The sequence below is a fragment of the Thunnus maccoyii genome, chromosome 18, assembly GCF_910596095.1.
Source record: "Thunnus maccoyii chromosome 18, fThuMac1.1, whole genome shotgun sequence".
Lineage (NCBI taxonomy): Eukaryota > Metazoa > Chordata > Actinopteri > Scombriformes > Scombridae > Thunnus > Thunnus maccoyii.
In genome coordinates this window covers 28841695-28913783 of record NC_056550.1, presented here as the reverse complement: position 1 = coordinate 28913783, position 72089 = coordinate 28841695, and the positions used below count along the sequence as shown (strand labels likewise).

Genomic DNA, 72089 nt, shown 5'->3' with positions numbered 1-72089 from the left:
ACTAGCCATAGCTTTGTGTACCAGTTTCCCTCTTGTGTCTGTTGTAGTTGTAGTGTTTAGTACTTGTAGCTGTAGTATTAGTAATAAATGTTTATGTAACTAAAGTGGACTTGTTTGTGTTTTCTTGTGCATCTCAGTCACTTAACCTTAAAAGACCTAAACCCTTGCAGAATCATAATTAAGATTAATAACAATCATAATTCAAATTGACCTGTCTTGTATGGCCAACAAGGAGGATAATTTCCCTGTTATTTTATCTACTCTAATATGAGTTATGTCGCTGGACAAATAATTTTATGTTGGAGTTGTGCACAATAATAACTCATAATTCTCCCATATAATCATAAAGATATCTGAGTGCACAAAGTCCAGTAGTGTGTCAAATTTATTAGCATAGCATGATTTATTAGCATACTAGGTTGTTTCTTAAAAACACAATAATAAGTGAGAATCTATCAACAATCTCAGTAACACTTTATTTTACAGCACCCTTAAACTCCTGCTAATAGAGAGAATAGAGCTTTTAATAAAGAATCTAATATGCTAATATTTAGTTTGACACACAAATCTACACAATGAAAACTAAAAAAACTATTTTCAGCCAGTTGAAGAACTCTCAAGGGTCTAATTTATTAATAATTTTATTTATTTTTATTAGCAAAGTAACAACTATGAGCCCAAATATAATGAGTGGGCACCTACCAGCTAAACCATTTTAACACTCTGTGTTTTTTTTTTTTTTTAAATAATTAATTTGCACCAAATGGCACCACTTTTTATGTAAAAGGTCCTTAAAGTTACCCGTGAAATACCTGCAAATTACTCAGAACATTTCCAGGAAATTAGCATAAAGTTAAGGGATCTGTAAAATAAAGCACTACCCAACAGAGTCACTCCTTAATCTACAGTCATTTCAAAGAGTGTTGTCAGTTGTCAGCTCTTCAGCTTAAGATGGTTTGTAAAACTGCATTTATGCTCATATAAGACTTTGTGGTTTATTTTCATTAAAAGTCATTGGTGTGCTTAAAGACAATATTAAGCTATGCAGATTGATTTTATAAGTTTATAAACAATAAGGGCTAGTGTGATACAATTTGTATTGGTGTAGTTATAATCTCATGAACCATATTTAATCACACTGTACGTATAGAGGCACGGTAGAAGAATCATAATCATACACTGGAGAAATTTGAGTGTGTTTGTATTACATGTCACTTTGCTTGGGTCTGCTAAAGTCTTCACCTTTCAAACATACTCTCTGGAGGAAATCAAGAAATAAGGGTGTAAAATGACTAGAATAACTTACAAAAAATAAAAGGCCAGAAGACAACTTGGCAATAATGGTGTAAAATGATTCCCAATACTTATATAAAAATTGGATATAATCAGGTAGAATTAAATATGCCAGTACATATCCTCAAACAGCTCAAAACCTGTTTTGAAGAGTTTTGACCAACAACGAGTGACTGAGATAAAAGTAATATAATAATTGGTCAAAAATTAGGGAGGGTGGATGATAAGGTGTGACCTAAGCCGACCCAAGGACATAAAAACAATGCCCCAAAGAAAAAACCTTTGGAGCGATTTGGTTCGTTGTAAAAGTGCTACTTGCTCCCCTTTTTTGCCGGCATTAAAGAACACTTTGCTGCTTGGACCTCTGACTCCCTTTTTATTTTCAAGAGAGAGTTTTTTGCTCTGGTACCTTTTTCTGCAACAATTTGATACAAAAACTTAAAGTAGAATCCTACGGTGGCAAATGTGCTGCAACTTGATGAAGATGTTTTCTTAATTTACTATTTACTATTTGCATGTCTTTCTTAAATTGCAGTGTATTTGCCCCTGTGAGCTACCGTATAATTCTGGTTTATGTCAACCTGATATGTTTCACATAAAAGTGTTTATTGTGACTCTGTGTTTCATATAAACTGTATGAAATAATCTATGAATATATGTATATGTTTATTTATATTTAAACAATGATCCCTGATGAGCCTTTGATAAAAAATTAAAAAAAGCATCACTGCAGGGAAGCAGCGAAGGAGCCGTCGACACACAAATACACACGTTAAATGATTCTGTTCAGCGTGTCAGAGGTCAAAGGTCAGAGGTCAGCAGGATGGATTATCACCCTGTTAACTCGGATTTATTTCACCACAGCGGCTCAATGAAGGACAAAGTGTTGTTGATAACTTTATTCAAAAATGAAAAACAAACACAACAAGACACAACACACATTTATTATCATGCATAAAATTATTTGTTTAATTTTCTATAATAACTTTATTTTATAGCTTTTTGTTTCCTAAAATAAAATAAATCTAATAATAATAATAACAAAATAAAATCTATGGACAGGAAACATTTTTCATTGTAAAAAAAAACAACAGGAATCTGATCATGTGTTTATTTTATTTTATTTTTTTATTTTATTCTTTATTGTTCATGTATATATTATTTCTTTCTATATGTTGTCAAAACATATTGAAAACAATTTTAATACATTTTAAAAAGGAAGTTCTGCATCTTCTGTATCTGATCTCCACACACTGCTGACGTGTGTGTGTGTGTGTGTGTGTGTGTGTGTGTGTGTGTGTGTGTGTGTGTGTGTGTGTGTGTGCAGGTATTCCTCATGTTGTGGGGACTCGTCTCCCTTATGAGGCCAAAAAGTCCCTTTAACATAAATCATTAATTTTGGGGTGAAAACTTGGTTTAAAGTTATATTAAAGGTTGGGGTAAGGGTTATATGAAGGTAACTTTAGGGTTTTATTAAGGTTAGGATAAATCTCCAGGAAATTAAGTCAATGTAATGTCCTCTGAAGTGATTGAAACGTGACTGTGTGCGTGCACGTGTGTGTGTGTGTCTGTGTGGCAGCAGTGATATATGAGACCGGCTGCTATTAAACGTAGCCTTGAGATTTTAAAATGGAGTTTTAATGGTTGAGATGACCTGCAGGTTGGCCGGACGCCCAGAGGAAACTCCACGTCTCTCTCCTTCTTTACATTCTAAAATCATTATTAAAATCTTTTTTTTTGCTCGAGATGGAAAAATGACCTCTTAAACAACATTGAAATGATCTTTCTGTGTTGTGAACAGATCGGCGTTGATGAGGAGGAGGGATTCTCTGGAGCTCTTTGAAACGCTCTTGAAGGAAATGAGAGATCCTGTCCATCAATAATGCACCATGTCTGCTCCGTCCGTGAACATTTAACAGTCAGAATTATTATCAGACATTTTGTAAGAGCAGATGTCTCTTTTATTTAGGTTTTAAACTCTTATGTCTTCTCATTACTCTGTCAAATAGAAAAAGTTGAGACAGGATGAACGTCACAGGAGGAGAATATGCCGGATGACATTTCAACCACAGACAGGGACATTCAGCAGGACAACACTGTTATTGTGTCTCTCTCAAAGAGAAGTCTCATTCTGAAATCTTGCAAGAATTGAGTTGTTGTCAAAATCAGCTAAATATCAAAGCTAAATATTCAGCCATGACTTTGAACATCTTTTAGATAAGACTAAGCTGTGCTCTCTGTTCTACGACACAACAGACTCCTCCCGGCATTCCTCTCTCCAACTCTCTCTCACGTTTCCACCGTTGTCTTCCTGCAACAACTCTCACGGGATTTCAGAATGAGACTTCTCCTTGAGCGAGACTTGGTTAGACACAATAGCAAACAGTCCAGATCAAGCGAAAGGTAAAGACAAACATTTTATCTCTCAGACACTTTAATAATAATCTTAGCCTGTCAGTGGCAAAAACACTTTTAGTAGATGTATATGAACGGGGTGCTATTGCCCCAAAGGATGAAATTACAGCCCGTTTCTCTGCTGCAGCGCTCTCATTCAATACTGGACCAGTTTCATTAGTCACTTAGACACAAAATGGTGGGAAAATAGGGTTCAGGTTAAATAAATACTGAAGTTTCCCCTTAACACTGTTACTGCTATTATTATTAGATGCAGAGTAAGGGTCTCTGGCACAACTTCACCTACTTCCAAGATGCACGGAGAGGGGAAAGACGTCTAGAGAGATGAGAACTCCAGCAATACTTGTAGTATGAAGGCTCCTGTTTGTTAAATTAATAAATTGTTAAATTGCCAATATGTCTTATGTGTTTCTTCAAACTTCAATCACCCAATCCACCAAACACCAAACAAGAGTCAATGGCAGAATAAGCTGTTTGGCATTGGCAGAGGAGATTTGGCAAATTTTTCATGAGCGCAACCCACATACTCAGCTCTGCTGCTCATCCCACAAATGCATGTTTCTTACAATTGTGGCACCATTTAAAAGGGAAATAAACAGGCTTTCCAATGGTATAAGATTTATTTCCTTACTTTTTGTGCTAAGTTTATACATATAGTCATCCCAAGTCATCCCACTTTAATCTTTTTTTCAATCTCCTACTAAAGCAGAGATCCATTGATTAAATGAACGAGGGGAACAGATCGTTCTGTATGTTTCAATGAACTTAAACCTCAGCAGTTTCTCATCTTCACACACAATGTCATTTATAAACCAAACATCATGATCAAATACATTCTTCCAAAGTATTGGTTTCCCTTCAGTCAATATTTCAGAGTTTAACCACCTGCTGTGGGATGGCGTCCCATTCTTCAACCAGCATTTGTCGCAATTCAGCCAACGTGGTTGTGTTGGTCACTCTGGCACAAACAGCAAGCCCAAGCTGATCCCACAAGTGTTCAATGGGGTTGAGGTCAGGACTGCTGGCAGGCCGTTCCATCCTCTCCACTCTGGAGGTAGTCTCTGATAAACCTGCTCTGTGGGGGCGAGCGTTGTCATCTTGGAGGATAGAGTTCGGTCCCAGACTGTGGAGATATGGGAGATACGGCCACTGGTCGTAGAATCTCATCTCCATATCTCTCTGCATTGAAATTGCTTCCAATGATGACAAGCCTTGTTTTTCCAGTGAGGGAGATGCCACCCCACACCATCACACTGCCTCCACCAACAGATGTTACTCTATCGGTGCAGCAATCAGCATAGCGTTCTCCGGGTCTTCTCGACACTTTGACACTATGATCCAACTGCCGTAGGCAGAATCTGGACTCATCGCTGAACATAACGTTCATCCACATGTTCAGGTTCCAGTGCACGTGTTGCAGACACCAGCGCAAACGGGCCTGACGGTGAAGGGCAGTCATGGCAGGCCTCCTGGCAGCCCTATGAGACCGGAGATTGGCTGCGTGCAGTCTGTTCCGGATTGTTTACCCGGATTGTCGGCCATATCGTCCTGCAAACCTTGACTGCAAATCTGTAGAAGACAGCCTACGGTACCTAAGTGCTGACAGGGTGAGGAAATGGTCTTCTTGGGGTGTCGTCTTCTTGGGACGCCCACTTTGCGGCCTGTCTCTGACATCCTCCGTTATATGGAACTTGGCCTTCACTTTGGAGATGGTACTAGGGCTCACTCCAAATAATGCCACAACTTGGTTTTGCGGAACACCAGCTTGAAGTTGCCCTATCGCACGGGCCCTATTCAGATCAGTCAAACATGGCATGCTGATTCTTGGAACAGACACCTACTGACCACTGTAGCAGGGCCCATGCTCACAGGTGCTGCCTGGAGGTACCAGAAGCTCAAAACAAGAGTCAATAGCAACAGCAAAATAAACTTTTTGGCATTGGCAGAGAAGATTTGGCAAATTTTTCATGGGCGCAACCCACATACTCAGCTCTGCTGCTCATCTCACAAATGAATGTTCCTTACAAATGTGGCGCCATTTAAAAGGGAAATAAACAGGCTTTCCAACAGCGTAAGATTTATTGCCAAGAAGCATTGTTACAACAAAGAAATAATCTCACAAATTGAGGATGAGACTGAAGCACTGACCTGCGTCCTTTAAAAACATGAATACATTTATTCACAAAGTGTAAATGAGCTGGTTTCATCTGTTTTGAAACTATGGATGGTAACTTACATGAATATCAGTCTTCATTCAAGTATAATTTTTGAACAAAGGAGGCTTTCAAAGAGCAACATAGAGCCTCTAAATTTAATAGTTTTAACCCACCATGTTCATAATTATTAAGATTTTTTTGGTTTGTTACTCCAAATAAACTCAAAACTCTTCTGTTCAGTTGGGAGGGGCATAAAAAGTTAATAAATTGCGGTACAGCCAAGAAATTAACTAGGGAAATTTTCCCAAAGAGTGTTTATGTTTTTCCCTTCTTATCTATCTTTCTCAACTTATTATTGTGATTCACTGTACAAAAGGTCTTCTACGTCCTCTGGAATCACAATACTTAAAACATTAAGTGGCCCATCGAGATCCAGATAATCAGTAATTTACATGACATTTTATAATTTGTACCTTTCAGCCCCCCAATCCTAAGAATTTTACATTTTTCATAATTGGGTTTCAAACCAGAAGACTGTGAAAAAACTTCCAAAAGTTCAAGAAGAGTTCAAGAAGGTTTTGGAAACGAGTGTCATCTGCATACAGTGACTTTTTTTTTTTTTTTTTTTTGCACATTCCCAACTTCAAGCCCCTCTGTGTCCACGTTAGACTTAATTTTAATGCAACTAATTATCTTAGCAATTATAAATGAATACGGTGACAGAGGGCATCCTTCTTTAACTAGACATATAACCATTATTAATAATCCTACAGCTAGTGTCATTAAATAATAATCTAACCCAATTAATTACGGATTTACCAAAATTTTTAAAAAGCATAAACTTTTAAAAATAAAATCTAAACAAACCTTATCAAAGGTTTTCTCCAAATCAGCAATAAAAAATTAACCCAGTTTTGTTATTCAACTCATAATTTTCAATAATCTCCAACAACTGTCTGATATTATTATCAATAACAACCCTGCAGAAATCCTGATTGATCTTGATGAGTAATGCTTTACATTTAGCATTAGCAAACATTTAGCAAGTATCGTAGCATCATAACATTGGATTGTTAGTGGTCCTGTGTTCCTGCTTGAGTAAGAAGAACATAAGACCTTTTTTTCTGACAATCAGACAAATACTCAGCAGCATAATAAGAGAAATTAAAACGACAACGCAATAGTTCTTTAACCAAATCAAAGAACTTTTGATAGACCTCAGTGAGTATTCCACCAATTCCAAAAGACATTACAGCAGAAAAAAGTTCTATCTCTGTAATCAAACCCTCACATGGCTCATTCTGCAGATTACTTAACGAAAAAAGGTTTTGAGAGCTGAGCAGAGGTGATGACTGAAATGAAAATATCTTGACAAAATAATTTTCTATCTCATTTAAATATCTTTATAATGATTTCTATGTTGAAGGCTCCAGAAAAGTTTCCAACATTTTCCCCTTTTCTGCTCTGCCCTTTTATAATCATAACATCTCAACAGTCGATTTTCCACTCAATAATATAATTCTTTTTTCATTTAATTTTAAAATCGTGTAGCTAATCTCTATCAGCTGAATTATCAATATTTAGAATCAGCTGCTCAACCTCTGCTGTTGAAGTTTGTTCTTTCAACTTCATTTGTTTTTTTTTTTTTTTTCTAAGAAGACTAAGTGATTGCATGTCCTCTAAAACTACATTTGGATGCTTCTCAGACTAATGAAGGATTTGCTGAACCAGTATTGTGGCCAAAAAATCATTAATGAATCTTAGTCTAGCCAACAAATTCCTCATCTTGGAGAGGATTAAATAAACCAATATCCTGGTCCACATACATTTTCAAATACTGAAAGATTTAATCCAACAGAGTTATAGTCAGACTGTAATTTATGTTCTATTGATACACCAATTTGGATGTAAGAGAAAAAGAGAAGAATCAATTCTACTCGCCTGGGTTTGCCTTCTCCAAGTGTATCTTATCAAATTTTGACTTTTAAATCTCCAAATATCAACTAAATCTAAAACATTCATAAGATTATAAATCTTCATGAGGGCATGTGGGTGAGAGTTAATTGGAGGACTTCCTTTTAGAGTAATGTTAAAGTCGCCCATCGTAATAATTTCCCCATTTATATCCTGCAACTTATTAAATATTTCATCAAAAAATGTGTAGTCATCTGTATTAGCTCCACACAAGCTCAAAATGCACAGATTTTCTCCTTGAATAATTACATTAAAAGTAACCATCATATACTGAATCTGTGCATGTGGAACACAACTGAAAATTAAATTGCTTCTTGAAAAGAATTATAACAGCTTTTGAATTTTTCTGAGTGTCATCAGGGTCATCTGTGAGCCCGATGAAGGCCACAAGCTGAAATGTTTTGGTCTAACAATAAAATTGTTCTATATACTACAAGTGATGCAGGAGTTTTGACCTCTTTCAATCTTTTCCCCTCCTCTGTGCACCTTGGAAGTAGGTAAAGTTGTGCCAGAGACCCCAACTCTGCTTCCTTTATGCAGCCCCTCAGTTCAGCCTCTGTCTGAAACAGGCCGTTTTAGCTCCTGTCTCTTTAAGGCCCCGCCTCCTGATGAGCCCACTCTGCTCTGATTGGTCAGCTTCAGGAAGCTTCCTCTGGCTCCGGAGGCTACGTAAACAAACTATAGAAGCAGGATTTCACCTCTTTTTCTCCTTCTTTACTCCAAATGTCAACTTCTCAAATCCATCCGTACATGTTGGAGCTGAATCACATCTGAAATATGAGACACATGGAAACACCTTAGCAACCACCTTAGCAACCAAAGCTACATAACAGGCGGCCGTTTATGAGCATGAGCAATGAGCCGACGTCAGCTCATCAGCAAGGTAGAAAAAAACATTGCAAACAAGCGTTCAGAGCAGGTTGAAGCCCTGAGTTTTGACTTGCAGGCAGCATTTCTACATACGTTCACCTCCAGTTTTGGAACTTTGACCATGTTTAACATCCGACATCATAATAAGATATAAATAACAGAAAAGTACTAAAAGCTGAATATGAACCCTCTTAATACTGATTAGAAGGAAAGAAAAACAAAGTCAGTACACATCTTAATTTACAAGAGAAAAATGTAATTTTATTACAATAAGACAACAATATTTCAAGAATAAAGTGATAATATTTAGATAAAAAGTCTTAAGTTTTAATCTATGGGGAGAAAGTTGCAATAATGCAACAAAAAGGTTGTGAAATTTTCAAGCATTTAAAAGAAAAAGTCTTAATTTTATGAAAAAGTAAAAATTATTTCAATACAGTTGGAATATTTTGACAAAATAATTTGTAATACAATGAGAATATTTTTTTTTGTAAAAACATGTGACCACCATTTCAAGATAAAGTGGAGTAAACAAAGTTGTAATTTTTCATGAAAGAAGTGATGATGTTTTGAGAATTAAATATCATGAATCTACGAGAAAAATAACAAATATTTCAAGAAAAAGTTGTCATGTTCTGAGCATCAAGTCGTAATATTTTCAGAAAAAAGTTAAAATATTACTAGATTTAAGTCTTAATACTATAAAAAAAAGTCATAATATTTTGAGAAAAACTGAAAAAAGTCTTTTTTTTAAGAATTAAAACTGCAATATTTTGAGAAAGAGATGCTCTTAGAATTAAATCATAATATGTTATGGAAAGAAAAAACAAAACATTTTTTGAATACCATCTTAATACTGCAAGAAAATGGTTGTAAAATTTTGAGAGTAAAGTTGCAATTTTGTCCCTTAAAAAAAGAAGAAAAGTTAATGTTTCAAGAAAAAATATGAATATCAGGAGAATTAAGTTGAAACTGTACAAGACAAAAGCTGCAATATTTCAATAAAATGTTGTAAAGTTCTGAGAACATTTTTATATATAATATAAATAAAAGCAGATCATATATTTTAAGGAAAAAGTCAAAATATTTGTAGAATAAAGTATTAATACAACAAAAGAAAGAAAGAAATGGTAACATTTTGAAAAAAATCCTAATTTTACGAGAGCAGTCGTGTGTGTGTGTGTGTGTGTGTGTGTGTACAGGTATTCCTCACGTTGTGGGGACTCGCCTCCCTTATGGGAACAAAAAGCAAGTTCCTTTAACATAAAATCATTAATTTTTGGGGTGAAGACTTGATTTAAAGTTAAGGTTAGTTTAGAGTTATGTAAAGGTTAGGGTAAGGGTTATGTTAAAGTTAGTTTAGGGTTATGTTAAGGTTAAGGTTAGGCATGTGGTCCTCTGAAAGTGATAGAAACATGACTGTGTGTTTGTGCAGGAAGCTGACGAACAAACTGACTCAGCAGAAGTTGCACACGGTTGTCAAAACTCTGCAACCACGACGTCTGCTCTCAAAGAAAAAGAAAAAATATACAAAAAATGTTACAAACAAATAATTAGGAAATAAAAAACATAATAACCAAAATAGCCTAAAGTAAATTACATTGCAAACAAATAATTACAAAAACAAAACAAGATCATTTAAAATGTATTACGGGAAAATAAATAAACAATGTAATGTAATAAAAGAAAAATATTTTATCTTTAAATTATATAAAAAACTAAAATGTAATAATAGCAGAAACATATATAGATATAATATCTAAATGATGTACAGAATATAAATGTAAAAATATACAATATTTAAATATTTAAAATTAAAGTTTATTATTTTCTTTCTCGGCTTCCTTCTTCCTGTTTCTGTTTTTCTCTCAGTTCTCTGCTTCTTTCTTTCACCTTTTCCAGAATCTTAGTGTCATCAATATTTGTCTTTTGCATTTCCTGTACGGGAGTCGTCTTCCTCCTTTTCCTCATCATCCCTCCATCTTCTCTCTGTCTGTTGTCTCTTCCTCCCCCTGCAGGTCAACTCGGACTCTGCAGCTGCAGCTGATGGACAGTTTCACCTTCAGCCTGAGGTTGAAGGGCAGGAGGAAAGATGTGTGAGTGTGTGTGTGTTTGTGAGTGTGTGTGTGTGTGTGTGTGTGTGTGTGTGTGTGTGTGTGTGTGTGTGTTTTATGAGGCGTTTGGTGCATCAAAGTATCAGATTTGTGTTTGAAATCATAGGATTTTCTGTTTTCAGTGAAGGTTTTTACTTCTTCTGTCTGCACACACACACACACACAGACACACACACACACAGACACACACTCACACACACACACACACACAGACACACACTCACACACACACACACACACACACACACTGCTGTAGGTTATCATAGATGACAGTGATGGCCCTGTTTGTCTCCGCGGCGACGTTATGAGATTAAATGATGCCTCGGTGATAACACTGATGTATTTGGCTGCACACACACACACACACACACACACACACACACACACACACACACACACACACACACCAGAGGCAGACGAGCTTTTCCATTTTGGGATTAGGAAAATGTCGCCCCGTGAGCCAAAACAAGAAGAACAAGATCCACAAAGCACCTGTTACCACGTCAATACGACTCCATGATGTTTAGTTTCCATCAGAAACACGTAGTGAACACGACTCCGTCATATTATCATCTTATAAAGTAGTTGTTGCTAACTTGTTAGCAAACAGTTGTTTATTTCCACATCCAGCAGTTACGGAGCAACATTATCATTCATGTGGAGTCGTGTTTCTGTCCACCTGGTGAATGTAAGTCCAATGTTCAGTCTCTTTTAGCTCTGTTTTTACTCTCTACCAACTCCTGAGGGAAATATCTGGCTCTTTAGCTGCTAAATGCTCCACTATGTTCACCAGCTAGTCTACAGCTAACTGTGTCTGTTTGCCGTTTGCTGCTGTGCAGGTAGTGTACAGCGGCTTTTTACAGCTTTTTCTCTGTAAACAGCTGCCTGCTGCGTCCCAAAACGACACCATGAGACGCTGAGAGTGAACCAGAACAGTAAAGTTGCAGCCGGACAGATAAACAATGAGCTGAAACTCACTATAAAGCTCCGTAAAGCCGAGAGGAGCTGCAGAGACACTGATAATTCTCTGTAGGTTCATCACTACGAGCCACAACCAACACTGTTACTGTATAGATCAGACTGTGGAGCAACAGAAATATATGTTATTATAGAAACATATGTTATAGATGCTTTAAAGTGAAACGTTGGGACAAAGTTGAACTTACAGTGACTTTATTTCTTCACTTTAAAGGACGAGTTCACAATTTTTTACGTCTGTCTTAAAACAACAGTCCAGATGAACATGTTTTAAACATGTTTTAAACACGTTTTAAACACGTTTTAAACATGTTTTTCTTGCTGTAATCATTCCTCCTTATATCTTGATAATTCACATCCAGCACTTTGTATAAGAACCGTGTTCAGCGGTAAAATAAGACAAACAGTATATTTATAAGTGTCCATGTTTTTATCACTTTCCTCACAGCAACATTAGAAACAGAACCAGTCGACCTTCAGTTCGTCGCTGCAGGATAATCTGATGTTGAGCCGCAGCGTCACTCAGACTGATCAATTGATCTGCTGATTAACTGATTATCCTCCGTTGATAAAGTGGAAGATAAAGACACACTTCAGTGTTTCAGTCACTCAGCTGAGAGGTGGATTAATGTAAACACGAACAACAATCCCAAAATCCCAAAATCCTAAAATCCCACATTCAACGACCAAAACTATGACAAAAAATATTAACTGACTATTGATTAAATAAAAAGTGACCTTCAGCACCACAACACTCATCACATGGACACTGTGTGTTTTATCTTTTTGGGTTTATTCATAAAATAACAGTAACATTTAAAAAAAAAAAAAAAGTAAATAAATGTTAATAGGGTTAGTGATAACAACAAAATAAATGAAATGAGAGACAAACAATATTCAAAAGAGGTAAAAAAATGTTTTATTATTTAACAATAATAATAATAAATTGTAATAATATTAATAAGGAAAGCCTTCAAGGGTTTTATCAAATATAAAATAAGAACCTGATGCTTTTGTAGGAAGAAGAGAATTAAACTGAAAAGAATTTTCCATAAAAAAATTAAAAAAACATACGTAGTTTGTTCAGATTTGTTACTTATATGAAAAATTAAAACAGTGAAAAACATGAAAACATGAATAAATTGTTATTTCACACTGAAAGAATAAATGTTTCATCAGCACATAAAGAAAAAGACTCAACATTTATATCAGAAGATCTTTACCTCTCAGTTTGTTTAATGTGATGAATATGTTTATTTCTTTATTTCTTGTCATACGTGTTGATGCCAGTGAAAAGCAGAGCAGATGTTTCCTCCACTGAAACAGAAGTGACTCTTTAAAGGGAATCAGGAAGTTGTTATAAAAAGCTTAGTATGAGGTCATCAAAAATAGACAAAGTGTTGACGTTATAGTTTTATAATCAATATTCCATAAGAAAGTTTTATGGGCAGAAAAATTGTGGATGAAGCAAAACTTCCAGGCAAGAAGGAATCAAAGTTCGTTGGTGAATAATTAGATAATAAACCGAGCGAGAGAGACTAATGACCAGATGAACATCATTTTAGACGATTAATTAAAAAGTCTACAATGAAATGTAAAACTTCAACACCTCCACCTGGTTTGACTTTGTGAGTTAAACCAGTCACCTGGACAACGTAAGTAAACACTGCCTGTAACCATGGTAACCGCACACAACAAAGATGGAGCCTCAAAATGTTCCAGTAATGTACAGAGAACTGACACACACACACACATATATATATATACAATATACAATCTCATATACAGTCAGTATAAACAAAGTCAACAGTTTATGTGTTATAGTGACTGTAAAGGCAGAAGCATAATGCTGATATGTGCCTCCAGAAATATAAAAAATAATAATAAAATAAAAATCATTCACACTTGAAACCCTCAAAAAGAGCTTTATAAACCTTTATTTTGAAAAGCAAAAGTGAGTTAAACATTCTTAAATGTATATTAACATTGTTCCATAATTAAACCCTGTAACTTAACTTACTGTACATTAAAATTACAAACATCATATTCTCTCTCCTGTATCGAAAAAAACCTTTGTACACAGTCTTTAATCGACTTTGTTTTAGTTTTGAACGTTATTGGCATTATTTTATAATATAGTAAATCATTAAATTGAATTAAACAGTGGATTAGTATGATCATAGCAACCAGGCTTATTAATAATACATAGTGAATTATATACAAGGCCTTATAATTTAATATATTCCTACATTCATACAGGATTGCTGTTGACATTTTTCCTTTAATATAGTTAATATATTGTTTCCATGTTCATTTATGATCAATCACATTTATCTCAGAAACTCTTTCAAGTCCAACATCACAGAGTTTTAATTCATCCGTCGATTTCTTTTCTTTATATTGAGAGACAATTTATTTACATCAAACCAAGTTTTGAGGATTTTCATCTTTCAGTAAAAAAACAAAATAAAGCAAAATAAATTTGTAGCGTCTGCAAACATCACAAACATTGAAAATATAATAAAGCATAAAATGTTTTGGACCAATCACTGATCCCTGAGGTTCTCCAGTGACCTTCCTAAATCCTCACACAGCGTCTATTTCCCAGTAGCCTTCCAGTCAATAACTGGCTGTGATCTATAGTATCAGAAACCTTCTGCAGATCAATATAAACACCAACAGAACATTCATCATTTTCATCTCCATTACTGCAAAAATCCATACCGGTGTTCACTCAATAATTCATATTTATCAATGAAGAGATTCAGTAGTTTCACAAATAATTTCTCTAATATTTGTGAAAATGAAGGAAGAAGTGATACCGATCAATAATTATCCATGTGGTGTTTATCTCCATTTATAAATATCAGCATTATCTTTGCTGATTTCATATTATTAGGACAAATATCTATGTGTCTTATAATACAATCAATTATCATGTCAATAGAGTTTATATCAGTTTATATGATTAATTGTGCTGTTATTTATTTATATTTTTCCCTTTTCTCTTCTTGTTTTTCTTTCATCTGAACTCTGTCATTGTGTTTCTCTTCGTTTATCTTCCTGCTCGAGCGTCTGTTCACAATTAAACTTTTGAATTCAAAAGTTTAATTGGGGAAAACTTAAATGTCTCCAGTTTCTGTAGTTTTTTGTCTAAAATGAATCATATCATATCATATGTCAGAGTTAACGCTGGAATGATGCAACGTCAAAATAAAGTCTGCAAATGATCAGAAACATGAAACTGTTGCATCTTTTTCTCCTAAATTAATTTTTTTAAAAAGTGACACAAATCAAAACATCTGGTCCGCAGACCGCCGACAGCCAGAGGACAGAGATCAATATTGAATTTTTTTAAATGTGCAAACAAACCAATAAATTAATACACACATAAATAAAGAAGACATAACCATTAAGAATGTCACTGAGGAAAACTAGACTTCTGTTTCTGTGATTAAAACTAACAAAACAATGACGTGATGTGAAAATACTTTCCGAACAGCAGATGACGTCACGTCGTCTTTATAAACTATGAAATGTTTTCTGTCTCCAGGATGAATAAAAACAACTCAGAGAGACGCTTCTTTTACTCTCTAAATGTGTTCAGGACGTCTGTCAGATTCATCTCTATTCATTTATGTAAATCTCTTCTTCCTCCTCATCTGTCTCTTCTCCATCACTTCCTTCCTCTCCGTCTCTCCTCATCATTCATAAACAACACTGCAGCCTTTTATCCTGATGTGTTTACTGACTTCAACAGAGGAAGAATCCGGAGGTGTAGAGAATAAACGTCAGGATTCACTCTCAGAAACTAAAAAGAAGCTTCAGTTTGGTTGAAGGAAGAAAAAGATCATAACTTGAACATGTTCAGACACTTGAGAGGCTGCTCTCCTGTCACATGTTACCTGCTGAGTTTTAGAGGCAGTTTGTTGTAAAAGAAAATCATGAAACTCATATTTTGTAGGAACTGAGAAAAGGAAGCTGCCCAGTACAACCACAGTCTGATCCTGCTGGTCCGGGGACGGATGAACCGACGACCTTCCAGTTACCAGTTTGTTTCTCTAACCTTCAGGCCACCGCTGCCTTTGTTTCAGATTGTTTGTTTTGTTCATGCTTAATATCTTTTCAGTTGTATCATTTTGTTTTTTGTTTTCAATCCAGTTGACACTTTAGATTTGGGTGCAAGTTGTTGAGCGTAACCCAAACTGATCAACTGTTTATTAATTATAATTACAGGCTGGAAGAGTCAATAACATTTACATCCAGTGATTCAGCATTGACTAAATATTTAGTAAACAAACTCAGTGACAGTTTTCTGTTTTAGAAACTTTAACTTTATTATCGACCCAAGATTCTTCCTCTTTGTCTGTGTTTTGGTTCATTTTCTAAAAAGAAAAATTACAAGAAGAGTTTAATGAAATCTTAAAGAACTCAAATGAAACACGAAAGTATAGTTTACATTTGACATCATTTCAAGTGTTAAATGTAAAACATATTCAGATAACTTTGTTTCACCAACAGAAACACAAAGATGTTGAATTTACTGTCATGGAAAACTGGAAAACTAGCAAATCTTCACATGTGAGAAGCTTCTATCAGAGAATTTTTTTCCCGCACTTATCAAAAATCAAAAATGCTGCCATTTAATTTTCTGTCAATCAACTAATCAGCGAGTCGTTCCAGCTGTGGAGTCCTGCCATGTAAACATCTGGCCCACAGACTGCTGGCAGATTATTTACATCTCAAAGAACAGTCAGATGTAAATCATGATGTGACACCGAGCGTTGATCCAGCTTTCTGAACCTCGGGAGTGTCTGTTTCTGCTAACAGATCACTTCATTGAATGGAATGTGCCGACCTCCGGTGATGGCGGTGTGACAGACGCTCGCCACATGCTCTCACGAAATTTCTGACCCTTAAATAAATCTTAACTCTTCTGGGAGCATTAAAAAAAAACCTGATAGAATATTTCGGGGTCTATTATAAACCACTGCGGAGATGAGCTGTGCCAAAAAAACAGACAAGAGGGAAATTAGACGCCCCGCTGGTTACATGATCTGTGCAAACTAGCAATCTGGCTCTAATGGCTTCTCTTGTGGAACACAGCCGACAATTTTTGGGAAAACCCAGGAAGCGATGCGAGAGGCCGTCGGATGCCTGAAGACTGAGAGTTTGACCCCTCATGATGAAGTGGTGGAGGGGATAGCAGGCGTTAAAGCCGACCAGCTGAAACCCGTATCGATACTACAAGAAAAATTCAGAACAAAAGGTAAAAGATCTGGAAAGAAATGTAAAATCAGTTTCTGAGGAGAGTGAAGACCTGGAAAACTGATCCTGCTGCTCCAACCTTCACCTTACCGGCCTCCCGGAGAATGTAGAAGGGAAAGACGTGGATACCTGAGGTCTAGAACGGGGCCCCGGCGGCCCACTATATCCTTCAAACCTAGGATCCCCACCATCCCCGACCCATAATCATGAAGTTTTTGAACTTCAGCGATGAGGTCCGAGTGATGAAAGCTGCACACAAGCGAGAGCTGAAGTCATGTATGGAAACAAACAACTTCTCTCTGGAGACGCAACACAGGAAGGAAAAGCTACAACGCCGTAAAACAAAAGCTCCGCTCGGAGGTCGTCTGGTACGGCCTGAACCTTCCTGCTCCGCGTCAACTACGATGGTAAGAACTTCAAATTCCAAAATCCCCCAAGAAGGAACTCGCGAGGAGAGAAATATATAATAATATGGACTTTTTTTACATTTCTTTTGCATTGTTTGTTTTCTCAGTGTTAACCTTTAGTTAAAGAGGAATAGATCATTATTCTTCATTTCTTATTTTCTTCAACTGAAAGATGATGTATTTTTCATGATTGGAACTTTATATGGAGAGGAGACCTGTACTCCCTATAATATGATATAATATAATATAATATAATATAATATAATATAATATAATATAATATAATATAATATAATATAATATAATATAATATAATATAATATAATATAATATCCACTGAGAACTATTATTTCCATTCAAATGATTAATGGAAAAGAAAAAATAGAATAATGGAAACTTTGTTTATATCTGTAAACGGCTCATTTCAATTATATTTTAAAGTGCTTTTCCTGCTAGTTATTCAGAATGTATTAAATTGTCTATAGTTTAGTTTAATTTATTTGCACATTTATATAAAAATACAGTAAGAATTTTAAAAAGTTTGAACATTGTGCAGGAGATGCTGGAAGCCAGAAATGTCTTATGAAGATTCCTCGCCTACATAAATATCAATAGTCATACTTAAAAAAGAAAAAAGATAAAAACAATTATGTGTAATCATCAAAGTTTCAAGACTAAGCAGTGATACAAAATTGACAGAAATGTACAAATTACACAGAAGTTCATGTTTATAAGTTGTGACGCGTTACAATGATGTGATTACAATCACAGCATAAACAGCTTGTTTGTTACTGTAACGGTCAGAGACAAAGGACAGTGAGGTGCGGTGAACTATTTATAATTGTATTAATGTTTATTAAAATGTTTATTAAATATTAATATTTCATTTCTGTTTTTACTGCCCCTTCAACGAGGATCAGTAAGAGCCAAAGAAGCATTAAAGGCAGTCAGAGTAGCAGGGAAGAGATTTATGTTTATTAAGTTTATTACTTGTACAATGTTTTTGAAAACATTTCATTTTTTTTATCTTGTCTGTTATATATATATATATATTGTTATATATTATATATATATATTGTATTTTTTTTTGTTTTGTTTTTGTTTTGTTTTACTTTTATATGTATAAAAATATAGAAACCAATAAATATATTCATGCAAAAAAGATCACTTCATTAATAATTCATAAAACAAAAATATTTCCTGTTCTTTGTTATGATGAAACCTCCGAGTAAAAATAATTTCCTCTCTGAAGACGTCAGTAGCGTCCAGCTGTGACATTTAAAAAGCAATGTTTTGACTGTCAAACCATGTTCAGTAAATTACATTTCAGGTCAGTATTTTTGTCAGACAGCAAATAATATGTATATTTATTGTTTTCATAAACGTATCCTCTTTACTATTGAATATACTAAATAATACTGAATGACCTCTAACTGTCTTAAATTGAATCACATGATGCAACTTTGAATGTCATACTTTTAGATTTTTATGAAAATCATCATTTGCATTTAATATTGAGGAAATAAGATAACACTAGTTTATATAAAAGCCAACTTTGAAATCTAAGTAACTAATGATTTTTTGGAATAAATTCTTTTGAGGAAACATGGTTTATTTTCATAACTAAAATCTCCATCTGACATTGATGACATTATGTATAAGAAACAGAAAAAAATACACTTTAAGGTATTCAAAATGATCATTTAACATGTCCAGTTTTTTTAAAGAGGACACATATTCTGCATATTTCCAGTTCTATATTTATATTCTGGGGCTCTACTGGAATATCTTTACATGATTTCCAGTTAAAAACTCCTTATTGATCTTCTACTGGTCCTTTATGCAGCCCCTCAGTTCAGCCTCTGTCTGAAACAGACTCTTCCCTGAGCCGCCATCCCAGTACCATCCCAGTGCCATCCCAATACCAACCCAACACCATCCCAATACCATCCCAATACCATCCCAACACCATCCCAACACCAACCCAATACCATCCCAGTGCCATCCCATTACCATCCCAATATCATCCCAGTACCATCCCAACACCATCCCAATACCATCCCAGTACCATCCCAATACCACCCCAGTACCATCCCAGTACCATCCCAGTACCATCCCACTATGATCCCAATACCATCCCAATACCATCCCAGTGCCATCACAAAACCATCTCAATACCATCCCAGTGCTATCCCAGTACCATCCCAGCGGTAAGGCCTGGTGGTGGCAGCATCATGTGGGGTGTTTTTCAGCAGCAGGGACTGGGGTTACTGGTCAGGGCTGAGAGAAAGCTGAACGGAACAAACCACAGCGATATCATTAATGAAAACCTGGTCCAGAGCGTTCAGAACCTCAGACTGGACCGAAAGTTCACTTTCCAACAGGACAATGACCCTCAAAAAAAGTTGGTGAGACACTGTCCAGTAACATGAAGTGTTCCACAAGGGTCAGTGTTAGGTCCCCTATTATTTAGCCTATATATTAATGATCTCCCTCAACAGTGTCATGATGCAGAACTACAAATGTATGCAGATGACACCGTTGTGTACACACATGCAAAAAGAGCTGAGTTAGCTGCTGCTAAGCTAACAATTGCATTGGAAAGGATCACACATTAGCTTGATCAATCATGTCTGAGTCTAAATGTAAACAAGACAAAGGGCATATTTTTCTCTAAGACTATGGTACAACCTCCTAACGCTGATATTTTCATCAAAGGTGAAAAAATTGACATAGTTACTGATTTTAAATATCTTGGTGTGACACTGGATCCAAATTTGAACTTAAAGAAACATATTAAATGGTTTAAACCATGAAGTTCAACTTAGCAAATTTTAGACATATTAGAAACTGTCTCTCTTTGGACGCTGCAGATATTTACAGCAAATAATATGTATATTTATTGTTTTCATAAACGTATCCTCTTTACTGTTTTTGAATGACCTCTAATTGTCAGCTATGATTCTTTCCCATGTGTCTTATTGCATCACATGTTGGGGGCAGGCTGGAGAAACAACCATAAAACCTCTTGAGTCCTTATACAAACAAACTATAAAAACTCAATGCGTTTCCATCACTGTAGGGTTCTGGAGAAATACAATTTACTGAGCTTTGACAATGTTAGATTATTCTCAAATTTGTGCCTTGTTTATAAAATGCTAAATGTTTTGTCCTCCTCCACTATGTGACTTTGTGTTCACTCGCTCAGTAAGTTCTATTAGATCCTCCAGACTATCCTCTATAGATTGAACCATTTCATCTCACTGCATCTTGACACTCAGCTTTCTCTGTGAAAACCACAACTCAGTGGAACGTCCTACCTGATGATATGAAGAACTGCAGTTCCATCAAGACCATTCAAGACCAAATTATAAAGTCTACTAAAGACCAATCAGCTGTGTGAGCACTGAGTCTGTTCTGTGTGTTTTTTGTCTGTTTTGTTTGTTTTTTGTTTTTTTGTTTTTCTTGTTTTACTTTGTACTGTTTGTTGTTGTGCTGTTGTATGTTTTGATTGTTGGGGACTACGGATGTAAATTAGCTTCGAGCTAACTCTGGTGCATCTTTAATGTTTAAAACTGCACACTGTCCCAATCAATAAATCAAATCAAACTAAGTACTGAGTAAAGGATCTAAATATTTATGTCGATGTGATATTTCAGTTTTTCCTCTTTAATAAATTTGCAAAAGTTTCCAAAATTCTGTCATCACTTTTTCATTATGGAGTTTTATTGAGTGTAGACTGATGAGGGTAAAATGAATTTAAATGATTTTAGCATAAAGCTGCAACATAACAAAATGTGAAAAAAGTGAAGAGTCTGAATACTTTCTGAATGCACTGTGTGTATATATGTGTGTGTATATACACATATGTATTGTGTATTTGATTATTCTGCACCTTTCAAGGTTGTAATGTCCCAGAATCCCTTGGATGTTTGAGTTTCCCAGCAGCATCTAAACACATCAGAGCGGCATGTGTTTCATGTTAATTCCTGTTATGTAACTTCACTCTGAAGGTGTAGCTGCAGGTGCAGAGAGAGTCAGGAACAGACACGCTCTCTCTCAACCTGATATTTTTTACCTGCGAAGCCTGCAGGAGTTCACCTGAAACACAGACTTCCTCTTCATGTGTTGGTGCCGCCTGTAGCGACACGTCAACGTCAGGCTTCATTCAGCTGCTGTCGACTTCATATAGAATCTATAGGACGACTTCCTCAAACGCAGGATTCACTGACTCACACATCACTGTCATCAGCTTCTCCACAGATGGATCCCTGCTGCACGAACTAATGTTGAGGTTTTACCAACCAAAACTCTCCTGACCAAAATATACTTCTGCATCCAGCAGTGGAAGAAGTTTCAGATCCTTTCCTGCAGTAAAAATACCAATACAGCAACGTACAAATACTCCATTACAAGTAAAAGTCCTGCATGAAAAATCCTACTACAGTAAAAGTACATAAGTATTATGAGCTTGATGTATTTAAAGTATTGCAGTAAAAGTACATAAGTATTATGAGCTTGATGTAGTTAAAGTATTGCAGTAAAAGTACATAAGTATTATGAGCTTGATGTAGTTAAAGTATTGCAATAAAAGTACATAAGTATTATGAGCTTGATGTAGTTAAAGTATTGCAGTAAAAGTACATAAGTATTATGAGCTTGATGTAGTTAAAGTATTGCAGTAAAAGTAGTGGTTTGGTCCCTCTGACTGATATATTATTATATATGACATCATTAGATTATTAATAGTGAAGCATCAGTGTTAGAGCAGCATGTTACTGTTGTAGCTGCTGGAGGTGGAGCTAGTTTACACTACTTTATATACAGTTAGCTAGTTTAGTCCAGTGGTTCCCAACCTAGGGGTCGGGCCCCTCCAAAGGGTCAGCAGATAAATCTGAGGGGTGGTGAGATGATTAATGGGAGAGGAAAGAAGAAAAAACAAAGTTCTGATATGTGACCCCGACTACACACTGCTTTTTGTAAGACGTCAAAATCCAAAAAGGTTGGAAACCACTGGTTTCATCTTTAACAATGTGTTGTATTTTAAAAGCTTGTTATATTATCCATTGTGTCAAATCTTCATCTGAAAAGTAACTAAAGCTGTCAAATAAATGTAGTGGAGTAGAAAGTACAATATTTCCCTCTGAAATGTAGAAAGTAGCATCACATGGAAATACTCAAGTAAAGTACAAGTACCTCAAAACTGTACTTTAACGCAGTACTTGAGTAAATGTACTTTCCACCACAGCAAATTAAAATTTCACCAGATGAAAAGTCAGAGGATCAAAGTTATTATAATTCATCCTGATGGGAACATGAATGATGATAATAAAAATAATGAACTTCATTTTTATTGCACTTTTTAAATCAGTGTTACAAAATGTTTCACAAAGGCAGAACAACATTAAAACTACGCAGCAACACAATTAAATGACATCCAGCAAATGAAAGTACAGAGAATAAAATAGGATAAAATACTAAAAATAAAATAAGATAAGATTAAAAAAAACAGTAAAATAAACAAATAAAACACATTGTGGAACTGTTTGAACTGTTAAGAAGTGATTTAAAGACGTCTCTGAGTCTACGCCTTCAGATGTTCAGACAGGAAGTTCAGAGCCGTGGAGTCCTGGTCTCCTTCAGTCCTGAATCAGGACTTAGGAAGAACCAGAAGGATCCTGACTGAAGATCTGAGGCTCTGACTGATAGCGGAGCAGCAAAGTGCTTTAAAGGACGAGTTCACAACGTTTCCAGTTTATCTTAAACCAACAGTCAGGAGCCCAAATGAACATTAAAGCTGTGTTTCTTGCTGTAATCATTCCTCCTGTTCATACTGACCATTAGAAGATCCCTTCATAATGACCTTACAATGGAAGTGATGGAGGACAAAATCCACAGTCCTCCTTCTGAAGCTAATATGAAGCTTCAGCGTCCAAATGAGTCAAATCAAGTAGATATCTTTCAACGTTACAGTCTTTTTAGTGCCAAAGTTCCTCTTTTTGTTACTATACTTCCACCTGCAGCTCAACAGGGAAACACTGTCCGAGGAAACACAAAGAGGGAATTTGATGCTAAAAAGACTGTAAATGTGTCAGATATCCTCTTGATATGACTAACTCAGACTGCTGAAGCCTCATATAAGCTTCACACAGACTTTTAAATGCATTGAAAGCACATTTGAAGGATCTTTTAATATCCAGTATGAACAGGAGGAATGATTACAGCGAGGAAAAACCTCTTTCACTGTTCATATGGACACCTGACTGCTGGTTTAACTGGAAACACTGGGAACCGTCAGTTAAACTCTGATGTTTTTGATCCCTTTGTGGATTTTGTTGTTCTGTAATAACGTCAGCAGGTTTCCTCCTTTGCTTCTGTCATAATTACTGCAACACCAGAAGACGCTGACACTTGAACATGAACAAACGACTGATTCTCTTCATGTCTGGAGGATCATCTCCATAAACTTTGTATTAACATTTCAGCCGAAGCTGTAAATTATTTTTTTATAAACACCAAATGTCAAAAAAAAAAAAACCCTAAAAAAATGTTTGTACCATGATGGTTTTTATTTCAGGAAAACTCATCAAAAGCAACATAACAGAAGATGTTTTAGATCTTTTGCTAAAACGACTGATCCAGTCGTTTTTAATGGGAGGACAGTGTGCAGATGGTTGAATGCTCCAGAAAGAAACTAGTAAGTGAACCTTGAGAAAAGCTGCTGATTTAACTGCTGTGTAACCTGGTTTTGGTTCGTGTTCCCTGCAGGTCTGAATGTTGGTATTTTTGCTCACCTGCGTACAGACTGAATCCTCTCTGACAGCAGGAAGAAGCTTCGGTTTCTTCATCCAGACTCGACTCGCTCGCAGCCTGTCAGCACAAAGTGTTCTTATCGACCCGCAAGGAATAAATCAAGGTGAAATAAATATGCCGGTGCTTTGATGGGTTTCACTTCAGCAAAAACAAAACAGCAGAACACTCATGAAGCGACGATAAATCTGCAACATGATGAGACATTAAGCGACAGAGCAGACATAAACTAATCTGGAGCCAGCAGCAGTTTGTATAAACTGAGTAAACAGTGCGAGCAGCTTTCGGGTGTGAACATGTCGACGGCGTTGGTGAGACGCTAAAAACAGCATCATGTGGGAAACTCGACTTTGAAAACTTGTTATTGATTTTGTCTCGATGCCCAGTTTCTCCTCGACAGATTCAAACTTCTACTTTTAGAACATTTACAGCTTTCAGTTCAGAAAGATTCATTCATTCATCTACTAACAAGTATTATGATTTAACCGCAGTAACACTATGAGGCTTTTTAAGACATGAAACTAAATATTTATGAGCTGATTTTAAAGAAGTACAGAGCTGCTGCAACCATGACAAACAGAACATGTTCAGTTTCTCGTTATAAGGTGAAATGTTTTCTTCATGTTACTGATGTATTTCATGCTATTAGAAACTAGATTATTACATTTTCACAAGAAAAAAATCTTGTTGTGTTAGAAAAAATCTCATTATAACAACATCGTACGGAGGCCCTGAGAGGTCACAGACAGACTACTTCTGACTAGAACAACAAATGTGGATTCATCCGCCACTGAAAATAATCCCCAACAGATGCACTATTTCCTCCTGTTTGTTTGCGAGCAGCTGCTTTTGGGAGACAATTTTTAAACATGAAACTAAATATTTGAGCTGTTTTTTATTTGAGCTGCCACCATGACACAAGAAAATGCTCAGTTCCTCGTTATAATGTGCACATGTTTTCATTTTAATTAGATATTTTTACATGTTATTATGACATATTTTCACAAAACTTTATTGTCATTTCACAAAACTAACACATTATTATGAATATAACAATTATGACGACATTGTAATAGGCCCTGAAGGTCACAGAGGGATTTTTTTTTCTAACTATTTCTCACTGGACACCAAATGTTGAAAATAGTTCCAAACAAATGCAACATCTCTCCTGTTTGTCTGTTGAAAACAATCCATCTGTTTTTTTTTTTTAACATGAAACTACATATTTGTGTGTTGTTTTTAAAGTGCAACCAGCATCTGACAGTTGGAAAATAACCAGAGAACTCAGCACGTATGCGAACATGAAACTTGCTGAGGCAGATCTAACGAAGCAGCAGCCTTCAGTGTCTCTGATCCTCACCTGTTCCTAAATACCTGAGATCTGCCAAAACTGTCAACTCATTCAAATCAGACCTCAAAACATTATTGTTTACTGCATATTTCTAGTAAATTAGATATGTACCATCTTGTCAGTCTTTAATTACCTTTCTGCTTGTTTTGTTTTTATTGTTTTTTTAACTGCAATCATAATCTTTTTGTCTTTTTAATGTCTTATTTTCAATGTATTTTTGTGCCTTTGTAAAGCACTCTGATTGCATTGTGTCTGCATGTTGCTACATAAATAAAAAGGCCTAGAAAATACCCTGCCAGCCCAGTTCTGAACAATCTAATTCAAATATATATATATATATATATATATGAGATGTTGTGTCTGGTTGAAAATTTACAAGAGTGAACCTCTGATGTCGGAGTGTAAGTGAATGCAGCGAGAGCTGCAGCTAGCTGTCCCTGCAGCTAGCTGTCCCTGCAGCTAGCTGTCCCTGCAGCTAGCTGTCCCTGCAGCTCTGGACTGCTGATGGCTTCTTTCCTGCTAAACGTGTGTCGAGTTGCCGACTTCCACTCATAGAAATAGAGAACGGCTGCAGACGGGTAGCGGTGGTGGAGTAGTTTGGTTGAAGTGTGTTTTGTTTAGTAATAGTAGCCTCGTGTTTGATTGTCTGAGGGATCCCAAATATTCATGGCTGTTTACGAGTGTCTCCGGATCGCCTGCAGCTACCAACATCTCTGAAACTGCTCATTCAGCAGACAAACATGTCGAAATTTCGGATGAGTCATGCAAGTGCAACATACAAAAGCTGCCAGTGTAAAAAAAGCACTAAATCAGTCCCTGCAGGCCCCGAACAAGAAGCCACATTAGTCAGCAATGCAGCGACAGTTCATTCAAAGCTTTTACCTCCGAGTTCACACTTTCACCACATTTTCACATCGAAGCTCAGAGAAAATGATTTTTTGCCGTTTAATCAGCGTCACTGGATAAACTCTGGATATCCTGGATGGTTGGATGAGTGTTGGGTTCATGTTTAATTATTTAAAAAACTGTTCTGGTCACATTTAGGCCACATGGCGGACATATGTTCAATGAAAACTATGAAAAAATGGAAAAATGAAACAGTTTATTGATGTCAACTTTAGATATTTCTATGCAGTGCTTCACTCATGTGCCACAATAATGTTTTTGAGTTCAAATATCTTCATTTGGGGGATTTTCCAAGCAAATATTGATATATTTGATTAATATTTCTCTAGATCCGCCCCAGGAAACCTGCCTGTTTATTCTTTTAACATTAAACACAATTATTTTTCAGAAAACGCTTGTATGTGTTGTTCTTGTGTGAATGGACCAACAGCAGAAGAAGGAGATAGGAAAAGTTCTTCTGAAACAACAAAAAACATTTTTGTGACTCTGAGTTTAGGAAGATTAGACAAAGGGAGAGTTTGTGCTTTAATAAATCTGAAAATAACTCAGATGAATTCTTGCATTTTATGAGCTGATTGTCTTTCAAACACAAACAAACAGTTTCATTACAACAATCTGTAATAAATCATCAGTCTTCATAGATGAACCTCAGTGAAGGAGCTTTAACTTTATCCACGTTCATGACCTCACAGTATGAAGCCTCGCGCTCTTTTCCTCCACTCAAACCGACCTCTTAAAAACAAGCGTTCCTACAGGAAGGGCTGGTATCCAAGGCAGAGACAATAAAATCTCTGTAGGAGCAGCCTATAGGATTAGCCACAGTGTATACAGGCCTATAAGGGCACACATGCCTCGTAAAAACCGAGCCAGGGCCCCTCTGCTGCTGCTTGTCTCATCCACGTCAGCCAAAACCCTCAGCGCTGAAAAGCACGACTCAAGGTCAGCTCAGCGAGTCGGCTTTCTCTCTCAAAGGAAGATAAAACTACTGAGCGTCCCTGTGGGGAAGCAGCAGAGAGTAAAAACGCAGCAGGAATAACATGTAAACACACAAAACTCTCTGATTCGACAGCAGATGAATGAAAACTGAGATATGTGGGACGAAACTGCAGCAAAGGAAATAAAACAGAATATAAAAACAGAGACTGAATGTTTGACTCATGAACAAACTGAAATCACGAAAAACTCTGGTTAACAGCAAAATCTAACTGACATTTATACGGAAGCCCATTTAAGCCAAGTTCAAAAAAAATGGATGAAATATTTTTTAAAAGTTAAAATTATAACATTTTAAATAAAAAACATTACTTTTAAAGTTGGAATTATAGTAAAATTATAATTATGGCTTTATCATATTTTTTTTAACTTATAATTTAACTTAAAGTCAGAATTTTTATTTATGTCATAATTTGGACTCAAAACATCATAAATTTTATCTTATAAGGTTATAAATTAAACTCAAAATCGCATCATTTAAAGTTTTTGGTCATCATTTTTACTTTTTCTCTCAAAATGCCATAATTTTGACTTTAAGAGACATTATCTCACAATTTGATTTACAACATGCTAATTTAAAATACTAATTTTTTCAATTTGGACACAAAATGTAATAATCTGGATTTATCTCATAATTTTGCCATCATTTTTTTATCTTTTACACATAATTTTGACATTTTGTCTCCATTTGGACTCAAAATATTATAATATTAAAATAATCATTTTAATTTTGACTTATCTCAGAACTTGGATTTATGAAATTGTGATGGTGACTTAATAATTTATCATCTTGACTCAAGATTTGGACTTAAAACATCATATTTCTGACTCTGTAAATCATAATTTTGACTCATTTTCTGAATTTGTCATAATTTATTCTTTATAAGTTGTCATTCTGACTGATCTTGTAATTTGTACTCACACAGAATTCCATAATTTTTAATCAACTTTTGGTCTCATTTTGGATTCAACACTTAATAACTCAAAGTTATATTCATAAAGTCAAAATAATTATCTCATAATCTGGACTAAAAACACAATTTTGAATTAATGATTGATCATTTTGATTTATTGTCTCATAATTTGTACTGGAATATCATAATTTTGATTTCATGAGTCATTATTTTGATGTATTTCTCTCTTTTTTAACCAAATAATCATGTTTTGTGGTGTTTAGTATCTAGTTTTGATCATTAGAAAAGGCTCATGCCACTTATTTTACACATAAAGCTGTTTAGTGCAAACAGTTTAAAATGTCTGTGAGAGGAAATAACCCTGATGATGTCATAGTGATGTCATCAGGGTTGTTAACATTTCTAACAGACAGTTTGCGTTACAAACTGGAGTTGTGGAGTTTGAAAGACGAGGCTGTTTACCTCATAAAAGACACAATCCAAGTGCATTATGGGAAATGTCGGATACTCATTTTGACTTGAAAAGTCAGAATTTTGGCTCGTTTTTTGATCCTGATATAAGAGAGTCTGAAAAATCTGATGATAGTGATGTTTTTCCATGAACACATAATATAAACAAACATTTTTGATAAGGAACTGTGACCAACATATGTACTGATTGGGACGTAACCTCTATCTATACTGTATATAAATGATCTTGGTCAATTTATTGATCTAGCTCTACAACTGTTGACTTAAAAAAACCTTCATTATACCTTAAATGTTGACTTAAAGGCCTTAAAGTGAACTCAGGTTCATCCTACCAGTGTGTGGGTTTGGTTGCTGGCAGAAAAAGGCTTCCATACATATCAGTACCAGTACTATACCAGTATGTGTATGATCTCATAACACACCAAAAACACAAATATGTACACTGTTATATAACCATCAGGCTACAAAATCGCTTTATTTTAATCCTTAAAAGCCCTTTTCATCCAGGACATATACTCACTTTAAGAGGTAATGAAACTAAATTCGATCCTTGTTGTCTGATTCTTTCAATCTTCTCACAGTCATGATTTTATGGATTTAAACAGTTTATTTGTTATATTTGAAGGGTCAGTTCTGTATAAACTCACAAAGGTCAAATTGAAGCATCAAATTCTGTAAAGTAAGGGATCTTTTGTTCATGTTAAGGGGTAACTGTGTAGTAGAAGTGATGATGAAGACGGATTTGACTGTGTGTTTATCTCCTACTGATGAAATCACTGATGCGTGCAAGCTACAAGAAACAAGGAGGAAACGATCAAAACCACTTCCCCACTATTCAGTCTGTGCATGGGCATGTACTGTAAACAGAGACTGGTGACATAACAGCGTCGCATTCACATGTTACATTCACACCACAGGCCTGCAAACGGAAACTTAAAAAAAAAAAAAAACAACCGCCAGACATCCAGCCAGTCAGCGGGCGGCTGCTGGAGCTCCAGGCCGCCTGCGGGCTCCACACAGGCGGCTATAGAGGGACCAGAGGAGGCGGGGAGGGGGGCGTGTGGCCCGACCAGGTGCTGCTCGGCTTCCTTCAGCTCGTCACAACAAAGGACGGAGATGATCGACCACGCCGCTGACTCCGCCCCCCTCCTGACGTTACGGGTTCGGGGTTTTTCCCATTACCGTAGTACCCTGAGGAAACGCGCACATTTTTTTAGGGGGAGTGTCCCTCTGCTGCGGCATGCGCTCAATGAGAGCCGGGGAGGGCCGCTGCTCTGCGGACACAAAGCAGAGCTGCGCCCCCTCCTCCCCGCTGCTGACACGCTGTGATGTTTTCAGTGATGTAATGCTGAATTAAAGGCACGATGAGTCAGGATTTTACTCCCCAAACACAGACATCACCAGAGCTGGAGGGTAACCAAGTACATTCACTCAAATACTGTACTTATGTGTCATTTTGAGGTATTTGTTCTTTACTTGAGTATTTCCATGTGATGCTACTTTCTACTTCCACTCCACTACATTTCAGAGGGAAATATTGTACTTTCTACTCCACTACATTTATTTGACAGCTTTAGTTACTTTTCAGATGAAGATTTGACACAATGGATAATATAACAAGCTTTTAAAATACAACACATTGTTAAAGATGAAACCAGTGGTTTCCAACCTTTTTGTCTTTTGACGTCTTACAAAAAGCAGTGTGTAGTCGGGGTCACATTTCACATGTCTATGAGTTGTTAACAGCTCCACCAAATAGTGATTTTTCCCTCTAAACTTCTCACATGCTTTCATTTCAATAAATGTTCAAATGATCCAATATTTCAGCAAAAATCAAAGATTAGAGAAAAAGTCCAAAAACTGAAAACAGATTTGTGTATTAGAACTTTGTTTTTTCTTCTTTCCTCTCCCATTAATCATCTCACCACCCCTCAGATTTATCTGCTGACCCTTTGGAGGGGCCCGACCCCTAGGTTGGGAACCACTGGACTAAACTAGCTAACTGTATATAAAGTAGTGTAAACTAGCTCCACCTCCAGCAGCTACAACAGTAACATGCTGCTCTAACACTGATGCTTCACTATTAATAATCTAATGATGTCATATATAATAATATATCAGTCAGAGGGACCAAACCACTACTTTTACTGCAATACTTTAACTACATCAAGCTCATAATACTTATGTACTTTTACTGCAATACTTTAACTATATCAAGCTCATAATACTTATGTACTTTTACTGCAATACTTTAACTACATCAAGCTCATAATACTTATGTACTTTTACTGCAATACTTTAACTACATCAAGCTCATAATACTTATGTACTTTTACTGCAATACTTTAACTACATCAAGCTCATAATACTTATGTACTTTTACTGTAGTAGGATTTTTCATGCAGGACTTTTACTTGTAATGGAGTATTTTTACGTTACTCTCTTGGTATTTTTACTGCAGTAAAGAATCTGAATAGTTTTGTGTTTTGTTTCAGTGGATTAAAGAAAAACAACAGTAAATTTACATTTATTTACATATATTTTAACAGCAATAGTAGGATTTCAGGAAACGTTGTCAGTTATCTTGATGAAACAGTTTACTGTGATATTTTTACCCACAATAACAGCAGCATGAACATTTGATACCATCCTCATGATTTTATCATATGTTATATACAGCACCAGTCAAAAGTTTGGACACTTTCTCTCATTCCAGGGAACGTGACAGTGTGTCCGAACCTTTGACTGGTGCTGTACATCCTGCTCTAAGATGGATTAGCAACTGGGCATAATGGGCCCCGAGCTCACTGACGTCCTAAAAACCGCTGGTTCACTGCATGTCAGCTGGTTTTTTGTAATGTGATTACTTGAAGGGAATTTGCACCATGTAAAGAACAACATGAGCTAAAGCAGGTCTTGTTTTAAAGAAGAACTTTGTGTCACCATCTAGTTTTAAGAGCTTTTATTTTAAATGTTTAGTGTTCACTCAAGACATATTCTTAATAAAGTTGTGTTTAATGAAACTACCGCAATCTAAAGACAAATGAAGTATTATGGCAGCATAGGATTACTGGTTGCACCGGATTTAACGGGAACTGGATGCAACAGACACATTTTTGAGGTGTCAGTTTGGGCCCAACGGCAAACTCCTACGCCCTAACAGGTTGATCCAGCTATGATCCTGCTGCAGGCCTGCAGGCTAACGTCATTATGCTAATACACTTATAGACGGGTAATAAATCAAAGAAAAACCAACATAAAGTGTCGTAGTGAGGTGTAGGGCCACCACGTGCTGCCAGAACAGATTAAAATGCTCCTTATCATTGATTCTACAGATTGATTGAACTCTAGTGGAGGGATGAACTTCATTCTTCATAAAGATCTTCCTCATGTGGTGTTGTGATGATGGTGGTGGAGAACACTGTCTAACACGTCAGCTGGGTTGAGATCTGGTGACTGTGAAGGTCAAACCATCCTAGAAGAGACCACTCCCATCAGGATAGACATGTTTCATCACACGATAAAACTGATCACTCACAACTACTTTGTATTGATTAGAGGTGACTCTTCACCTCTAAGGAGACAAGTGGACCCAAACCATGCCAGCATAACCGAGCCCCCAGAACCCCTCACTGTAGGGGTCCAGCACTCAGACCTGGACCACCTCTTGGTGAACGCCACACATGCAGTCGTCCACTTGTCAAGAATATGGTGACAGTATTTCCACGTCTCTGTAGACCAGCGTCTGTGGTTTTTGCACCACTGAACTCTCAAATGTGCATTCATCTCTGTAATGAGGGGTTTATGCGCTGCAGCCTACTATAATATCCCTCTCTGTGTAATTGTCGACAGACTGTTCTTGCTGACACAGTCACCTGAGGAAGAGTTGCTCCTCTATCTTTCCTTACATATCGCACTAATGCACGAGCATCACCGTCATCAAATGTGTGCTGTCGACCACAATTTCTGACCCTGTTTACTGACGTCTTTCCCATAGATCTAAATACAGATGTCACTTTAGTCGCTGTTCTTATTGAAACACAGCTGAGCTGCCATCCGCCCCAACAATCAACAGTCACTCAGATATTTTCCTTTTGACATCTTGATACAAATCAGAATCAACTGGACCTGCTCAGTGTTTTTATAAATGCCACAGATTGGATGTTAATTGCTTAATTATTCCATGCAGTGCAGCTGTGTGGAAGCATCTGCATTCATTATGTTTATCTACTCATTTATTCAGGTTTTTCCTTTAATTTTTCATCCGTTTATATTTTTTATAATAATAATATATAAATGTCAGTTTGTAATGTGTTGGTTGTGGCTCGTAGTGATGAACCTACAGAGAATTATCAGAGACTCTGCAGCTCCTCTCGGCTTTACGGAGCTTTATAGTGAGTTTCAGCTCATTGTTTATCTGTCTGGCTGCAACTTTACTGTTCTGGTTCACTCTCAGCGTCTCATAGCGTTGTTTTCAGAGATAAAAAGCTGTAAAAAGCTGCTGTACACTACCTGCTCAGCACCAAACAGACACAGTTAGCTGTAGACTAGCTGGTGAACATAGTGGAGCATTTAGCAGCTAAAGACCCAGATATTTCCCTCAGGAGTTGGTAGAGAGTAAAAACAGAACTAAAAGAGAGTGAGTATTGGACCAGGCTGCAACAAGGCTTCATCCTGGAATACTGGAGTATCAGGTGATGGACATCTAAAATACTTCAGAAAGTTTCCCTTGAATGTCTGTAATATTTTGCGACTCAGAGCTGTAAAGAAGAATAACAAACATAGCAGCTACTGAAACCTTTAACTTCTCAAAATGCTGCAAAATCAACCTCAGCAGACATGATCGTGAGCTCACGTTAGCTCACCAATGTCACCTACTTTGTTAGCATTTGATAATAACATATCCAATTAGGCTGCATTGATGTCATATTGCAGTTACAGTATTTCTGAAATGTAAACAGCCTTCATGTCAACATTCAAGTCATAATTACAATGATTTTTTCTGAAATCTCTTATATATCAAACTTGGCCCCTAATAATTTGGAAGCGCCAAAATTCCTAATATTTCCTAATACTAGTGTTCCTAATATTTTGTCCCTCTCATGTATGTTAATGGGGTGACCAAAATAGTAGTTATAAGTTTTGTAAAAGTGGAGTTTTAGAGTATTAGAGTTGTTGTGTTGGATGGCATAAGACAACACAGGTGTTCCTAATAAAGTGCTCGCTGAGTGTATGTTTATAGTTTATAGTGTGATATCGTCAATAACGGGTATTAAATTGCATTATGTGGTATTAAAAAGGTCTTAAATTTAACTCAATGAACCTGCAGAAACCTTGCATAAGCAACAGATGCACTGATGATGCCTCATGGGAGTTGTAGTTCTTCAATGCTGTAATTAGTCTCCTGAGTTTCCTGATATGGTTGGAAAAGAAATTCAGACGGTGATGAGTGTTTGGAAAACCCTGCAGACATATACCATTTAGTTATACTGCTAATAGATATGAATTTAAGGATTTATATAATAAATATTATGCTAGTTTGTCTTTATCGTTCATTAAAAACCTTGAGGAAACTGAGACTTGATCTAAATCTAAATAAGTGGAGCTGAGGATGGTTTTTGTTCTAGTTTCAGACGTTACATAAGAGTCATTTACTGTGTGTGTTTGTACTTTGCAGGACTAACAGGAGAAACAGGAGAAAAGACACAGACTGTCTCATTTACAATGCAAACGTCTGTGACACAGACCGCCGGCTCTGTAACATCTGAACAACTCTGAGTGCTTTGAATTATTCAGATCACAACAAATCACACAGGAGGATTTGTCAATTACATGCAGACTTGATGGTTTGTTGTCGGGTTTCTCAGTTTCTAATGTGTCATCACAGCGACGCGTCACGTCTGTAGCTGTAAATGTTAATAAAATAAACAGATTCCAGTCCAGACGTTCTTCTATAACATCAGAGACAAACACAAAGATAAAGTAAGTGTCATGCTGGTAGACAATGCAAAACATATTCTGATGAACTGCTTATCACTGATCTATAAAGCATTAAATGATTTATTCATGCTAATAGTTACAGTTTATAATCCTTCATAACGTGGTAATGATAGAGCTGAAACAATTAGTGGATCAATCCATTAGTGGAGTTGATAATATTTTAATTTTTTTGTTGATTTTTTAAAGCTCTCACTCGCTTCTCTGTTTTGTGAAAGTATTGAATATCTTTGAGTTTCAGACATAACAAGATTGAGCTTAAGGACACTGCGATGGACATTTTTCACTATTTTCTGATATTTTATTGACCAAAAGATTAATTAATAAATCAAAAAGATTAACCACCAACAATTAAAATACAGATCAAAGATTTCAGAATGACTGCTCTATCTATCTATCTATCTATCTATCTATCTATCTATCTATCTATCTATCTATCTATCTATCAACCAAACAATGAATCATTTATTTGGAGCTTAAAGGGGAAAAAATCAGTAAAAATGTGATTGTAAATTAAAGTTTTTCTGTCATAAGTCAAAAAGGACAGAAAGACAAAAACAAGCAAACAATGGAGGCTAAAACCCAGCAGTTTATTTGAAGTGTTACTGGCTGTCAGGTTGTGTAATGACTGGTGTTATTTTCCATATAATATACAGTACAGTTGTTAGTCTGAGGTCCGCTGGTTTAGCAGAACTGCAGTTATCGCAGTAATGTGCGGCCACAGTGTGTAATTTTTAAGGTATTTTGGAGTAATAACACGGTTCTCACTCCGTCCTGACTGATGTTATTTTCTGAAGCCAAAATGGCGTGGCTGACTGCAAGGGCGCGAGCGTGCACGGCGCGCGCGGGACAAGACATGTGGGCGGGAAAATGCTGCTGCGCCTCTACTCGCGTCTTTCCGGCCGCCTCCGAAGGGGCTGAACACGCGCGGTGCGCCGAGGCAGAGAGAGCAGCAGCAGCCGGAGGAGCCGAGCCCGACCGCCGCCGGAGCAGCCAGCGACCCGGGGGCCGATTTTTACCCAGTTTAGCGTCGGGGAGGCAGGGCAGGGGGGTGGGCTGGGGGCTCGGGCACAGAAGAATGAGAGAGCAGAAAACATGAACGGGGCCGTGTACATTTCGTTTTTCCAGGGCCAGCTGGAGTCCGTGCTGGAGCAAGTAGTGCAGCTCGCCGTTCAGGAAATAAGCAAGTCGGTGGGCTCCAGCCTGAACGCCCTGCTGCTGGAGACGGCCGTGAAGGAGCAAGAGATCCACCGGCTCAGGCTCCAGCTGCAGTCACGGGAGAACCGGGGCCGAGGCGGCGCCGCGGACGGCGGAGGGTCCGCTGCGCCCGGTAAAAACAAGGCTGGCGAGAGGGCGGACAGCGGCAGGACAAAGCCCGAGCAGCAGCAACAGCTCCAGCTACACGCCCCCGGAGGGCAGGGCATCGAGCCCGGCGTACCTACCGACACACGCCGCCTGGAGCAGCGAGGACGAGTCGTGGGTAGGCACCCGTTATACAACACACACACTCACATTCACGCAAAGGCACGCAAACAAGCAGTTGTCCGGGGCACTCCTCCCTCTGTCTCAGCCTCTAACAGCACGCTAACGCTGGGTTGCGTAACTCTGCCGTTTTAAGGGTTTATGAGTAAACTGAGCAGCAGAGAAAGTGAGGCCTGCAGGTGATAAAAACCAAAGATTCATGAGCTTCTCTGACATGTTCAGCAGCACAAAGAAGCTTCAGTCTGAAGATACCGGAGAGAAAAAACTGCAACATGCAGGCAGGAGCAGAGCCTGAAGTGGGTCAGGACAACTTTTAATTGGGGTTGAATTGGAGATTGTAGAGAGGAATCAGGACTGAGCAGACAGGCCTATTTTTACATAAATACCATGTGTGGGTGTCAGATGTGTTTACGCTGAAGCCTTTGACAGAACAGGTTTATGAGGAGAAGAGGCTGGTTGAGCAACACAGGTAGAAGAGAAAGACACTGCAAAGTTCAAAAAAACCCAACAAGGCCTCAATTCCAGAAGCTTGTAGATCATAAAATAAGATTTACAGCCTTCCTTGACATGTCCTCCTCAGGAATGGAGGGGCGGAGGTGGTTACTGAGGTGGTGAGTGGTGGGGGGGGGGCACCAGGACAAAGAGGCAACAGACTGCAGGAGACAGGGGAGGGAAAGCAACCTCGTGGTTGACAGGATGGTGGAGGGACACGGAGACGGACCTCAGCGGAGGTTGAATCACTGTTTTCATTGGAGGAGAAAAGGCCTCCGAGGCGCGAAAAAAAAGGGAGAGGACAAAGATGTAGCACGGCCGCTGAATATTTAGATATTCACTAAAGTGTATTTCATTGATTTCACGGGGGGTCAAGTCAGATTTATCACCAAGAGAGGCGCACAAATTCTCCCCTCGGTTCAACTAGCAGGGGCCCAGAGAGGCCTCCAGGAGTCCACATCAGAGCTGGTTCAGGTCATCAGGTCGGAGGGAGTCTCTTCTCTTTAACAGGGTATCAAATGAAGGGAAAGCAAAAAGGGCACAAAGGTCACGAGATGGATTCACATGCGCGGCGTCACAGCTGGGCATCGATGGGAATGTTTTCACGCTGGTGCCCGTCAGCAGACGCAGTTTGGTACCAAAATATTGTCTCAACACAAGAACGCTGGTTGTCCAGATAAATAAAATACAGACAAAATGTGAGAGAGTTCAAATGAAATCAGGAATGATCTGCTGCCACCGATCGCTGGTGTGAAGGTTCGTCTTCCAGCTCAACACCGAAACCGTCCACAGCGTCGTCAGTCCAGTAACTTTCTCCTCATAAAAACATCTAAAACAAAGCTGCTTCAGTAAAAACTATCAGTCTGTTTCCCTCCAAACACCAAATGCTGCTGATAATAAAAGCTGGTTTTTCATTCACAGTAACTTTGATTAAATAAATAAATGTTTTTTCTACAAAATCCTTTTTTTTTTTTAAATGAATCAAAAAGCAGAAAAGTTCAATAATATCTGAACATAAATCATCATTAAAATTAGAAACGATCAAAACTAATCTGAACGTTTGTCTTTGATTCTGTAGAAACGTTCTGACAACCAAACAAGAAGATGGAAATAACAATTTATTGATTTTTATTTCTTCATCAAGATGAATTTTATCTTTTAATCAACAAATCTAATCAGAGCTGCATCAGAAAACGACATATAATAATCAATTAAACCTTTCAAGTTATCATTTCTAAGAAAAAAAACCCAAATATTCAGTTTTCGGCCTTTTAATGTGAAGATTTGATGCTTTTCCTTCGTCATCAGACAGTAAACAGAATCTTTTTGTGTTTTCATTTCAATGAATCCTTTGATTGAAATGAAAACATTTCACAATATTTTCTGACAGTTTATGAACAAAAGGATTGATTATCTAATGAGAATATATAATGAATTAATGCTGATCACATTCATCATCACTTTTAAAGCTGTGAATGTTAGTGAAAACGGTGAAGATGTTCCTCTCGTCCACATGTGCTGAAATACAACTCGGCTGGTATTTTTACGAGCTCATCAGTCCAACGGCTCGTATATTTGTCAGCCCCCATGCAGACGTGCGACAATATGGCTTCCCATTCAGGATCCCTGCTGTAAAAACACACGCAGCTCCAACATGGCGGACGCTTGTCATAAAGACGTCGCTGCCCAAACACTCAAAGGACGTCTTTCACTCGTCTTTCAGTCAGAGGAACTGGTGCTCTTTGAGTTTTAGTGTCTCCAGTCCGACACTCAGCGGCTGATTCACACATGATCTGCTTTTATTGTTATTGTTTTATTATTTTCACATTTATTTAAATTGTGTTTTTTTAACAAGTAAAAGCAGATAAAACACAAACATACTGAAGTGAAACCAGTTCATCAGTTCATCAGGAGATAAAATAATCAATAACTCGTTTCAGCTTCTTTATTGTGAAGATTTGCTGCTTTTTTTTGGTCATAAATGCTTTTAAACTGAAAATCTTTGGATTTTAATCAGTAACGAGACATTTGAAGTCGTCACGTTTTGCATTTTTTATTATTTTAATAAACAAAACGATGAATCAATAATGAAAATAATCATTAATCAGAGTTTTAAACCAATAAACTGAAGATTATCAGACAACGTTGAACTGTAATCATCATTTTTCACTATTTTATATCTTATTGATAAAAACAATTATTCTTCTTATTGATTCATCTGCGTTTTATTTTCTCAGGTTGTTTTATTTAAAAAAGAAGGAAAAAACTGCAACAACGAACATTAATCAGCAACGACGTTGATAATCGATTCATAAGATTGAACAGGTTCTGATGTTTGCTGCATGTTTTTATCACTTATGTTGGAATATTTTAGTGTTTTTTTGGATAAAAGAAGCCGTTTAAAGACAGTTTTCACTTGTTTTGATGTTTTAAAGATGAAACATCAGTAATGATTCAGTTTACTGATATAAAACAGAAGAAACAGAAAATGTTTTCTTGATAAAACAATGAACTGATGATCAGATTATTGATGATTGATTGTTTGATGGACATCTTCTAGCATCTTTATAGTGTAGATGTTGGTATTTAGAGGACTGGCGGCCTGAAGGTGACAAAGCTGATCCGGATGAAACTAATCCATCAACTGGGAGCGTCGGAAACCAGCAGACACATTCAGACTGGCTGTTTGTTTGGGTGTGTTTCAGCTGCACACGCACATGCACGCACACACACACACACACACACACACACACACACACGTCTCCACATGCACCGACACGTGAGAAAGAAAACCCGTCGGCGAGCTGATGCGAGGACGCCGCTGCTGCTGCTGCACTCTCTCGCATGCATGCACACATCTGCATGCACACAGCTGACACGCAAATCTTCCTCCTCTCTCTCTCTCTCTCTCTCTCGCCCTCCCTCTCTCTCTCTCTCTCTCTCTCTCTCCACCTCCCCTCCCTCCCCGAAAAACCAGGCCACCGCCGCCGTGACACGCCACGACCAGGACAGATAGTGACATCACGGCGGCGATGGCGAATCACGTCCGACTCTCTCTGTGAGTCCTGATCTGAGCCGGATTTTTTTATTCTCGCTCACAACAACACAGTCGGGTCGTGTCAGTGACACTCAGCGAGGTAATGAGGCCGCGGCTCCCGACACGCTGAGGTCAAAGGTCGCAGCGCTTTGTGGGGGCCTCTCTCGCTATCTAAAGTAGGCTACGCTTTCACGCCGACGTCGACTCGCTGCGGAGAGACACACAAAGGATGAAGATGATCTGCAGCAGCAGGACGGACATGAAGCTTTATTACCGACTCATCTGATAAAAAAACAATTAATCGATTAGTTGATGGACAGAAAATTAATCAGCTGCTTCTCAGATTTGAAGCTTTTCTGTCAGACGTGACAGGAAACTGTTTCAATTAATTAATAATCCATACGGAAGATAAACGTTAGTCTGTAAAATGTCATAAAACACTGAAAAGAGCGGAAGGAGACGTCTTCATATTTCTGCATATATCATATATGACGCTAGAGACGCTGCAGGATGTGAATATTTCTTCTTAAAAAGTGACTGAAACGATCAATTGATAACAGTTCCGCTGATTTGATAAATCGTCGCAGCTGTAAAAATGTTTAGAGATGGTTTTTTAAGGAGTCCGATGTGTTTTTTGGTTATTTCAGGCGAACAGCAGCAGGTGTGTTGTGTCTGCGGAGGAGGACGGAGGTGATTTATAAGCGTCCAGCTGCCTGCGGTCTGAACGCTCCTAAACTGTCCGCCGCTCAGATTTATATCAGCCTGAAACTGCGGCGATCACGGAGAGTCTGAGAGGAGAAGAAGAAGAAGAAGAGCCTGTGGAGATTTATGCTGCTCATGTTTAATCTCTTCCCCGCGTTTAAGAAGAACAGTGTTTAGATTCGGATAAGAGTTTCTCTGGCGTTTTTATGGTTTTTTTATGAACTCTCTGTGCATCTGACGATTTAAGGATCGGAACATAAACTGACCTCCTCCTCCTCCTCCTCCTCCTCCTCCTCCTCCTCCTCCTCGTCTCTGCTGGGGTTTAGTTTCAGCAGCTTGTAGATTAATCACCTTCACTCTGAAGCTGAAAGAATCAATCAGTAATCAATCACTTCATTACATTTTCAATCCTACTCACACTTTCTCCTTTTCTTTGTCTTATGTGATATTAAACATTTAAAGATGTTTAAACTATTTTCTGATATTTTATATCATTTTCAGCTTTTATTTGTCTTATGTGACAGTTAACTGATCAGTTTTTGGTCGACTAAAGCAGCAACTATGAATATTTTCATTATCCATTAATATGCAGATCAATTAAAATGTCAGATTATACTTAAAAAAATCGTCTTCACATTTCTTGTTTTGTCTAATCAGCAGCAGAGATTGACACTAAAATGAGAACAGCTGGTCCACCTTAAAGGTCAGTCCACCTTAAGTGAGCCTGGCCTGGTTAGGCTAACCCACTGTTGCTAACTTCAGAGCTAACACCCTTCACTTAATCAGCAGACTCACTGACGACTTCCTGTTTACCTTTTCTGTCATTTTTCTGCCGCTCGCTCAACTACACACTCGCTACGCACAACGCTACGCACACGCATTACACACTCGCTACGCACACGCATTACACACTCGCTACGCACACATTCACTACGCACACGCATCACACACTCGTTACGCACACGCATCACACACTCGTTACGCACACGCATTACAAACTTGCCACGCACACACTCGCTATGCACACACATTACACACTCGCTATGCACACACATTACACACTCGCTACGCACACGCATTACAAACTTGCTACGCACACACTCACTACGCACACGCATCACACACTTGCCACGCACACACTCGTTACGCACATGCATCACACACTCGTTACGCACACCGCTACGCACACGCATTACACACTCGTTACACACACACGCATTACACACTCGTTACACACACAGGCATTACACACTCGCTACACACACGTATTACACACTCGTTACGCACACACGCATTACACACTCGTTACGCACACGCATTACACACTCGTTACGCACACGCATTACACACTCACTACGCACACGCATTATGCACATGCATCACACACTTGCCACGCACACGTATTACACACTCGCTATGCACACACATTACACACTCGTTACGCACACACATTACACACTCGTTACGCACACACATTACACACTCGCTACGCACACACGCATTACACACTCGTTACGCACACACATTACACACTCGCTACGCACACGCATTACACACTCGCTACGCACACGCATTACACACTCGCTACGCACACGCATTACACACTCGTTACGCACACGCATTACACACTCGCTACGCACACGCATTACACACTCGTTACGCACACGCATTACACACTCGCTACGCACACGCATTACACACTCGCTACGCACACGCATTACACACTCGTTACGCACACGCATTACACACTCGCTACGCACACGCATTACACACTCGTTACGCACACGCATTACACACTCGCTACGCACACGCATTACACACTCGCTACGCACACACGCATTACACACTCGCTACGCACACGCATTACACACTCGTTACGCACACGCATTACACACTCGCTACGCACACGCATTACACACTCGTTACGCACACGCATTACACACTCGCTACGCACACACGCATTACACACTCGTTACGCACACACATTACACACTCGCTACGCACACGCATTACACACTCGCTACGCACACGCATTACACACTCGCTACGCACACGCATTACACACTCGTTACGCACACGCATTACACACTCGCTACGCACACGCATTACACACTCGTTACGCACACGCATTACACACTCGCTACGCACACGCATTACACACTCGCTACGCACACGCATTACACACTCGTTACGCACACGCATTACACACTCGCTACGCACACGCATTACACACTCGTTACGCACACGCATTACACACTCGCTACGCACACGCATTACACACTCGCTACGCACACGCATTACACACTCGCTACGCACACGCATTACACACTCGCTACGCACACGCATTACACACTCGTTACGCACACGCATTACACACTCGTTACGCACACGCATTACACACTCGCTACGCACACGCATTACACACTCACTACGCACACGCATTACACACTCGCTACGCACACACTTTACACACTTGCTACGCACACGCATTACACACTCGCTACGCACACGCATTACACACTCGCTACGCACACACTTTACACACTTGCTACGCACACGCATTACACACTTGCTACGCACACACATTACAAACTCGCTACGCACACACATTACACACTCACTACGCACACACATTACACACTCACTACGCACACGCATTACACACTCGCTACGCACACGCATTACACACTTGCTACGCACACACATTACACACTTGCTACGCACACGCATTACACACTCACTACGCACACGCATTACACACTTGCTACGCACACGCATTACACACTCGCTACGCACACACTTTACACACTTGCTACGCACACGCATTACACACTCGCTACGCACACGCATTACACACTCGCTACGCACACGCATTACAAACTCGCTACGCACACACATTACACACTTGCTACGCACACGCATTACACACTCACTACGCACACGCATTACACACTCGCTACGCACACGCATTACACACTCACTACGCACACACTCGCTACGCACACGCATTACACACTCGCTACGCACACACATTACACACTTGCTACGCACACGCATTACACACTCACTACGCACATGCATTACACACTTGCTACGCACACGCATTACACACTCGCTACGCACACGCATTACACACTCACTACGCACACACTCGCTACGCACACGCATTACACACTCGCTACACGGGCATTACACACTCACTACGCACACACTCGCTACGCACATGCATTACACGCTCGCTACACGGGCATTACACACTCGCTACGCACACGCATTACACACTCGCTACGCACACGCATTACACACTCGCTACACGGGCATTACACACTCGCTACGCACACGCATTACACACTCACTACGCACACACTCGCTACGCACACGCATTACACACTCGCTACGCACACGCATTACACACTCGCTACGCACACGCATTACACACTCACTACGCACACACTCGCTACGCACACGCATTACACACTCACTACGCACACACTCGCTACGCACACGCATTACACACTCGCTACGCACACGCATTACACACTCGCTACACGGGCATTACACACTCGCTACGCACACGCATTACACACTCGCTACGCACACGCATTACACACTCGCTACGCACACGCATTACACACTCGCTACGCACACGCATTACACACTCGCTACGCACACGCATTACACACTCGCTACACGGGCATTACACACTCGCTACGCACACGCATTACACACTCGCTACACGGGCATTACACACTCGTTACGCACACGCTCGCTACGCACACGCATTAAGTGGGTTCATGAGGAAACATCAAAGCTGGACGGAGCCCAGTAACCCGGGTAACGCCCGTTGTTGTTGTTGTTGTTGTTGTTGTTGTTTTTCAGCTCTTTTACATGAAGTATGTGATTGTTGGTCTTTGTGGTATTTGTCCCGCCCCTCCTCCACTGTGATTGGACGGCTGGGTGAAAAGTGACAAGCGCTTTTTCCCAAAGTTGAACGTTTTTCAACTCTTGGCGACCAGAAAAAAACGTGAAAACGCTCGGCGCAGAATAGACGCTCGGCGCCTCGTCACGCTGCTGGCGGTTGCAGCAGAGTGTAAATATGCGGCGCTTCCGTTGCAAATAATTAAAAAAATACGTAGGTCTCAGGAAAGAACGCTTTGATGGACAACATCCTGTTAGTGTGAACCCGATGCGAAGCCACATCACAGTTCACTGGTCTGTCATGGAAGTCGCTCGTAGGAATAATCGCCAATGACAGGGAGGAGAAACGCACCGGCAGCGCTTGTTCAAAGAAAACTGGAGGATGAAGGTGCAGATTGTTCTCTGCTCTGAGTTATTCAGCAGCAGACACTTTGCAGCAAGTGCTTGAAGTTTGACAGTGTGATGTCTGTTGTCATGAAATGCATCAATTACAGAAGATCCAGGAGCTTACAGCGCCGCCAGCTCTGTGCCTCTTTGGAGGAAATTGACTCAGCATGTGCTGCTGTTCTGCTCTTCACAGAGGTACGGTGGCTCCGCAGGGGAAATGTGTTGAAGAAGGGTTTTTAGAAGTAAAGACCTTCAGCTCGTCACTGCAGCTTTTTGAAAATGTCATATGAACAAATCTGAGGTTATGGAAAGCATCGCCCCAGCTCTGAGAAAAAAACCCTGCAGTTTCCCAGCATGCATGTGTGTTGTGGAGGAGGGCACACAGCATTCAGCGGTGAGAAATATGTCGATGCCATTGAAAAGCTACAGCAGGAATTTGACCAGCGGTTTTTGCAGACTTTTAAGACACACGGTGCCACTTTCCAAATTTGTGCAGACCCCCCCTTCTCCTCCGATGTGTAAAACGCCCCCAGTGTGCTACAAACGGAGCTCGTTGACCTGCAGCGCAGTTCTGAGCTTGAAGCCAAGTCGAGAGCAGCAAATGAAAAGCAGACATGCTTGGACCATTTCTGAGAGAATTATCCCCCCCCAGTCCTTCCCAGAGCTTTCCACAGTCTTCAAGCCGACCATGTGCTGTTTTGGAAGCACATATCTCTCTGAGTGAAACTATTCTCCACCATGAACTTCAATAAATCAAAGTTCAGGTCCAGACTTGGTGATGTCCATCTTCAAGCCGCCGCCCTCAGAGTGAATGTGGCTCAGCAGTCTGAGGAGAAGCTGTAGGCCAAGACTGAGTGTAAATAATTAATGTTGAGAAGCACCAAACAGTTGAACCTTTTCTTTTTTGTATGATGTCGATGGCTCCCTGACTCCTCCCTGACTGATGCCCCACACGCCATATGGTCACATGACCATCTGGACATACATGTGAACATGTGTTCATATGCAGCAGGAGTCTGACCGGCTGTTTGCATGTTTCTCAGCTCGTTTCTTATTTATATCTGGAGGAAGTTTTATTAGTTTATTTTAAGGAACATGTGATGGGGCGTTTTTTGTGCCCTAAGTAGTGACTGCCAGGCAGTAAATCTGCTTTTTTTTCCCCCTTCACGTCGGGGAATTCCCGTCAGTTTATTGCTTCTCATGAGAAGTGTAATTAGTTGTGATGCTGGAGTTTCTGTTTCCTGCTTTCGTTTGTTGTTGCTCTGTGTGAGTTTGGAAATGCTGATTAATGTAGTGATGAGCAGCGATGTTGTTGTCAAAATATCTGATTCAAGTCACCAGAAACACAAGTTAATGCAGGTTTGTGGTTTCATGACTGCTTATGTTCACAAATCTGTGAAATTGTGTAAAATAATATCATAGAAATACTTTTTAATCCAAAGTCACTCAACAAAAAATGTGCAAATTAAACCTAAACATGGAATTTTTGAAGGATAGTAAACTTAAGAGCTGCAACGTCATAAAATAGTTTAAAATATCTGTTTGTCATTTCCCACAGCTCAAAGTGATGCGTTCAAATGTCTTGCTGTGTTTATTTTCACATAGTATGTCAAATATTCACATTAAAGAACCTCGAAACCGAGAATTTTTTTTGGCATTTTTGCTTTAAAAAAGAGCAAAAACAGCTAAAAGAGAGTGAATATTGGACTTACATTCACCAGGTGGACAGAAACACGACTCCACATGAATGATAATGTTGCTCCGTAACTGCTGGATGTGGAAATAAGCAACTGTTTGCTAACAAGTTCAACATATCAACTTAAATCTGATGGTACGTCAGAGTTTTGTTCACTACGTGTTTCTGATGGAAACTAAACATCAGTGAATGCAGGTTTAAGTGAAGCTCATAAACTGGCAGCTGAAGCATCCAGTTTGTTAGTCTGTGAATAAAAACCACATTGTTCTGTACGTCAACAACATTTTTATTATTTTCCAAATGAAACATGTTCTCATTCAGGATCTTTGTGGCCTCGTTGCAGCAGCAGTAAACCTCTCAGAGCTGCAGCTTTGTCTGACAGACCTCGTTAAGTCAGATGTTGCACTCTGCCCTCCTGAGGACTCTCAGTTGTAGTTGTGGAGGGTTTTAATTGAAGTGTATGATGACAGGTAGGTGTGGTGTGACTGACAGGAGTTTGGCAGCTGAGCAGAGAAAGTTCTGGAGGACGATCAGATACCTGAAACTGGTCCGTCCAGGTGACTTGTGCCCCAAAAGACTCAGGTGTAGTCCACATCATCTGATGGATCAGTCCAGTCTGAAGGTTCTCCATCCTGCATCATGTGGTCCTGGTCTTCAGTGGTGGAAAGTAACTAAGCACATTTACTCAAGTACTGTACTTAAGTACAGTTTTGAGGTACTTGTACTTTACTTGAGTATTTCCATGTGATGCTACTTTCTACATTTCAGAGGGAAATATTGTACTTTCTACTTCACTACATTTATTTGACAGCTTTAGTTACTTTTCAGATGAAGATTTGACACAATGGATAATATAACAAGCTTATAAAATACAACACATTGTTAAAGATGAAACCAGTGGTTTCCAACCTTTTTGTCTTTTGACGTCTTACAAAAAGCAGTGTGTAGTCGGGGTCACATTTCACATGTCTATGAGTTGTTAACAGCTCCACCAAATAGTGATTTTTCCCTCTAAACTTCTCACATGCTTTCATTTCAATAAATGTTCAAATGATCCAATATTTCAGCAAAAATCAAAGATTAGAGAAAAAGTCCAAAAACTGAAAACAGATTTGTGTATCAGAACTTTGTTTTTTCTTCTTTCCTCTCCCATTAATCATCTCACCACCCCTCAGATTTATCTGCTGACCCTTTGGAGGGGCCCGACCCCTAGGTTGGGAACCACTGGACTAAACTAGCTAACTGTATATAAAGTAGTGTAAACTAGCTCCACCTCCAGCAGCTACAACAGTAACATGCTGCTCTAACACTGATGCTTCACTATTAATAATCTAATGATGTCATATATAATAATATATCAGTCAGAGGGACCAAACCACTACTTTTACTGCAATACTTTAACTACATCAAGCTCATAATACTTATGTACTTTTACTGCAATACTTTAACTACATCAAGCTCATAATACTTATGTACTTTTACTGCAATACTTTAACTACATCAAGCTCATAATACTTATGTACTTTTACTGCAATACTTTAACTACATCAAGCTCATAATACTTATGTACTTTTACTGCAATACTTTAACTACATCAAGCTCATAATACTTATGTACTTTTACTGCAGTAGATGTAACTTCTTCCGTCTGAACCTGGTGACTCTGTGTGTGTTTGGGTGTTGGAGGATGAGGTGAATTGTTGGTGAGATGAAGAGCTGTGATGTGTTTGATGATTATTGAAACTCTTTGTGGCTCAAACTCAGCAAACTGTTGCCAAGTGTAGAAAAGATTAGTTGTGTTTGTTGCTCCGAGCGTTGAACGGAGAATCAGTCACGTCCCAAAAACACAAGAAAGTAAAAAACCAACAGCAGCTCAGAGCAAATGTGGAGAAACAGCAGCTGTGCTGCCAGCTGGAAGCTTTGTTTCAGTCTTTAAGAGAAGTTTCTCTGCATGGTTCAGATTAAATCATCATGTAGAGCGAGTGGACAAATTAACAGAAGCAAGGCCATAAACGATGTAATATCCTGCAGTGACTTCACCTCGCTGTTGCATTTCAAACAAAACAAGAAAACGTTTCAAACAACAGAAGCTGTTTGTTGGTTCAGTTTGTTCAAATCAAACTCCAGCTGCAACCATTAATCAATTGATTGATTAGACAATGAGCAGAAAGTTAATCGGCATCTATTTTGATAATTTGCAAAAATTTGCTGAAATGTGATGATTTAATGTTGTTGTTTGTCATAAAATATGACAGAAAACTGAATATTTTTGGTTTTGGGCTGTTTGAAGACGTCAGCTTGAGGTATTGTTTACATTACATTAACAATTAACTGATCAATTGAAAAAATTATCGATAATGAGAAGTTGCAGCCTGAGTGTGAACTAAACAACCAAAGTTAAATAGATTTTTTATATTTTATGTTATATAGTTTATAGTATTTTTATTTCATTTTAGCTTTTAGCTACATGTGACGTGTGTCTGTGTTTTGTCTATTATCCACTTTTTAAACAAATTTTAACAAACAAGGTGAAGTACGTCGTTCATGATGAGCCATGGAGGAAAAAATAACTAATTTGTGCTCTTGATTTAATAATTTGTGTTCTTAAGACAAACTTTCATCACTGTGTCGTCTGAGATCCTTTAAAGGGCCCGTTGTGCTTCTTGTGTTTTTCTGTTATTTATATCCTGTTCTGGTGTCGGGTGTTGAACGTGGTCAAAGATCAGAAATTTGAGGTGAACGAACTGACGTTGGGTCATCACACGTGCTGATTAACGGCGGTCCGTTCTGTGGCCTTGGTCGCTAGGGTGGTTGCTAAGGTGTTTCCATGTGTTGCTCACATTGTCTACTCTCATATTTCAGATCTAGAGCTGCGTATCATCACTGCCTTCCTGATTTGATTTGATTCAGATTCACAACATCCCAATTTGATGATATTGTGACTTTGATTGGATATCGATTAGGTTTGAGATGTTTCAGTTACAAACACCAACTTTGTTTGGATATGAAAGAGAGGAACCTTCTGACCCGGTGCATTATTAAAAATATTAATGTTTACATTAAGAATCGACACCAAAGCAGTTACATTAATATAGTCTTTATTTAACATGAGCAACACACCACAGCAGTCGACACAATATGGTGCAACTCTACAGACTCTACAGTCAGTGAGTATTGAGTGACCAGATAAAAATAGTAGCGGTGCTTTCTTTAGTGCAGAGGGTGTGGTGCAGAGATGGGTCGCATCATGTGGACACAAGTGTGTTCTTACTTTTAGTTGGTGTGTCAGGATTATATCTGTATTTGTGTTTGTACGGTCGCAGGTGATCAGTCAGTGTGTTCGTTTCAACACGGTAAATGTAGTGAAAAGACACAACAAAGTCTGAACAGCAGTCTGGCAGAGAGAGAACAACCCTGAATAGGTAAACGAATCCAGTATAAACCAGGCAGCGTCGGAAATGAACAAGGGGGCAGTGGTAAAAATGCCCCAAGAAATCTCAGAATGCCCCTAAAAACTGTGATCGAGGGGCAAAAATTGTCCCCAAGAGTTTGAAAAAATAACTTAAGATTAACCAATTCAGGCCAATATCCTAATCCTACATTAAGCCATCATTTTATCTTTATTCAATTCATTTAATTTCCGTCTCTAACAGACAAACAGTGCTGTTGTTCACTTTACGCTGCTGCAATGGGCCTCGTTAAAAAGCAACTCAAACCCTGCCAACACCACTGCAGGAAATAAGACAGCAAAGAACGGCTGCCTCTACAGTTGAAAAATGGAAAATAGACTGACATGGTGTTGAAGACGAGAGTAAGACGACTCTCCTCTTCTGTAACACAGCCTGGACCGCTAAAAGCTAATTGTGACTTTGTTAAAGGAAGTGAACAAGTTAATAAGAATTCAGCTCATCATCAACAAACAAACAAGCATCATTGATTTGCTTATGGAAAATAACTTTAACGCTAACACTGGAGACTTTAAAATGTCTTTGGTCTGGCACGTTAGCTAACACATTAGCAAGTTGGCTAGCTAACGTTAACGTTGCAGCCTACGTGTGGGTCTTGCCGGCTGGTTTTGTGATCAGTGCTGTTGACTAACGTGCACTAAGTGAAGTATTTTGAGCTGTTGAGTCCCAAATCTAGAAGATATATTTCTAGTTTACTAACGGATGATGCAGAGCTGGAGAGTCGAGTCTATCACATCGTCAGCGGGGCTAAATTTGGAGATGAAATAAAGTGTGCTAATAAAAACTCAACGAAAGTTATTTCCACAACTGCATCAATAAAGAAGGAATATTACACTAATTTGGGCTCTTTTGACAGTACTTGTAGCTACTAGTCTGTAATTTAGTGAAACACCTGAGGCTGTGGCATGCAAAGCATTAAACCCACAATAATGAAATCATTGAAGTTAGACTGGTTTTGACTTGTAGGAGATCAGCAGCTGTGTGTGCAGATGTGCAATGACAGATAGAGTTGGGGACTGCACAAACCGACTTCATTCCTGAACACTTCAGGTGGCAGGTTGCAGATCCAGGAAGGTTTCCAGCATCTCCGGCGTGCTGCTGTTCACCAGGTCACCACGTCAGTCACCAGCTGATGTGCAGGCAGCTCCGGTATCCTTTGCTTCTCTTTGAGCTTGTGGCTTGTTGTAGTACTATTATTAGAAAATGACCACATTCGCAGCATTGTCCGTTACGATGGCTCGGTGTTTGTTTGTAAGATAACAGTTTCAGGTGAGCAGTATTAGTCAGGTACGAATCTGTTGCTCTGGATGTCCAGCTGTGTCCAGTTAGTGCGACTCTGTCAGGTTTGAGATTTACCACTTCACTCAAATGTTTGCATGTCAGTAAAACGTGTTTTTGGTACATTAATGAGGCTTGGACGCCGTCGTTTTCAGCAGCGCCGTATGGGCGTCTACATCCCTGCATATGAAAGCTGCAACAACTTCAGTTAGTTTTTGGGCCCGTGGAGAATTAGATAGAAACTTAAACGTAAATGTCTTTGCAGATTGTCTATCTGATTGTGTATTTGGAGATTTGTGATATTTCCACAATATTTCACGTCTTTTTTGCATATCTTACATATTTGGTCATTTATTACATACGTGGCTTTAGTGCAGCTCTTCTCTGTCGTCATAGTTTTTAAATCTGAAATGCAACCAGACATCTGCCTTTTGGCTCTGTAGTAAAGTAAGTGAAATATAAGAGAATAAAACTTGTTATCAGATGTAATAAATCAGAATCTGTAGATAACACAATAAAAACATAATAAAGTGAGTCAGGCTGAAGTGTTTGACCAGATGACACTGACTCAGTTTGATCTTTATTTCCCTTCATTAACGCTCATAATGAGGCTTATTAAGGGGGAATTCCAGTTGGTCCTTTGATCTGCTCTCAGATCAGCTTGGCTCTTATCTGTGATTAATGGAGTCAGATCAGAGAGCAGATAAAAACACACAGAGCTGGTTTGTTCTGCACTGACGCCTCTCACACTTCACACAGCTCTGCACTCTCACTGTTACTGTGCAGACAAAGATAGAAATCTGAGGATCCGTAAAACGTCTGTTATAAGAGACAAAGACCGAAGCTACAAGTGTAAACTCACCAGAATATCAGCAACGATCCGCCCGAACCTGGAAACATAGAAAGACCAGACGTCTGACATTTAACTATGAGTTTCACACAGCAGTGACAGGAACGGATCAATTCATTACTAATCTTTTTCCTCTATTTGATCCCTTTTTCTTTTAGTATCTATAGATCATGAGCAGACACGCACGTATGGAAACATGGTGCCGCACAGCCAAGACAAGATAATAAAAATAATAATAAAAATAATAACAGTACTATTAATAGTAGTAATAATAATTATAATATTAATACTTAATTTAAAAACAATTCCAAACCAAGTTACAGTAGCAGAGTCATTGTTTCAGCTTGGTTCTGAATCTGTTAATTAAAATTATTTAAATGAAACCAGGTGTCTGCAGGTTAAATTACATCATTTTTAAAACTTTTTTAAAGGTTCAAATATAAAGAAATTTAATACTGAGTGCTTGGATTCTCTTTAAATATGACAGGTAAATGTAAAGTGAGTTGGTTTTATTTATAATAGATAAGTAGATTTGGAGACATGCAGGTCCTCCTTGGACCGCCACTCCGGGATCATCCAGGTCTCCTTCCCAGAGAGAAACCTTTCTGCCAGAGTCTGACGGTGGGATTCGTTGTTGATCATCACTTATGCAGCAATAATGTTCAGATTCTGCTTTCTAGGTGGTTTATCAGGCTACCGATGGAAGGACCGGCAACCTACAATTAGCAGAAAATAAAAATAATCTCTTCAAACAGCAGAGGATCTATTAAAATGCCTTCATTGAAAATGGCACGTTCAAATGTTTCAGAGTTTAAAACCAGACTGATGCAAAACAGTAGAGTTTGGCAAAGTGTTCACTGCTCCCTTACAAAGGCATGCTGGCTGCAGTCTGCTTGAAATGCCGTTACAGTGAAGGCATTTTAATACACTGGAACACAGCCGTGGATTCTCCTGGAATCCAAAACCAAAGAACGCCTTCGATCTCAGACACAACACACCTTTATGATCTAATCTGGGAAAAACAAACACAAAAACATTCTTGTCCTCTCCTCTTCCCCTCCTCTTCCTCATGCATCTGAGGGTCTCAATCCTGATGGGAACCTAAAGTTAAAGAGATGTTAGGGGGTTGGCGCCAGATTGCTGTTACCAGTAACCAACAGTATCATAGTAACATAAACTAATGGTAACACACCTGCTTGGAGACTTTTATCAGCTGTGTAAGATGTGATAACATGTCGGCCTGGAGGTTCCTGCAGGTCGAACAGAAGGTGAAGACGTTTAAGCTCCGCCCTCTTCTGTTTGGAGCCAGCCGGAGATAATAAACCAGTGACTACAGTACTGGTCAGTACTGAGTAGATGGGAAATACCAACTGTGAATGATCGTATATGTAATAAATAATAAACCTTCATCTTCAGGTCAGTTTCAGGGTGGATCACGCCACAGCAGCCGTCAGGGGGAGCAAATGTGTTTACACGTCAAATGACACAACAAGTCAAACTGCATATACATTAATTCCTTAAAAACACACCAACATGTAAAAGTAAAATGATCAAACCGTCATAACCGCTGCTCCATCAGAGTTTCTGTTGGCACCTGCTTGTTCTGCAGCCGTCACTGGTTAAAAACCAGTCCCCTCTCTATCCAGCTCTCTGAATGAAACATAAAACAGCAAGAATTATAACATGATGAGGGATTTGATAAAGCAGCAGAACACTTCCTCTTTAAAACTTCTTCATTTTAACTTGATGAACCTGCAGAAACTCGTGAATTCAGCCGCTGCAGATTAGTATTAACTGTGTACTTATTAGTCAGATATGACAAATGTGGACGTCTGTGTCGCCATCTGCACCGAGACATAACGCCGTCTGTCGCTCTGTAACACACACACACACACACACACAGTGACTGACAGTCAGCAGCTCATTGGTCTGTTTGTTTGTCAGTGAGAGGGAATTAACGGTTTCATTATTTATTATTTTTAAAAGAGGAAAGTGGGTCATCCTGTGTCTGCAGGTCACATGACAGCATGACAGAAAGGTCACATGTTTTATTGGAGGCCAGTGGACAGATGGACGTGTGCTGGATGGTTTTTACTTGTCACTGAGTTTCTTTGATAAAAACATTTTTGTCTTTTTTGCACGTGATGTTCAGTGATGCGTTCATGGACTGGAGGATGTTTGGGGAAAACGCAGCTGTACATTTATGAGTCCACTTGGCAGAGAGCGTTTGTTGATGAGGAAATGTTTGTTGGTTTTTATTTTATATGTTTAGATCAGAGGGAACTGACGTCTCCGCCGGTCCAGTTTCAAGTAGTAATAATAGAGTTTTAGGACAGATGTGTGTATGAATGTATGGAGGATCAGTGATGTCATAACAATATTGGAAAAAAAAAAAAGCTGCAATGTGTAGTTGTCAACTATTAAATTAATTACCAACTATTTTGTTAATCAATGAATTGTTTTGAGTCATTTTTTTAGATAAAAAGTCCAAATTCTGTGTTTGCAGTTTGTTAAATGTGAATATTTTCTGGTTTCTTTCGTCTCTGACAGTAAACTGAAGATCTGTGAATTGTGGACAAAACGAGACGTTTGATGACGTCGTCTTTGGGAAACACTGATCAGCATTTTTTTTTTTTTAACATTTTGACATTTTAAAGACCAAACAACTGATCGATTAATTAATTAATGAAAATAATTGTTGCTCTAGAAAAAAAAGTGAATATAAATTTTCACTCCTGTTATTTTTCTTTCTTCCATGTTTCACTTTGATTTGGTTTTTTTTTGTTGATTTGTATTTATTTCTCTCTCATTGTCAATTCCTACACTTTTACTTTCTAACATTGTTAATTTGTTTTTAATCGATATATCCATGTATTCTTCTTTTAGGCGTTTCATTAAACATTAAAAGCATCAAGACAAAGTGCAAAAGAAACAAACCATCAAAGGACAATTAAATACAATTAAAACAGTTTATTAAAGAGAACAGAACATAAAAACAAGCTAAAATAGAAAATACAAGAATAAAGTTTACAGTGCAGTGGAAGAAATTAATTATTTGATTTAATAAAAGGCATTTGATTATATTATTATTATATTATTGCTATTTGATTTTAGTTTGCATTTATTGTTGATTCTCCTTCAATGTGTTTTCCGCATATAAAAATAAAATGATGAAGATGATGAAATGTGCACAAAAGATATGAGGCTGATGGGTTCAGTAGTATGTGAGGTTAGTTGCAGACACACACACACACACGACCAAAGGCATGAAGCCCTCCAGGCAGAGATGGTTATGAGGCGTTACTCTACAATAGAGGCTTTCAGACTCTGACACACTGAGCGGTTATTTACATTTAGTCAAACAGTCTCTATTAACGGTCTGCAGACAACTGTCACTGATCACTGTGATACTGAAGAAAACTTCAATGTGATGATTCTCAGGTTCAGGTTCTGCAGGTTTATTGTTGCTGGACATGATGAGAGATACTGACATCCTCAGGAAGTGTCAGTGTTAAAGCGTATATAACATATTTCTATAATAACATATATTTCTGTTGCTCCACAGTCTGATCTATACAGTGACAGTGTTGGTTGTGGCTCGTAGTGATGAACCTACAGAGAATTATCAGAGACTCTGCAGCTCCTCTCGGCTTTACGGAGCTTTATAGTGAGTTTCAGCTCATTGTTTATCTTTCCGGCTGCAACTTTACTGTTCTGGTTCACTCTCAGCGTCTCATAGCGTCGTTTTCATAGAAAAAAAGCTGTAAAAAGTCACTGTACACAGTTAGCTGTAGACTAGCTGGTGAACATAGTGGAGCATTTATCAGAGTAAATTTAAGAGAGTAAAAACAGAACTAAAAGAGAGTGAATATTGGACTTACATTCACCAGGTGGACAGAAACACGACTCCACATGAATGATAATGTTGCTCCGTAACTGCTGGATGTGGAAATAAGCAACTGTTTGCTAACAAGTTCAACATATCAACTTAAAGCTGATGTCAGTGTTGTTTTCATTAGTTGTTTCTGCTGAAAGAAAGCCAAGGGGGGAGGTTGGGCAGGGGAGGGGGAGGGGGGGGGGGATTCTTTGGCTTTGTCCTGCTGAATGTCCATATGTACAGACCAGATCCTGTCATTTCCCTCAGGGTTACAATGAGTTAAATTATTTCATTCCCCACCTCCCCCTGTGACGTTCATCCTGTCAGGATAAGGCTTTAGTGTCTCTGAGTGTCTCTGAAGTGTAATATCCACAGGAAGACGTTCAAATAAAACAAATATGCTGCTGTTTGTACGTTGTGAACTTTATCTACAAAGGTTGTTTCACTGTGGAAATAAAATCAATGAATCAGTCGATAAAACACTGAAGTTTTCTTCATGTATTCGACTCTAAAACTGTTTTTGTCCAGAAACGTTTCAACATAAAGACAATAATGGACTCCCAGATGTCCACACAGATGATTATATGATACTGATGATGATGATCTTCTCTCCTGCAGACCAGCTGAAGTCGGTCATGGAGCAGGTCCTGGACTTCGCTGTGTGCGAGCTGACAAAGATCGTGGAGGCTTCATTTGATGACCTCCTGCTGGAGATCACCAAGATGGAGAAAGAGCAGCACGTCCTGGAGGAGAGACTGGACAAGAGCTCCGAGAGAGGAGGAGGAGGAGGAGGAAGTGCGGGAGGAGGAGGAGGAGGTGGTGGAGGAGAGAAGGGGAGAGGGGGAGGAGGAGGAGGAGGAGGAGGAGCCGGGGGGAGGCGGAGGGGGTCGGAGAACGACTCGGTGTCACCCAGCGGCTCTGAGGACGCCCGAGAGGAGCTCACTGAAGTCACAGAGTCCAAGAAGACACCAGATAGAGACGGTGAGTGCAATTAATCAATCAATAACCAATATGTTTATATCAACAGCTTTTAGTCGTTGATTTAGTTGTTGGTTTCCTCAAAAAAGGCCTCAAAGTGTTTAAAAGTCTTTCATTTCATTCATGAAGGTCTTAAATATTAATATGTATCCTGCTGAAGGCACGAATGTTAGTTAAAAGATGTTTTTAATGTAATTTTAGCAAAAACTGGCGGGACGTTATTTTTTCTCCATCGTTTATCTGCTGCTAATTAATGAGTCATTAGTTATAATATATATTATATTGTTATATACTGACAGGAAGTAATGACACAAATGTGACATAAATTTAAATAAACAGACATTTATTTCACATTGCATCTGCTAAATAATTCCAGGCTTTATCATCACTAATGTTTTTTATTAATGTCTTTCATAACATTTTAACATAAAACAGGCACTAAATGTGTAAATGTTCTCTGTGGTATTAAAATGTCTTTAAAAAGTCTTAAATTTAACTCGGTGAAGCTGCAGAAACGGTGTAATATGTTTCTGCTTCTTCTGCTTCCCCCAAATGGAAAAAAAAAAAAAAATCAATCCAAACTTCTCGCTCAAAGAACAACATTTTATTCCTGAACGCCACACGCTTGTCTAAAAAGTTCAGGTACGTTGGAATCAGAGGAACTAATGTGAGAAACTAAGCTGTTTGTGTTTCCATCTGAGGAACCAGGTAGATCCTGCAGATGAGACCCAGGAGGAGTTCGTTCTGTTGTTCTTACTGATGAGTTGGATGTGATGAATGAATGAGCGTCTGTCTCCACAGTAAATCATCTGCTGAGTGTTTGATGTTTTTTTTATTTCTATAAAACAAAACGACACAAAATATTTCACTCACTGGCTTTGTTTTCGCCACCGCTGCTCCCTCTTCATTCACTCTCTAGCTCGCTCCACCACCGCCACTCTCTCGCTCCCTCTTAAAAATTAGTCAGGAAGCCGACAACAAAGCCTAACTTTACTTTTACTATTAACAAAAGAAGAGAAACGTCCTCCCTTCGTACTTCCCTGAAAACCCCTCGCGGGTTGTCGTAGTCCAGAAGGTTTTGGGAAGCTGACGACTGATTTTTCCTAAAATAAGTTTTGGTTCTTTTCAAAGCTTTTTTTGTCATCTTTTTACCTCCTTCAACTTGTTCCTCACATCGATTCTCTTCACTTCTCAGTTTATATTGTCCTCTCACCTCTAAACACACCGTTTTCTCCCACGCTGATCATGTCTGATTAGACTGAAGAGAATTTTGAAGACTTGTACGTCACACTGACATTATTTCCTAAATGACTCGGCTGGTTTTAGTCCCTGAAGGCTGAACGTGCTTGTTTTAGTTTGAGTCTCTTATTTTAGTCTTTTATTGCCACACATGTGTGTTCAGGTCCAAGTTATATGTGCAGGTCTCAGTCTGCCCCCCCTCCACCCCCCCTGGACTCTGTGACCCATCTCCATGTTGGCTGATTTGTTCGTCTGTCAGCAGCTTTCAGTCCAAAACTCTGTTTGTTTCAGAAACAATAAAGTTAAAGTTGGGCGTCTGTGGCTCAGGAGGTCGAGCGGGTCGTCCACTAATCGCAGGGTTGGTGGTTCGATCCCCGGCTCTTCCTGTCCATAATGTAAATGCTAAATGAGCTTTTATATAGAGCTTTTATATAGCACATTTCTAGTCTACTGACCACTTAAAGCGCTTTACAACACACGCCAACATTCACACACACACACACAGCAGTTACAATTTAGGGTTCAGTATCTTGGCCTAGGACGCTTCGACAGGCGGACTGGAGGAGCCTTCTGATTGGTGGACGACTCGCTCTACCTCCTGAGGCACAGCCGCCCCAACCCGCCCAACCATAAGGAAACAAACAAAAGCCATGTCCCCAATCGGGGGAAAAATCTGATTTTTGGGTCAGTGGTTAAGGTTAGGGTCAGTGTGTGTGTGTGTGTGTGTGTGAGAGGCTTAAAGTGTTTTGTCAGTTAAGGTAGAAAAGTGCAGCCTATTTACTAATTGTGAATCTGCCCCCCCTCAGACCCGGACCGCCCCCCCGTCCTGTCGGTCTCCCAGGACTGGGTTCCCATCTTGGACAAGGTCTTCGGTCAGAAGTGGTGCAGCGACGTCTGGCAGATCAAAGAGCTCGGGGGAGATGGGGGAGGAGGAGGAGGAGGAGGGGGAGGTAGCGGTGGGCGGAGCCTCAGTGAGGGAGGGGTACAGCAGGTGCAGCCTCTCCCTGCCCCTTCAGTGACCCTAGAGCCTTCCCCCTCCTCCCCCCAGCAGGACCCCCGCTGGATGCCGCTGGAGGACATGGAGGTGTTCTCCCCCGACGAAGAGGACAGCCACAGGAACGCCGGGGGAGGGGCCAAGACCGCTGGGTCCGGACTCTCACCTGGACCCCCCCACAGCCCCACAGGTGAGGAGCATCTCCTGAGCTGCTCCAACACACGTTTAAAACACTAAATGCTTTTATTCCAGACACATTTTAATGTCCTTCATCGTGTCCAGCACAGATTCGTTTATAATTTCAGTTATTATTCAGAAATGACATCATTTTGATTCAGATTAATACTTTGCCTCAAAACTCGTCCTCCTTCTTTGAGTCATAACTCAAATCTGAACACAGATGTGAAACACATTTTTAGTTTCAGTGTGACTGACACTTCCTGAGGATATTATGATCTCTGATGCATCACAAATAAACCTCCATAAACCTCAGCTTGGAAATAAGAGAATAAATAAATAACAGAACCTGCCTTTTCTTCAGTATGACAGTGATCAGTGATCACTGCTAACAGCTGATTCACACGACTTTAATGGAAACTGTTTGACTGAATGTGAACAAAAATGGGGCTCAAGTTGTTAAACACATGATCCGTACTTTCAGCTGCTAGAGGTCTCTCGTTTAAAACAATAACCAAACACAGAGTGTGATGATGTCGTGAAGTGTAGCGTGGGATCATGGGAGTTGTTGTCTTTGTTAAACAACCAGCTTCTCCCAGTTAGGATTCCTCCACCACATTGTTCAGGATGTTTTTACTGGGAGTCAAATTATCCACAGAGGTCTCCTCCTCTCCAGAACAAACAGACTCGGTGATTAAAACCTTTTTTAAAAACACTGAATAAAGCTGTTTCACGTTAAAAAAATCAGTGTTTCACCGACACAGGACGTCCGGAGGGGCTGTTAGCTGAGCTGCTGCTAACGTTTGCTCAGTTTGTTTCTCTGATAACTGAAGATCCAGACGTCTGATGACTAAAATCCTTCATCCGGTTAAAAGATATAGTTAAAAATGACCAAAATCTAAGAAGTTTATCATAAAAATGTGGCTTAAAACTGAATAAAACTCAATTTATGACAGTTTCTGGTGAACAACCACAACACTAATGCATGCGCACAAAGAGGATCATCATCTTGTGTGTGTTTACTCTTTCGCCATATGACGCCATTGACAGGCAACCAAATTAAACCAACTGTTGTTGGAAACATTTGGCATAATGTAAGTACACAACTCATCAAAATATATAACATAGGTCTAGTTTAGACATTTTAATGCAGAATAGTTACATGATATAGCTTCTTAAGCTTAAAGGACGAGTTCACCATGTTTCAAGTGTCTTAAACCAACAGTCAGGAGCCCAAATGAACATTAAAGCTGTGTTTCTTGCTGTAATCATTCCTCCTGTTCATACTGACCATTAGAAGATCCCTTCATAATGACCTTACAATGGAAGTGATGGAGGATAAAATCCACAGTCCTCCTTCTGTGCAAAAAATGTATTAAAAGTTTATCTGAAGCTAATATGAAGCTTCAGCGTCCAAATGAGTCAAATCAAGTAGATATCTTTCAACGTTACAGTCTTTTTAGTGCCAAAGTTCCTCTTTTTGTTACTATACTTCCACCTGCAGCTCAACAGGGAAACACTGTCCGAGGAAACACAAAGAGGGAATTTGATGCTAAAAAGACTGTAAATGTGTCAGATATCCACTTGATATGACTAACTCAGACTGCTGAAGCTGAATAGAAGCTTCACACAGACTTTTAAATGACTGTGTGGACACACTGTGGATTTTATCCTCCATCACTTCCATTGAAAGCACATTTGAAGGATCTTTTAATGTCCAGTATGAACAGGAGGAATGATTACAGACACCTGACTGCTGGTTATAGACATGATGGAAACACTGTGAAAAACATGTATATTTTTTTCTTTTGTCTAACTCGTCAACTTTAATTCTCTGCTTGTCTTGTTTTTTTTTATTTTATTGGTTTTGTCGTCACTGCAGGACAGCAGGAGACCTTAAACTGAGCCAGACCTGCAGCTGCTAGTGATTAACGTTGCTGCGCTGTTTTTCCTGCTAAAAAATAAATAAAATGAACTTTTGAATGTATAAACTTGAGTTATGTTGTGATGGCATTTTTCACTTTTTTTTTTGACATTTTAAAGACAAAACTATTAATAAAGAAAACAATCAGCAGAATAATCGATAATGAAAATCATCGTTAGTTGCAGCTTAAGTTCAGATTCTACTTAGTTTTGCCTGCAGGAAGCTAACGCTAACTAGCAGCAGTCTGTAGGAACCAGTCTGGTCATTAAACTGGACGTCTGAGCTTTGTTCAGTTGTGCTGCTTGTAGCTGTGTGAGATGACGACGACGATGATGATGATGATGATGATGATCCTGCAGCTGCTGCAGCTCTTTAAAAAAATAAAATCTGAAGTTTCAGTTCTGTTTTTTTGCAGTAAAATGTTATTTTTGTTTATCTGTAGTGGAAACAGTGAGCCTCCTGCTGCAGCTTCATCTCATCACTGTGTGCTGTTTAGTTTCTCTGCGCTGCCCTCTACTGGACACATGATGTCATTATCAATCAGTGTATTGATCTTAAACTTCATCCTCACACACATTGAAACCATTTTCCTTTTTTTTCTCCTTTATTTTTCATTAACAAAAAATATACTTTGAAAATAACAACAGAAACACAAATACAACAAGTTCATTTAACCTTCATTTAATCAGGAAGTCTCTTTGTGAAGAGATAATAGTCAAATAAAAATCTGTCCCTTTAATAATGAGTCATATTAAACACGTTAAAGATAAATAAACAACAGGCTCAAAACTTTGTTGAGGAACAAACAAAAAAAACCCTGCAGGATGATGACATCATTCATCAATCAGACAGAACATTTAGTTCATATCTGAGGAGATTTTAATATACTTGAAGTTTGTTGAGTTTTCTGCTCACAGAAGGTTTTTCTCAGTTAGTTTGTCGTCGTGTCGGCAGCAACGATTCATTGATTAGAAAACAGAAAATTGAAAAAAATGTTTTATTAGTCGTCAATAATAGACATGCTGCTGACATGCAGCTTTTCAAATGTGAGAATTTGATGCTTTTCTTTGTCAGACAGTAAACCGAATGTCTTTGACTTTTGTTTAGAGCTCCAACTAATGATTGTTTTCATTATTGATTAATAGTTTTGTCTTCAACTCTTAAAAATCCAAAATATTCAGTTAACCGTTTAAAATCCTCACATTAGAGAAGCTGAAACCTGCAAATCTTTTGACATTTTTTCTTGACTGAAACTATTATTTAATTATCTAATTAATTATCTGATTGATTTGATCAATATTATGTCGATCGACTAATGATTGCAGCTCTGGTTCTGTCTGTCAGACGCCTCGTTTACTGCTGCAGACAAAACAATTCATCAAGACAAGAATTTATCACATAGAACTCGTGATAAATTGTATTTCACCCAATGTGCAACATCATGTATATTTGCATATATTTATATATTTTTAGTTCTCTGAGCAGATTAATCAATAATGAAAATATTCACATTTAAGAAGCTGGAATCAGACAATTAAAAAAAGGCTTAAAATGATTAATCAATTATCAAAATAGTTGGCAACTAATTGATTGATTGACGAGTCATTGGAGCTCGTCTTGTTCTGACTCTCCGTCTCTCTCTCTCTCCGTACAGGAAGTTCAGGTCGGCGTTCGTCGGCGTCCATGTTGCATCGCCTCCTGACGCTGCCGTCTCAGCTGCTGGAGGACGACGACGAGGCCGCCGCCACCGCCAAGGAAACGCTCGCCGCTCTGGCGATCGACGCGGCCAACGAACGCCGCGACGGCGTCGAACCGGCCGGCCAGACCTCGCTGTCACCCCTGGCGACGAGGGAGGAGGAGGAAGAGGAGGAGGAAGAAGAGGAGGGGGAGGAGGAAGAGAAAGGGAGGAAGGTAACTGAAATAAAGAACATATAAAAAATAATAAAAAGAAGCCGATCAGATCTGATCATCAGCAGCTTTTGGGGTCATTGATCGTGTACACAGACATGTCAGCATTTACTGTATAAACGAGGATGTATTGATTGTTTCCTGTTGATTGATTGAAGGATTGATCAGGTTTCTGTGTGTGTGTGTGTGTGTGTGCAGAAGAAGAGGCGGAGGGTTTGGTCGGAGTGTGAGGAGTGCGGTCGGAGGTTCAGTCGAGTGTTGCTCCTCAAAGCTCACCGTCAGACTCACGCCGCCGACAACGCTGCCGCCGACACCGCCGCCTCGCCCTCGTCCCCGCCCAGCAGCGCCTCGGCGTTACGCTGTTCAGAGTGCGGGAAGAGGTTCTCCTCGGCGACCCGCCTCCACAGCCACATCCGGACCCAGCACCCCACCAGCAGGTCCTGAACCTGGGCCCGGGGACGGAGCGGCTCACCTGGGGCTGAACTGGAAACATCAGAGGACACAAACAGACTTAACAGAGCTTCAACAGAGTCCAACGATCCACAGAACCGACACAGACCAGAACCACAGACACGCCGAGTCCACGACATGTTGCCTGGAAACGGTTTTCTCAAGATTTTTTTTTTTTTTTTTTTTTTTTTTTTTCTAGAAATGCAGATAAACTCCCGTCAGCTGAAGGAATCAAATGTTTCACCAAACACACGGTACACTGACCCATCACCCGGGATAGACCGACCAGAACAGGAAGTCCAGTCTGAGCTGCAGCTAATGATCGTCTTCATTAGTGATCAATCTGCAGATCATTGAACAGTTAATTATCGGTAGAGTCAGATTCTGGAGAAAGATTGTTCAACACACTTTTTGTCAGTGAATATCTCCCCACAGTGCGCAACACTACTCCAGCCAATCAGCAGGCGGCGTTTGTGCACAGGATGGGGTGGGGGGGTGATCATGACAGTCTCTGTCTCCAGCAGCCGTTGGATGATGGGAGGACTGGTGATGGGAGACGCTGTGACCAGTATCATCAGACAGACGGTCTCACAGAGTCTGTTTCAGTAATCTGAGCAAACATCCTGCTGTATGACTGTTGTCAACTTATTAACCGTATCAATTAATCAATAACTACAAACACTGTGGAGCCGACGCGCAAACTCTAAATGTTCAGTCGGCTGGTGGAGCTGCGGAGTGACGACAGACTGTTGTGATGAAAAGTCTTGAGAGGAACAGAAGCGACTCTACAGCAGAAGCGTCGCTCTGGAGTCCTCCATATTTCTCTTTTGGTTGTTGCCATGGCAATGCGCATCCATGAGTTTTGGGGGGGGGGGGCAGAGCTTCTGAAGGAGCATGAAGGGAAGGGGTGTAGTTCAATCTTTCTCCAGAATGATGGACTCTGCCTTTAATCACAGTTTTCCAACAACGAGATGATTTTTACTGATTTTGTGCAAAGGTTTCATATTATAATTGTGAACCCAAAGTGTTTCACAGAACAAGATTAAAAACAATGTTCAATTTTTATAATATAATCCTGAAAACATTACATCTAGAAGCTTTACATTAAAAGATTCACAGCACATAAAAGCTCAATTTAAAACAGATCAATCTTTAAATTCTCATAGTAGCTGATAATCAAACATCGGTCTATCCCTCCTCGTTGGTGCTCGTCGGACAGAACCAATCGGAGCGTCTCTCTGGATGAAGGTCACATGACTCGACTCTCACGACGTCTGTATTCTGGATCAAAAAGAAAAAAAAAACCATCCAGGACCAGAAATTGATCGGTTCGGGTTCTGATTGATGGTTCTGTGTTCAATCAGGTTCCTCGTTGATCAGAAACACGATAATGAATTTCTTATCGAATCTTTTATGTCTCCTCATTTTTAGACATTAATTAACGTTAATTTTCATACGTAACAAAATTCAACTAAACAGTTCAATTAATTTTTGTTTGTGACCAACATTTTATTAGTTTTTTACACAAGCATATAGTACATATATATACAGTATATACAGTATATATATATATATATATATATATATATATACAGTACAGTATGTATACAACTGAAGTAAACTAAGAAAAAACAGTTAATTTACACCTCTTGTGATTTCACAATTCATAAAAACTTATCATAAAGAGCATAAACAGTCACAGTTTATAACATACATTTAACAAACAGGATGTAAATAAATCATTAAGAGTGTTTAAAGGGCCGGTACGTATAAAACTACTCAGTAAAAATGCGTCAGAGTTCTAAAATTATCTCTTATTTTTTGTAAAAACAATCAATATTCTTCTAATCTTCCTCATGTTCATATTATAAACATCTATATACATGATGAGAAAGTGCAATTATTGGTAACACTTGACTTAAAGTCCCTTTTTATTTATCGTTTATAATCAGTCTAGAAACATTTGATAAGTAATAAAACACAATCATGAAGTTATGAGCAGATACAAGGACGTTTTTTATTTTGTAATTTTTATTAATGTACAATATTTATCAACAACTTCTCCTATTAAGACATATTTTGTATCAGTACAACAGTTTTTCTATATTGTCATTCATTCTCTGTTTAAATAAAACTTAATTTATATTGCACATTTCATATAAAAAAATACGAAAAGACAGAAATAGGATGTTAGCAAAGGTTTCAAAGTAAAAGCAACTTTAAAAAGTTTAAAAGTTTTGTTTTAAAAAATATATTAACAGATAATTGTGTGTATATATATATATATATATATAACACTTAGATCTGTTTTAAAGTATTTATTAACTGTTATTATACTGATTATTAATGATAAATAAGGAAACTTACAATTAAGTGTTATTATTTTACTTAAACTGTGAAAACCAGAGTTTTGATGAGTTTTAAAAATAAAATATATAAACGTTAAATTAAAATTATTCTAAATATTTAAACTTTTTTTTTAAAGATGTGGGTTTTTAATGTTTTGTATTTTTCTTTACTCAGAGCTTCCACGTCAAGAATTTTAGGATCATTTTTTAAGAGCATTTCTTTGCCGTTTTATACGTACCAGCTTTTTTTTAAAAAATTATATTGAGAGAAAAACAGATTCGATAAGATATTCAGAACAAAGCGAACAGATCTGCACTCCAAGAGGATAAAACAGGAAACTAAAACACATGAATGGAAATAAAACTGAACCCAGAAACAAGAAGCGATGAGGAGGCGTCACATCGGAGACGACGAAGGGAAAAAAAAAAAAACATGTTAAAAAAAAAAAACGCACACAAACATTCTCCTCTTCTTCTTCTCCTCCTGTAAAATATTTAAAAAAAAACCCTCCTCATCAACAGGAAGCGACCTCCAGCTGCTGCAGGTGAGTTTCTGTCCCGGCAGGTGAATATTATTTTTTTGCAATAAGCTCATCGCCTCAGCAGTCGGACTCAGACTCAGTCGTTTCCTGTTTCCTGTTTCCCACCGTGTTGGATCTGTACAGCGTTGTTGGACGTCACTCGTGCAGGAAGAAGTGACCTTTCATTTTTCTACCTGTTTGTTTTTAAAGTGCCCTTTATTGTTTTTTTTTAACAAACAGACTTTTTCTCTCTTTTTTTTTTTTTTTTTCAATTTTTTGGATTTTTGTGCATTTTGTTGTCATATTTTACATTTTTCGGACGACTTTTGAGGATTCTTCTCTCGTTATTCGTACAGGAAAACAAACAAACAAACGAAAAGATAAACTTCGTCGGTGTGCGTCAGTGGCATCGTTTGTTTGGACTCGTTGAATGTGAATCTCAGCAGTTTGTATCCTTTTTTTTTTGTTGTACAGTTTTTACGTTTCAGACAGAAACTGATGATGAAAAAGAGAAAGAGGAAGGTTTTTAACTCTGCGACGGTTTATTCCTCCGTTTTTTCTTCCTCTTCCTTCCTTCCTTCTTTCCTTCATCTCGCCCTCGTAGTTGGTCCAGTTTTCACTCTTGTCATGTTTCAGAAACCTCACGTCAACACACAGATACCTCCTGAAAACAAAACACGACCACATGCGTTTTCTGCTGGAAATTTTTATTTTTTATTTTTTATTTTTTTTATTTTTTTTTTTACAGTTTTTCTGGCTGCAACTAAACGATTGTTTCCTTTTTCTTCTATTAATCAAATATTTATGGAAGCACATTTCTGTCAGCAAAAGAAAAGAATGGATGAAATACCAGTAATAACAGTAATCCTAAATTATGAGGTACTAAATACAAATTGTGATTTATATTGAAGAAAATGTGACTGAATATCTCAACATTATGCAAGCTGGATGTAATTATTACAATTATTACGACAAAGAGTTGAAATTATAGGGTAGTTTTTTTTTTTTTTTTTTTTTTTTTTTTACAAAATATGTGATTTATTATGATTGTAACTCAAAATTTTGACTCACTAAATCATAACGTAACATATTAAGTCAAGATTTTGATTCACAAATTCAAAAATTTTGATAAAAGAATATCTTTTATTATTTCTAACTTTCTGTCCTTTCTTTTTTTGGCAGAAATGAGCTTCCGTAAGTAAATCTATCAGATATAAATAAGAGTCAAAATGTACAAAATAATGTCACATATATCCATCTTTATTTCAGAGAGAGTCTTAAGTGATGTTTTTAATCAAAAAAACAAACAAATGATACAAAACAGAGAAAAGCAGCAAATAGAAAATCATATTTAAAGAGTAACTACACACCGACTGTTGGGGGGGCGTGGCCTCCTGGCGGTGTAGCGTGTGACAGGAGAGGTCCCGAACGGTCGACCCACGAAATGGCAATTTTTTTTTTTTTTTTTTAGTAAATTTGGTGTCAATATTAACACCAGCATTGATATGTTTCATCACAGTCATTTACTTTAGTTTACAGCTCTAAAGACACATTGAAGTGTGCAAATACCTGTTTATGGTTTTTTCAACTTTATAATAATGTCATAATATCGGACTAATCGATTAATCAGCAACTTGTTTTAAAAACTTGAAGAATAATTTGATGCAGCAGCGTTCAGAGCTTGTTGTTTTTCACAAGTCTGAAATTTTGGACTTTTACCTGAAAACTGTCATGAGGAAAAAGATTTAAAAAAAAAAAAAAAAAAAGGGATCCAAAAAGGGCGGGAAGACTTTTGGCGTTATATTTTACAGGATTTTACACAAATTCAGTCTTTTTTTGCAACAAAGTGAGACGTAAAGAAAGAGCAGTTTTTAAAGTAATCCTGAAGACTTTTTGGTAAACTCTGAGCTGCAGGACCAAACAGACGCTCGGCTCAAACGTTTTGTGTTGCTGATGAACGAGGTAAAAAATTCCTGAACGTCTCACGACGCTGGATTAAATACTCGCTCTGCCCAACAGGAAGTCCTACTCACATCCACACATTCATGAACCACATTCATTTGTCACACTGAATCTGTCAATTTCATGGTATTTTTTTTTTTTTTTTTTTGCAATTTTTTTTTTTTTAACCCAAATCCCAGAGATAAATTGTTGCTATGGAAGCTAATTCCTGACAAAATTTTTAAAAATTCTGAATGTTACACTTAAACATTTCAACATTATCTTACATCATGGACAGACATGTTTAAAATTTTTGAAATTATATCACATCTGATTATCACTTGTCAAATTTAAGACTTGTGTGCAGAAGTTTAGCTCTGACATTTTCACTTAATTACACAAAATTACCATTTTGTGCCCTAAAATTTGTCGAATAGTTTATTAATTTATTAACATCCTTAAATTACTCAATTTATTTACTTAAATTAATAATTATTGTTATAGAAGCACTATAATTATCAGACAAAACCTGAAGAAGAAAAATGAACTTTAACGCCTACGTTTGGTGACGGCTTGATGTCCACGTTCGTATGAAGTTTAAGTAACGTTGAAGATAAAAATGTGTTATATTTCAAAGTAAAGTCCAAGATCAAATTCAAACTGGTCCATAGTGAGAATCAAGAGTTTTTAATTGAATGATTCCTCCATTTTCACATATCCGTTCCCCTTGAAAGGCTCCATAGTTCAACGCGGGCTGTAACGGTTGTAGCCTCCAGGCTGAAGGAAGGGATGGAGGGATGGGGATGATGATGATGATGGAGGAGGATGGACGGATCAGATAAACGATGATATTTTCATGTATTAATATTGTTTTTGCTCTGCGATGCTTCAGCACGAACAATCAGTTTCCATCGTTTTGATGCTTTTTTTAAAAATGTTTTAAACTTTTTTCTAGCGAAACGTGATTCTGTTTTTACTTGTTTGAACAAAAAAATGTTTGTCTCTTAAGCAATATGAAGCCCAAACTCTGCTGAGTTTGGTTTGTTGTTGTTTTTTAATATAAGAACTGTAGAAGAAGAGCGCACGTTCAGAGCTTTTGGTGAATTTTAAAACATAAGACGATGCTGTGCAACAAACATCAGACTACCATCAGTAAACATCAGGAATTCAGCAAATGAAAACTTGAAATGGGTTTGATTTCAGCGGATTTATAAACCAAGGTGTCCGCAGTAAAAACTCACTATAATTTGATGACAATTAATAACTATTAACTTACTGTTTAATTTCTTTCTTTGCCTCTGAACGCTGCTTAAATAACTTCAGCTTGTTGTCTGCTGGGCCTAACATCTGAATTACACAACCGCTTTTCCACAAACGCCGAGCATCTTTTTGTTTTATTCGTTTTTTCGTTGCACTTTCAGTCTCAACACGTATTCACATACCTCATTCAAGTGTTTTTTGTTTTTTTTCCTCTTTCCACACAGACCTCATTACCTCAGTAGATGTACGGCGTTGATATTTGACTACATTACGTGTATTTTTCTATTTTCTGTTTTGTTTTCATTTTGGATGCGTCTCAGATTTTTAAAAAACAGAGGCTGAAGCTGTCGGGTAAAAATAAAAACCACATGACTGCAAACACAGAAACTTCTCAGGTTTTAAAGGTTTGATTTTTACTCCCATGTTGCTTTCGCACGGAGCAGTAAAAGTCCTTAAAGTTTTAATCTTAACAAGAATTTAAGTTGTGTGCAGAAGATTTGAAAATGCCGTCTTTCAGGACTTTCTGCACTTTTAAATTATAATTCTGGTTTTAACAGGTTTATAAGGACTCAGCAGGATGCACTGATATATGGAAGTTCATTTCTGCCAAGACAATTAAAAAAACTGAAAAGTTTGGAATTAAAATGCTGATGGTAACAAAATTATGACATAAAAAAGCAAAAAGTCAGAATTCAGAGAATTTTTAAAGTAGTAAGTCAAAATTATAAGATGGTAAGTCAGACAAATTACTTACTACCATCATAATTTTGACTGTGTACGAGGTCTTGGACGTGGTAAATGATACGATTATGTTTTTTGGTCCATTAGCAGCCATTCTGAAACTTCAAATCACATGATCGTCTGCAGCAGATGCAGTTGTCATGAAACATCATAAAGATTTCTCTTCAATTTTTGGCTTAAAAGTTGAAATTGAAAGTACTCCAAGTAATAAAAATCGGCGTTGATGCTTCAGTTGCTGATTTTTTGTTTTTGGACCCATCATTTATTCTCTTGTGCATAAAGGTTTGCAAAGATTTATGTTAAACAGTTTTTGATCACAACTACTGTCGTCAATGTCAAGAATGAACTTTCATAATTTTCATAATTGTTTTTCTTTTCTTGGCAGAAGTGGACTTCCATACTGATCTGAAAGCAGCTGACGGCTGATAATTCAGATTATTTTAAAATTAGAAAAATAATTTTTTGACATTAGAAAGTTAATTTCTAAATTCTGTTCTTTTCTTTTTTTTAAATTTTAAATCAAACGTTCCAATAATCAGCTGATTTCAGGTGTTTTTTCTTCTGCTGTCTGATGCTCCAGCTTCTATATATATTTTTTGTCTTTTTTAACTTTTAAATATAAAACGCACAAAAATGTCTGCAAACATTCACCTCCACTACTGCAGTTATGTGGTTTTGACAGGACAGCAGCTGCTTCACTGCACTGTGTACAGATTAGAGAGAACGCTCAGAGCCGCTGTCAGAGGAAAAAACCTCGTATCTCCGCATCTTCTACTGCTGATTGAAGTGAACGCTGCGTTTAAACGTGTTGACGTGTTTTTAAGAAAGCCGAATATTAGATACCGCGGTGATTATGAGGTTTCCCCCCCCTGACAGCAGCAGCAGCATCATGTTAACCAATCACTGTTCCTCCTGTCCTTGTTTACAAAGCCATAAGAGAGAGAAATGCATTTGGTTGGAAATAAACAAAAGGGAAGGAAAGTTTATATAAAACCATGATGTCAGAAAACCTCCAAAATCTTTTATTTATTGTACATAGGGATGCTTTACTGCTGCTGCTCTAGAAAGACATTTAGTTTTGTTTAAAATATAAATCAATTCTAATCCTGTTCTGAAATTATTCTTTTTTTAAAATGTATTTTTTAAAAAGCAATTCTTTAGTAATGAAAAAGCGGATAGAAATATCGATAAAATCCTCACAATACTCATCCCTAATTGCACAACACAGGGACCTAATGAATAAATAAATAAATAATATCAATTTATGACTTTTGTATTACATAACTACAAGATATTTTCTGTTAATTATAAGATATTGAGTCAATAATTATGTGGTAAAGAGGGGAAAAAATTTAGATTTTTCAGATTTTCTCATAATTATGTCTCAGTGTCTCATATTGTCTCATTAATATGAGATCTCCATCTCATAATTGTGAGAAATGTTATGATGTTTTTTCTCATAATTATGAGATTGTCATATAAGTTATAATTATGGGGAAAAAATGA

General features: G+C 38.4%; 1 protein-coding gene and 1 long non-coding RNA gene across 2 annotated transcripts; one reads left to right on the top strand and one right to left on the bottom strand.

Annotated features, from left to right (window-relative positions):
* Positions 1-52745: 52745 nt before the first annotated feature.
* Positions 52746-53499, bottom strand: LOC121884579. The gene is made up of 3 exons (XR_006092379.1): positions 53418-53499; positions 53095-53326; positions 52746-52941 (listed from the first exon to the last, which is right to left on the bottom strand). It is a non-coding gene; the product is annotated as an uncharacterized LOC121884579 (long non-coding RNA).
* A 3199-nt stretch (positions 53500-56698) lies between these two features.
* si:dkeyp-113d7.10 (zinc finger protein ZAT1) lies at positions 56699-63966 on the top strand. The gene is made up of 5 exons (XM_042393698.1): positions 56699-56867; positions 56952-57083; positions 59126-59503; positions 63069-63325; positions 63521-63966. The coding sequence occupies exons 1-5, from the start codon at positions 56699-56701 to the stop codon at positions 63764-63766; spliced, it is 1182 nt and encodes a 393-aa protein (XP_042249632.1). The 3' UTR covers positions 63767-63966.
* The last annotated feature ends 8123 nt before the right edge of the window (positions 63967-72089 follow it).

What these genes read in the sequence shown, in the direction of transcription:
- si:dkeyp-113d7.10 (XM_042393698.1), top strand. Translation starts at nt 56,699, where the DNA reads ATGATGATCTTCTCTCCTGCAGACCAGCTGAAGTCGGTCATGGAGCAG. An exon ending in GGAGGAGAGACTGGACAAGA is followed by an intron (nt 56,868 to 56,951) that starts GCTCCGAGAGAG and finishes GAGGGGGAGGAG; the next exon opens with GAGGAGGAGGAGGAGGAGCC. An exon ending in AGGAAGAGAAAGGGAGGAAG is followed by an intron (nt 63,326 to 63,520) that starts GTAACTGAAATA and finishes GTGTGTGTGCAG; the next exon opens with AAGAAGAGGCGGAGGGTTTG.